Source organism: Dermacentor silvarum, chromosome 4 (assembly GCF_013339745.2).
Source record: "Dermacentor silvarum isolate Dsil-2018 chromosome 4, BIME_Dsil_1.4, whole genome shotgun sequence".
Taxonomy (NCBI): domain Eukaryota; kingdom Metazoa; phylum Arthropoda; class Arachnida; order Ixodida; family Ixodidae; genus Dermacentor; species Dermacentor silvarum.
The window spans coordinates 77,203,233-77,275,321 of NC_051157.2; the positions used below are offsets into that span (position 1 = coordinate 77,203,233).

Genomic DNA, 72,089 nt, shown 5'->3' on the forward strand with positions numbered 1-72,089 from the left:
TTCTTTTTTCTTTTTTTGCTCCCAGCCTGCCACGAGCTGAATCAACGCTTCTGTGTCGTACGCGATTCCGTTTCTGAGCGCTCACTCTTTTCGTATTGTAATGGCGAACAGCCCCTTTTGTGATCCACGAGGCTGCGATGAGACAATCTGGCATCTCCTTTGTGATTGTCCTCGCTACAGCGTGCAAAGGACAAACTCGCTCCACCGGGCTAGACAGACTGGACAACCGTCCCTTGTCAGAGGAAAGTATTCTGGGACACTGGTTCTGACTGACATCTGCGCAGGCGGCTCTAAGCGAGTAGCTTCTCTTCGCGGGGACATCCGCGCTCATTCGCTTGCGCGCATACATTTTATTTTAAACCGATTCCCACAGAGCGAGGGATCTTCAACTTGTCTTTCTTTTCTTCTGCGCACACTTTTCAATCTCTCTGTCCCCTTCCTCCAGTGCATGCAGTTTAGCCAACCAAAGTAGTAGTAGTAGGGATTTTATTGAAGAAGAAAAATGACGCTTATTTCTGCTGCCCAATAGGGAGCACGGCGCAGCGTCAGGGAACGGGAAAAAGGAGATAAAGATGTTGAAAGGAAGGGAAGAGAAGGAGAAGCAGCAAGAGTCTCATCCGATCATGGAGGAGGCTGGTGATGATCCATATACTCAGTTAGTCGACCTGTTTTTGGTTTCATTATCCTCACTCTCTCGTAGAAGGCGCCCGTATACCATGTGAAACGCGGCCAAACAAATTCTGAATTTCGGTGGTGCTATACTATACAGGGAGATGGTTGGTTAGGGAAGCTACTGTTCGTGTTTCATTTCTCTATTTTTGCCCTGCTGTTCGAACAAAAATCGGAGGACACCCAAGCACTGCTTATGAGCAGTGAATGCGAAAGCATTAATGTCTAAATGAACGCCGCTAAGCGGTCCTTCGAGCGATCGCGTTGAGACGCTTGGCGCGTTTTAATTTGGCCTTACCGAGGCGCACTTAGAACGCAAGCGAGAGCTTGCGCGGACAGGGAACGCGCGGATAACGCAGGCTTCCGAGAGCGTGAGCGAGGGTGACGTGGCGTCGCGGCGATGCCCTCTCCCCTCACGCAACACCTGGCGGGCTATCGAGGCAGCAGGTTTGCCCTTTCGCCTGCTCTGCTCCGTAGAGGCGCGTTCGTGACGCCGCGTCGCAGCCAATGGGAACTTAAGTGTCGTGTTTGGCTTGCCCAGAAGACAGACGCCAGCCTTTTCACTCAATGTGCCATTTGATTATTTCGCGTCAATATGCAAGCACTGAAAGGAATCTAATCCGGCATTGTAACGACGATTGAGCGTTTGCGATACTCAAATCTGAGTTATTTGCTCAAAAATAAGTAGGCTTCCGAACTTTTATATTTCCCCCCAAAAGTAGGAAGCACCTTTATTTGATTCGGAAATAGAAAACGTCGAGAAGGAGAAGAGGGAACCGGGAGCCACCTATTTCCGATCGATCTTTTAACATTCATTCTTGGACCTTCGGTCCTCGACAGCGACCGCGGTTGCCTGTTGAAAGCATTCTTGCCTGGCTTTTTATTTCTCCTTATCTGCAAAATATGATTGCAAACTTTGCATATAGGGTACGTCGCATTTTACACTTGGAACGGGAACTTCAAGAGAGAACCATTTCATAGACATGAAGCCCAAATTAATCCTGCCACCCCGTTTCTGCATTTAGGTACAAGCTTATTTGAAGAGACGAGATAAAGACGTCGGAAGCCAAATGTTTCCGGCTCACTCACTTCACTTTTCGAGAAAGGAAGAAAACGTTACCACATATCGACACCAACACCAGAGTAATTTAACACTTTTACGTGTAGCAAGGCCTCTGCTAACACTTAACGGTCACAAAAAGGAATAAATAACTGACGTGTTCCTCCTTGATAATAGGTGCTAGTACATTTAACAAATGTCCTTAGCTGTTGAAACGTCTTCGACACCAATGAATGAAGAGAAAGATCACAAGGAAATACAGGAAGGCTCACCAAGGCCGCACCTGGTTAGCTGTTCTACACTTGGGGAATGGGAAATGTGGGAACGATAGATGAGAAAAAGATAAAATAGGAAAAATATTGAAGAAGTCACGGTAAAAGTACATAGTCCCAAGGAATACAGGCTCTCACTTTGTCGCGTAGCCACCACCTTTCCTGAGCATAGCGCAGATACTCCAACGACATATTCTATAAGCTATACCTTCATAAATCTAGAAACACAAGCAATATTAGTTCACCACAGTGATGTGCCAATCACCGCTTCCATGACAGGTTACTATGCAGGTCACTATAACATGCGGTTCGGTTGCAATGAACGAGAGAAGAGGCAAAGCCCAGTACCCAAAGTAGTTTCCAGTGTTTGTCCATAATGACATGACAGCACGGTTAAGCGTGGCTAGCCGAAAATCGCTGGCACCGTTGCATGTGCTTTCACCCAATATACAGATCACTCACTATACCACGCGGCACCATTGGACTGAGGGGAGGCGAAATGACACCGCAGACGCAAAAACAACAGCTCGCGTACCGCCGCGAGACCGCGCGCACCCGCCCCGGGCCCGTGTCGGGGCGGCCCGGTGTTTCGGCCAGGCCCCGCAACCCTGGGCCGCGGCGCTGCGGCCTACGTCGTACAAGATCGATCTCCTGCCGCCGCCGCGCTCGGGGAGCCCCTGCGGCCACTCCGGCGAACGAGTCCGGCCGTCATCGTTGTCGCCTCCAACGACGCCCGACCCCGGTCCGTATCGGCAACACCCCCGCAGCCGTACATCGCCATGGTGAGATCGCCGCAACCATCCGCAGTTATACCATCTCGCGGGGGTGTTCACGCCGTTCGTTAAAACACAGCCGCGGTATGGCGAAAACCATCCCATCGGTGTCGGAGACTGCTGAAGAAGTGGTTTACATCCTTGTGCGTGTATATAGTGCCGACGCGCGCGCGCGCGCGCCCTAGGGAGCCAGGGATTGCACCACAGCAGGTTGCTTTGTTTAGCCGCCCGCGCGGCGAGCGCGAACGCGGAGCTCATCTAAAACCGCACTCGTACTTTTTTTTTTCTTTTTCTTTTCGTCATCCGCTCGGCTCTGTACCCCTCTCGCGCCACTTTTGAGTGGCAGGCGCCGTCGAGATGTTTTTTTTTTTTTTTTTTTTTTATTCTAGCACGAACGTTAGGGGAGATAAAAGTATAGGCACGATACAATGTATATCCTTTCCCGATGCCTCGCCTGAAGTTCACTGTGGCATCCAGAAGAAACATTTTACCTGGCAGCCCATAGAATTGGAGTGAGACTCCCATCCACCCAGCCTCCCTTGAAAGGGACATTATATGCGTGAATACACGTAATGCGTCGCGCCTGGTTGAATTGTCCATTCTGTCACTACATAGCCACGAGCCGAGTGAATTTTGATGAAACTCAGAATTATTCGTTAGTTCCTCGAAACCTGCCCGCGGCAGCTATGAACACGATGGCACGTTATCACTGCGTTTATATGCACGGTTGGAGATGTTCACGTATGCATTGATTCCGTGGTTTGAGCTCGCCGGCCGACATTAAACCTTGCGCTGTGGCGCGTGGGCTAATTTCACCTTGTTGACGTCTGAATGAAAATTTTGCGCTCGACGTTTTCGCTTCGAATGGAGACAAAATAACGCGACACTTTTTCCGAGTTGCTTCGAAGTTTGTGACGATATGGCTTGAGAACAACAGTGCCAGCTATATAGTATCAAGGAATCCAGGAAACGACATTGGTATGCGGGTAAATCGTAACTGTTCTCCGTCAGAAAACTAGGAAAACAATATGGATTGTTGATGTGTAGAAGACTTTTACTTATCGGACTGTCATTAAAACCAAATTTTGTGCGCACGAAGATAGGTGTGCTTCAGCCAACGAATAATAATTTCTTGCAATAGGTATAGCGTTAACTGGGGTCAAACTGGAGAGGTCAGAAGCAGTATGCCTCCGGGTATTCATTTCGCTTATATGGAAAATAATACTTTGCTTTAAAGAATGAATAACATAAACTAAAAAAAAAACAATAATAAAGGTGACAATTTAGCACCTTCAGTGCTCTTTTGCGAACGACAGAATAATGCGCACTTCGTTTCCCTACTTCCGGATGACTGCGCAAGAAATCGTCCCAATTTAGAGCGACTGGTTTATTGTTTTTTCTAATTTCTTTCTGGAAAAAAAGAAAACATAATGCACACCATGTCTGCGGCTCGTCGTCCTTGTCATACGTAAGCAACGATGTTTGGCAATTGTAGTATCAATGATGTTTTCGGCTTAAAACGGAAGCTTTAGTAGTGCGAAGGACTGTGCGAGCATGCCCTTGCATCTTGATGAGTCACCTCGATTTGTCACCTCGACAAAAGTGCTTCAAACATGAGTTTGTAGTGGTGAACCAGTTACAGAGCGCTTCCACGTTGGACTTCCACGTAATTTTTGCGTATAACAGTCGTTCGTTGCTGTTCGCATTTCAATTTATTCTGATAGTGCATACATGCGGAACCGGGAACTCCAGAGTGCGTCGTGAAGGGCTGTTTCTCCCGAGTCTGTTGAAATCCAAAACGTATGAAAGGTTCACCGGAAGGTGGAGACTCGAAGCGTTCAACACGGAACGTATTCTGCGATGATCACTTTCGTCGATACTATCGCCTTGGCGTGACATAGTGCTCAACCAGCCCATCAGCTCATCCAGTTTTTCTCAATCAGCGCGCGCCTGACGACCGAGGCGATAGTAACGCCGAAAGTGATCGTCGCAGAATACGTCCCCAGGGTGGACCAAGAAGCCTCAGGCCATGGAGCTAACGTTGTCGACAAGGTGCCTCGTCTTCATACCTGACAAAAAAAAAAAAAAAGACACGATAAGAACAGCGCTAACGTACAATGACGAAGACGAAGACAGTAATGTATAGGTTCACAACGCGAGCGCTGCATCTTGAAAGAGCGTTCGTGTGTGAAAATATACCCTAATTTCTTCCCGCTCGTCTTTGTTCACAAGCTGCCTTTGGTCAAGTATGAACCTACGCCAACTTGCTCAAGTTTCCCTGCCACTGCATTGACCTGGCTCTAGCTTGTGGCTTCCTTGTCGGTCCACTTCTGATCATATCAAGTATACGCAGAAATAGTTTTTGTATAGCGTACGTGAGATGCAAGTGGCCTGAGATCTGTCGGAAGCACTCGTTGAACCAGTATATAGAGTTCACGGAATAATGAGACGCAATGACAGTACCGAAATTACATGGCAGAAGATGGAAAGCGGCTTGGGTTTAAAAAGAACGCATGTGCTGCCGTAAAGTGCGGCTGGTCAGCATTGCTGAGTGAAGGCAACGTTCCTTGTTAACTGAAGCATGAAGCTGCCCTCTGCCATAAACGTTGCGACAGATAGATGAAAAGGCATCGCCCCGCTTTCTGATCACAATGGTGTCAGGAAAGAAATCGTGAGTTTTTCGCACGAGCGAAGTGCATGAACACAAGTTTCATTGCTCCCTCAACAGAAATTAAAAAAACTCAACAACAGAAGTTTTCAGAAGTAGCAATAAGGGTTCATCAGTGTGAAAAAAAAACAAGACACTCCCACTACTACTTCCCCTGTTATTTCCTGTCTGTTACTTGTCATGGCCCTGCTTTCCGTTATTATGAATGACTGCCGCCTTTGTATAATCTATTATGCAAATGACACTTGGTGAATGGAAGACTATACTATCTTACTGCAAGAATCGCGTTGCGACTCGCCGTCAAACGGATAGATATACGTGTCACGTAGAAATCTACTCAAGGACGTAGCCAGAACACTACAGTGTAGCGTAGAGAGAGAGAGAGAGAGAGAGAGAGAGAGAGAAAGAAAAGAAAACTAAACTTAAATACCATGGCAAAAGAAACAAATCAGTGTAACTTTGAGGAAAAAATATGTAACGATGCATCAGTTATCTGCTTGGAACAACATGGTCGATAAACATCGATAATAGCAGTGTTTTCACATTCCTGAATGTTTAGGCAGAAGGCACGCTTATTCGCAAATTCAGTGTTTGGCTTTATTTAATGGGAAATATTGTTATCATTATCAATTGGGGTATCATTATCGATCTCATGAAGCTATCCTGCTGACAATTCCACAGCCACCGTTTTGATATTTCGTTTTCATTCTTTCTAGACCGTGCAATGATTTCAGCATGGCGATAGCATGCCGTTTGCTTGCCATCTGATTTGCGATGTATATGGTGCTTTCTGCTGACATTTGTGTCCAGTGCGAAAGAAACGACCTGCGTGTTGCACACTCTGATAGTCTTAATAAATAATCGGTCAAGCAACAAGTCACTTCTAGACGTACCTATAAAGGGACTAAAAATTGTCCAGCTAATCATAGAAATCTGTGGCTATATGTATTGCGAAAGTATAGCGAATTTAGCTGTACGGACGCCTAAACTACATTTTCTGAAGCCCAAAGTGTCAGAAAGTTGTTAGATCTAGCGAGTGAATTCCAGTCCATCTGTCAACAGTATGTAGGATAACGGCGAGCACATGTGAGGCTGAGTAAATGAGAGCTTATTCAGTTACTGCAACTGCGTGTAAGCCTGAGCGAACGTATTTGCGAGTGAGTCCGTTCCAGTATATTATATGAACACCTCCGTGACGGCGACATTGCATGTATTTGCCTGTTGCGTTGATTGTATTTTTAAACTCATGTTCTCAGGGGGACTGGGCGTCCCCATCGCGTTTTGAGTTCACTTGCGTTTTTCACACTACCAGATACTATGTAAACTCAGTTTCTTTTTCTTCTTTCTTTTTCTTTTTTTTTCCTTTTTGTTTGTTTGTTTCCGTTCAACGTTTAGATCCTTTCTTTATTGTACCTATGTATTCCTATATTATTTACATTGTACACATTGCACTTACGCTTGACCTTTACCGCAACGCCCCCCCCCCCCCCCCCCCCCCCCCTATGTAATTCCCTGACTTAGGGTACTCAAAAACATACGTCAGGGTACTCAAAAACTATACGTCATGATGTGCACGCGACATCCCTGCGGTATCAGTCCTTACTGACCACCGTCGCCTGAATAGTTTCAAATTCATCTTTTCTGCACTTCTTCCAGCCAGTGTAAGTATAGAAGTAGAATGTTTAATCGCCGTCGCTGACATTTCTAAATGCCAAATCGAGGAGCCGCATGCCAGAACTACCGTTTCAACGGAATATGTTGAAATTGTCGCTCCATAGACTGAATGAAAAAGGCCCCACTGACTGCGTAACATACGCGCTACATTTCACGTTGAATTAAAATTCCGGATCACTGAAATTATATGTACAGTATGAGTCGCTTCAATTTAAAGCAGACAGAAAGCAGTGCAGGCTAGCTCCGCAAAGAACAATTTCTAGAGGTGTAGAAGCGGCGGTTCGCAGCTTGAATGGCATTTTAACGCGATAGTGTTTAGGGCCCCGTGTCGCAGAAAATCCAACGTCGGCAACCGGCGTGTGATCGCGGGTGGCGGAGAAAATAATCCAACCACATCGACCGCGCAGGCCCTGCACGTGGTGCAAGGTTTTGGTGAACAAAAATTGAATTTCTCACAGTGAAATCCGTCAGAAAATGGGTAAAGTATGACTTTACCATTCGGCGTCGGATTCGCCGTCGGATTGTTTACCAATCGGCGTCGGATTGTAATTTGAATGTACGAGAAAACCTAATTCTGCTACGAGGAAACTCAAACACAAGCCCCTTTTCCAGCATTTCTACCAGACCTGCGCTCGTCGGAGCAACAGCAAACAATTAATAAAATAATAAAAAAGGTGCTAGGGCCTTCACATTTTAATATAAGACCACTGATATTGCCCCTAAAAAAAACGTCTTTCCTTAAATCCATTTCAGTTTAAAAGTGAAGCCGACTTTAAGGGGATCGGCGTAAGCTTGGTCTTTGTAAGCTGGCTTTCCCACGTTCAGTGTTGCAGTGAATGAAGCCTACTTGCCGTATGCGAACGATGCGATGCGAACGGGTCCCGATAACGCTATCGCGTTCTACTCTTAAAGGCGAAGCTCAAGCGTCCACCAAATTTTGAGTGTACCATACATGATACCTGACCGCCGCTTGCAAAATACATAATGAAGACAAGTCGTAAGATGGAGAAGTGTATGCACACGTGAATCAACAAGTTGGGATAAAGGAATAAATTATAACAGATAACCCAGGAGGAATTCCAGTGAATAGCAGTGTTGCAAGCGCGCCAAGACCGCATACATGCTGTCACTTTCTTAATCATGCATATAGCCAGCGATGCGAGCGCTGTCTCAGATCGGGGAGCGATATACTCGTTCTGAGTACACCTTGCTTCGATTAGTGAGGTGATCTTGAAGGTATTGCAGCAGGTAATACGTAAATTGCACGCTACGTGTACATCGGTGCCACGGCGGTCGTCTCTCTCTATCACTACGCTCCGATCGCTATCATGGGCGAAATAGGAGTTTTGTGAATCAGTTTTGTTTATTACATAGTTTATCAGCGTTGTCTGACGATTTACCTGCTGCGTTGGTACTTAGGTTAAACTGCTTCCCTTCGTGATTGCAGGTTATACAACAAGGGCAGATATGGTCTCCCTTGCATTCTTCTCGTTCAAAACATTCAATGTTTGCTTGCAGGACGTCTCACCCAAGTGAGTGCAAGTGAGTGACAGCAATAAATAGCTTAATCGATTCCGGAGACGTGTACCCACCGCTGTGAACCTTCCTTTTCCCTGTTTCATTTTCCGCATCTCAACAGTATTTGGAGTACCGGGCACGTAAAGATTTTAACGTCTATATACACAACACTATACTTTGGTATATCATTTGTAGGCCGCATGCATGGCGTCAGTGATATTACTTTCTTTCATTACGATGTTAGCGACGTTTCTAAATAATATTCCGCGATAACTATAACCGTTCTTTCTTTCTTTTTTTGCGGGCAAAGGGTTGGGGCTCGACACGTGGTTGAGAGATATTTTGCTTTTTTTGCTCGTAAGCTTGCATGCATTCATCGTCAGTAGCGAACAGTGGCTAGTCCCGTTTAGACTTTTCAACATGACATCCTTGATCCTCTCACCAGAGAGGCCTTCTCCCACCTTCGTACTGGCCTCTTTATTGCACACACACATTTCCTTCCTATCATGCCCACTTATTTTAGGATTAAATTAGCTGATCGAAGCGCTCCCCTGTGAGCGTTTGTTTCGCATGTCGTCCTGTCACGTGATGACTGGGCAGCACTGCTTGGCGTCATCTGCTTGAGTTTTATTATTCGCTGGTTTCACAACGACAGCTGTCACAGAATCTTGACCCGCTTGAATCTGTTCGGAGTTGTCGTCATCAGCGGCTGGCATAATGCGTTCGATACCTTAATGTTCGTGCCAAATGCCTACTGGAGAACTACCATTGTTGATCAGTTGCGTACACCTTACGTGCACCTTAACAATGAATCACCCCGGAATCTTTGGGGCACGTACTTTGGGATTATGTGCTCCAATTTAGTGCCATCATTTGGTCAACGCGTGTGATTTATGACGCATGCGCAGAGTATAATCGCTCCGAAGAGCAGTCGCAGAGCAGCGAGTCCGTTTCGCCCGACCAACGTAGTCGCCCCAGAGCGATTAGATAATAGATGTAGATGTAGATCCTTGTGACCTATTGGCACGTACCCACCCTGAGGGATTGGCCACGAATCGGGTAGTTTATAGGAAAGTGGAAAATAAGTCAAAATTTTACAATAGCCAAGTTACAATCGAAAGATAAAGATTGTAGAGCCTGCATGATTTTATGAAAATGAAAATTCTACCGTAATTATAATAATAAAACATTTCAAATTCAATTTTGTTGAATGAAAAGGAGGCTTAAAGTTTTGTATTCAGAGTTTAAATCTCATTGATCCTAAAAGAATAACTTGGATCGCAGCCCTAACCTTCCCGTCGCTATGCCCAAGTGTAGAGACACTAAAATATAGTATATTTTGAATAGCTAAATCTAATCCAAGAAGGCGGAGTGGTGTTTGTATAGGGTTCCTTTTCTTAAACTAATAAATCGTCAACAAGAAATTTAAAAAAAATGTTCTGTGGTCTTGTGAGCATTATATTCACCCTTCATCTTCCTCACCAGTATACAGTATACTCATCACCGTCATCAGCGTCATCCTCTTCAGTGCGTCGAGCTCTCACAGCTGACCTAGAAGTGGTGGAGATGCGGGGTACCGATCCTCGGGTACCTCTCGCTTAATTTAACGAGAGGTATACACTTAATTAAAGGTTTCGTGCTGAGCATGATAGATATATATCCCAACGCTATACATCCGGGCTAAGAAAGACAATGTCGTAGATCTATGGGTATCCTATACAGTGCACGAGAAACTATAAATATATAAACGGGATTTCTCAGCCTTTATTTTTTTATTCCGTCTTTTACTGAAATGCGGTTACTGCGGCTTGGTATCGAAACCGTTACCTCGTTCTCAGCAACGGAACGCAATAGCCGCAGGGCCATCGCGATGCGAAGGCACCAGATAAGTCATTCACAGTTTAAGAGCATTTAGAACGACGACGCAGAGCGCCTTAACCGAGGCTGCTGACCCCGGCTTCTGCTGAAGTGACCCGAAGTTCATATAAATCCGATGTTTTGGTCTGATCCATGCCGATGTTGAGAAGGTGGCTTCGTACTGTACAATTACTTTTTTTTTTTTTTTTTGCTGGTTTCGTTATGCATTTTGCGCATGCACAGTTATGCTTGCAGAATTGCGTAAAGTCTATTTCTCGCTTTAATAGTGTCCCACATGTTATATATCCGATATAAACGTTGGTGAGACGCCAGTTCAGTGAAAAAGATGGACTTCATGCACAAAGCTCTGGCACGGAAAGTGAAATTCATATCTCCACCCCAACATATTAAAGGGAAACTGAGACATCCACCCAAATGTAGCAATTTGCTACAATGGAAACCCAACCGGGTTCCTCGAAAGAAAGCCTCGCAGCTGAAGAAAAATCCCACCAAACACCCCAACATAGCATTGCATAGAGTCGCTAACAATAGTCCAGAGACTACAGATGCCGCGATATATATATGTATATATATTCAAATTATGAGAAGCCAACAAACACTGACCCGAAGAGCAGCATGGGGGAAAATATTTGTCGTCGCTAATTGAATTGAACAAACGATAAATAAATGGAAAGGAAAGTGGATGAAAATACAACTGGCCGCAGATGGGATGCAAACCCACGTCCTCGCATATATATATTCATATCATAAGAAGCCAACAAACATTGACACCAAGAACAACATAGGGGAAATTACTTGCACAGACTAATTGAATTAAAGAAATGATAAATTAATGGAAATGAAAACGGATGAAAAAACAACTGTCCGCAGGTGGGGAACGAACCCACGTCTTCGCATTACGCGTGCGATGATCTCACCATTGAGCTACCGCGGAACCGTTTTCCCATCCGCTTTCTGGGGTATTTATGTTTTACAACTAGAACTAACTCTGGGAGTGTTGAGAGCATCGCACGCGTAATGCGAAGACGTGGGTTCGTTCCCCACCTGCGGACAGTTGTTTTTTCATCCGTTTTCATTTCCATTAATTTATCATTTCTTTAATTCAATTAGTCTGTGCAAGTAATTTCCCCTATGTTGTTCTTGGTGTCAATGTTTGTTGGCTTCTTATGATATGATTAATAAAAATCGGGCCCCTCGGTTCCCTTTCTTCTCGTTCATTATATATATATATATATATATATATATATATATATATATACATAATATCTTTGCAGCCAAGGCATTCAGGCTGACACCAAGTGATAAATCATCCGCGCGCCTGTTTAGCCAATGCCAATGGAATGAATTCAGACAATATCACTTTGCGCAGCCGTGCTAGAAGAAAGTTATATTTTCTTCGTTGATGCGGTGGTCTCTAGGTTTTTGTTCCCGAAGGTACCTTATTGCGGCATCACTGCACAGATTCCGTGGGAATTCAGGTTCCTTCATGAAACCCATATATAGCCCATGGCCTTTTAGAGTCGGCTGTGCATGTTCTATAAACTTGCAACAGTTGTATTTATTTACCTAGGCACGCACTGAAATGTGGTTGGGTGAGAATGGCCATCTCTGGAGGGGAGCCATTGTTTGAGCAAACACATTGTTGCCCCCTCGACGGCAGCCGGGACAACTGTGGGTTACATACGCCTTGTTTTATTTTTCATGGCATTTTGAACGAACGAACATGCTGCAACTTTCTTAATCATGCATATAGCCAGAGGTGATTTAGCTTCCAATCTCTAAAACTCCTAATATTTTCACCACGCCCTCTTGCCCTTTCATAGATATATGCACAGTCAATACCAAGCGTTGATCGTCTCCAAAGAGATAAATAATCGAAATTAAGCAAGCAAGCAAGAACACAGATACAAGTAATCTCCAAGTATCTATAGTAATCTAGGTCTCAAGTAATCTCGAAGTCTCTATAGTGTATGTAGCGTACCTCGTGCATCGCCTCGCACTGTAATGCCATATTGAGGACTTCTGCCAGTGCACTGACCGCAGATTGAGAAACACTGCCTTAGGACACCGAGTTTGTTACATAAATGTCAATGTCTCGCGCATGCGTTTCTCGCCGCGGTCCACGTATATTCGCGCGTGCGCATCTCATTAGCGCGGTGCCTACGCGAGCACTTCGGGGGCGACCAACGAACACACCTTCGCGCCGCCGGGGATAAACATAGGCCGGAGAAGGACGACCGCAGCAGCAGCAGCAGCAGCGGGACTCGCCGGCACCGATCGACCGCGCCGACGAAGCGAACGCCGCTTGGACCTCCGGAGATGAGGCCGCTTCCCGTCGTCGCATTGTGGAGGTTCGCGCGAGGCCGCACGCGATCGCGCTGTTCGCGGAGGCGGGCCTGCAGCCCGAGGCGGAAGAGAAAACCCGCTCTCGGAACGAAATGAAAGGCAGTGTCTAATACGATATAGCTAACGTGTCTGAAAACGCAGTGCACTTTTACTGCGCCCCACGGGAAATAACTATACCGTGTGGTCCAGCTAACGCGGACCAAGCTGCTAAAAAGAAAAAAAAAAAAAAAAAAAAAAAAAAGAAAAGGGGGGGGGGGGGGGAGGGGGTATCACTTTATTTCATTTAATTTATTTATTTGCACATCCAACATCCTTTATTCCAACATCGAAATCCGAAGAATACAGATGTTGAGGGCCGTGGACTAAAAGATCCAAAACGGCTTGGCGAGGCCCTCGGTCCCTTTAACTTGGCACAGATGGACGGCAAAGATAAGCGCATTACTAAAATATTGCTTACCGTAGCAAAAGAGAGAGAGAGAAAGTTATAGAATTGAAGCTTCTTTTATATAAATGCCTGCACTAATCCTAAACGTGGGGACGTAATGGGATGCTACATTATTGTAGGTACTATGTTACCTCGTGTAATCGCTATGTGGATGTCATGCATGCGATGACACTGTTTGTGTTGAAGCACGACGTGAGAACGACTTATGTGCGCAGAAAAAAATTTATTACTACACAGGCGATTAAGATTCGCTAACAGTTCACTGCGCTCTTTTATGTGCATGGCTTGAAAGATACGCGCATTTTTGCTACAGACCATAAAAAGAAAACACAGCAACAGATTTTTGCTCAATAGAAGTCATATTCTTTTATGCTGGCAATATAGGTATTTTAAGCGATGTTTTTGCCGGGACAGATCCAGTTTTTGTTGTTATTTCCACAACGTACCATCTGTGAAGCAGTAATTCAGTCGCCCCCCCCCCCCCCCCCTCCCACAATACAATGGCCTCCAAAATTCTTGGCGTTATGTGTGATTTAAAAAAAAAAAAAAAAAAGGAGAAACCACAGGCGCACAGGGAATCTCGAACGCCATAACTGCTAAAAAGACGCTTTGTTCTAACCTTCAAACCAGTTTTGGAAGGGCATCTGGAACATCTGGGCTTCGCATAATGATGTGCTCAGTGTGTTTCAGAATGCGTGTATGGACCAAATGATTTATTGTGAGAGCCGCGATGGAGCGACAACGTTTGATCGACGTCAGCTGAAGGTGGAAAATTGCCTTCCAAATTTGTCATCGTCACATAGTCAGTGTACCCAATGGCCCATATCCAATAGCCCCGGGGGCACATACCTAGTACTCCAAGGGCACATATAGCCTATGGCTCATATCCAGTGTACCCACCATGGTTGCTCAGGTCGCGGGATCGAATCCCGGCCGCGGCGGCTGCATTTCGATGGAGGCGAAATGCAAGTACATCCGTGTACTCTGCGTTGGGTGCATGTTAAAGAACCCCAGGTGGTCAAAATTAATCCGGAGTCCCCCACTGCCTCGTAATGATATCTTGGTTTTGGCACGTAACACCCCAGAATTTATCTCTTTAAATACCCAGTGGCGCGCATTTTTAAGCTGCGTTATCTTTGGGATCGGCCCGCGAGGGAGGATAGAAACAGGTTACAAACAGACGACATAGCGGATACGGAAAATGAATTATGGGGTTTTACGTGCCAAAACCACGATCTGATTATGAGGCGCGCCGTAGTGGGGGACTCCGGAAATTTTCGACCAGCTGGGGTTCTTTAACGTGCACCTAATTAAATCTAAGTACACGGCTGTTTTCGCATTTCGCCCCCATCGAAATGCGGCCGCCGTGGCCGGGATTCGATCCCGCGACCTCGTGTTTAGCAGCCCAACACCGTTACGGAAAATTGGCAGTAACTCGTCAAGGAAGACATTGCCTTCAAAAAGGCACATCTCGGTGGTTTCTCGTGCGCAGTAAACGTTAATTGTGATTTAGCAGTTATGTACTGAAAACGTAGCAGCAGATGCAGTGGAATTTTTCTTTTATGAAGGTAGCAGCTTTCGCTATCACTTTTCTGGAAAGCGTAAAAGAAAGAAAATCAGAAGATCCCGAAGCTGTATCACTGACTCACCAAAAATTTGAAAAAATCCTGTTCGACCTTCAAGAGATGGTTGCGCTCGCTCGTGTGCTTAAAGTGTGCACTCGTACCAACCTACGAAATGGCACAAGTGGCAATGGTATTTTCTCCTAATACGACGGACAATAACCGCAGCCAAGCTAACACCGTAGTCACCCGATTGCACACAAACACACTGCGCGTGAGCCTGTTGTCTGTGTTGATCAATTAATCGATGCATATTTGCAAGTTGACCAATACTTCGTCTACCGCTTTCTCTGCATTTTCCCCCTCTTGTCTGAAACACTCGTAGTCATCACCAGTCCGGCCTTTCCCGCGCACTTCCCTACCACTTGTAATTGCTACCGCAAGTGCCCCTCAAACAGTCACAGCTATAGACAAGAGACAGCAATCGTAAGACGGCCCCTTTCTGGGGCCGCCTAAACCAGCCGATAACACAATTGACCCTCACAAGAGAGCCAAAGGATATAATGCGCAGCGCGCTGCGATCGTGTGATGATAATGGTACTGCGACTGCGCAGTGGTCGGGATGACAGACAAAGAACGCTTGTTTTCTGTTCTCCTTGTGTGCGCAGTACGGGTTCGTGAACCACGCCTTGGAGCTGCTGGTCCTGAGAAAGTTTGGCGCCGAAACATGGGAACAGATCAAGTGAGTAGCGCGGCCCGTCACTCCAGAAGCAGAAGACCGGTGCAGCATCGAACTGCATGTATTGCCCGCCTTCTACCAGCGCTATACACTTTCGCAGGTACCGCCCAGTGACCCACACTAACACTCTTCGAAGCAGGGTCGCTAATGGAACCCACTTGCACGGGCACCGGCGAGACCTTGAACTGCTAAGTGGAAGTTGACAGGTACTCAGTATAGAGCGAATGTGTTTGGCAGAAAAACACTTGCGAGCACGCAAGGCGATGCCATCGATCTTGGACATATGTGCTCCCAGTTGAACAAAGGGAAGAGCCCGCTGGTTCGTCATCCAACGCTGCTTTGGCAGGCACGGCCGCTTGTTCTTCGTAGGAGTGAGAGTAATGATTTTCTCGTTACGGGGCTACGCGTTGACCCGTATATAGTATATTCACCGGCGTCGATATTGCGCGGGCTTAAAACAAACTGCCGTAAGCCGAACAATGGCCGGTTCGAACGCGTGATGCAACGGTTTGTGTTGCTTTACTTGTGGCCTCGGGATGGGCGTCATTCGCGCCCTTTGTTCGACGTTCAAGTTCACGAACACGAGATCCTCCTCGCATTTTATGCCTGTGCGACTTCGCTACCTTTGGGAGGTGTATATACATAAAAAACAAGATCGTGTTCGCGTTGCTATTCTCGTATACCATAATGATGCATGAGGATTTGCTTCGGCAGCCATTGCGTTAGATATAGGACGACAAGGCCGACTGAGTAAGCGTATATACGTACCATTAGCGCACCCATGATCTCTTCCAGGGGGTGGGGGGGGGGGGGGGGGAGTAAATTTTTTTCGGGAGGGGGGGGGGGGAAGCAAGCACTTTGCATAATATGCGATTTCGTTGCTTCAGCCAGAGGAATCCAACAGCAAATAAAATGCCTAATAATTATAATAATGACACCAAGGATGATGACGATGTTTATTTCTTAAAAGTTTTACTCAGAGTAGTTTAAGAGTGAATGAATAAATACAAGACAGTGATAAGTGATACAGTGTTTTTGTTACTCAAGAAAATTCGGCCTCAAGCCACCTCCTGAATTGTAAAGACAATGTGAACAGAGCGGTGATGGTACACGTTGAACTGGCGGGGCTGGATGCGTGAGGGGGGGGGGGGGGGGGCGTTAAAACACCGTCGGTGCGCCACTGGTACGTACATTTATACTACGTCTTTCTTTCTTTTTCATTTGCCAGGATCTTTTTTGTCACGTGGGGCTGTCTTGATGGTTGTTTTACCCATTCGTATGTTTTTTTCGTGAGCTATTCGGAAGAATTTCTGGTCATCTAAGACCACAGTTATCAAAACAGTTCGGCGATCAAAGTAAAATATTTTCAGGAACCTGTAGCGCTCCATTCTTAGCCATCGGTCAGTCGTTACAGAGTCAACCTAGGCCTATCACGATATACCTTCAAATGTTTCGGAATAAATATTTTCTTGCATTGAATTTGCAGTGCCTGTTTGTATAGCGTGGATAACCGACGGGTCAAGATTCACTTGCACCCGAAATTCGTTGATTTACGAAGCTCTAAAAAAATATTTACGCGCCAACGCAGCGACGTAATTATTATATAAAAACATGCCTGTTAAACATACAAAAACTTCGGTATTGGTTCACTTGCGTCCACGATCTTCGCAATGAGGTATACTCCTTTTAAAAATATGATACAAAGTGTATTATATAGGCCGCTTATTTTCGTGTAAACCGAAATTTGTGCGCAAGTGCTCGATATGTGAAGTTTTTCGCACGACCGCACACGTGCGGTGCGGCTGGCGGCGATAGGCGGCTCGAGCGTAAACAGTCCCTAACGCGACATTACTCAGACCGTGAGGGCTCAACTGTTTTGATCTGTTTCATTAACTATTATAAACATTTTCATCGGTGTTGTCTTTTTGTCGCACCTGCCGAGTGCACAAGGAGATGAGATGTCGGGCGAGAGCTCTCAGGGTTCGCTTCTTTTATCGTGTCCTGTCTTTTCCTTTTTCTTACATTGCGATTTACACGCCTGCCTCAGACGTTGTAGAACACACATGTAGGAGCGCATAATTGAGACTATTTAGTACACTCAAGTGTTTATCCCGGATGACTGAAAAACCATGTTTCATGTACTTGAGTAAATTTTCAAAGCACGCCACGTGACAGGATTTAGTTCGTTTTTTCAACGTTTTTTTTTTTTTTTTTTGTTCAGGAAAAATGCCTTGGGAACTCACTCTGAGCTAGCTAGTAGATAGGCCTGATTTTTTAAAGCAATACCTGAGATGGCCTAGTGACACGTCTGGAACACTTGGCCTGGAAATGACCCTGACATAACTTGAACGAGAAGAAAGGGAACCGAGAGGCCCGGTTTTTATTAATCATAGCATAAGAAGCCAACAAACAATGACGCCAAGGACAACATAGGGGAAAAACTTGTGCTTACTAATTGAATTAAAGTAATGATAAATTATTGGAAATGAAAGTGGATGAGAAAACAACTGGCCGCAGGTCCCACGTCTTCGCATTACGCGTGCGATGCTCTTACCATTGAACTACCGCGGCGCCGTTTTCTCAACCACTTTCTGGGGTATTTATGTTTTACTACTAGAACTAAACATGAGAGTGTTAGCCAGCGCCACCACTCACAAACCTAGGCGGCGGATGTGTAATATCCTTTCTGCCGCAGGCGTCACGAGTACCTGAACGTACGCCTGCGGCATTCTCATGTTTCCTATTCCCATGTTAAGTTCAAGTTGTAAAACATAAATACCCCAGAAAGTGGATGGGAGAATGGCGCCGCGGTAGCTCAATGGTATGAGCATCGCACGCGTAATGCGAAGACACGGTACTTGCGATTAGTTGCCTTTTCATTCACTTTCATTTCCATTAATTTATCATTTCTTTAATGTAATGAGTAAGCACACGTAATTTCCCCTATGTTGTCCTTGGTGTCATTGTTTGTTGGCTCCTGATATAACTTGACTCACTGTGGCCGTAACAAGTTGCTCGACCTACGAGGAAACAGGAATGAAAACGCGTTAACAACAATCAAAACGCGTGGCTGCATTTCAACTGAGCAGCAGTGTGCAGTACTATATGATATGCAAAAGTCGACAGTTAGGGGGTGGGGGGCTGTAACTCTGAAGGCGACCACCTCCTTCACAAGACAGCGAGACAGCCCACGCTATGCGTAGTATAGTTTGAATAACGCGCAGCGGGTGCTTCGTTAGCGTGGAGCTTCGCCATTTCTTACTCCGTCCTCGAGCACCGAACAGTCGTACATAACGCGGCAAAAACGCCCGGAGAAAGGCAAACAAACTCACGTCGCGCGCGCGAAACGGCCCGTTTGGCTCGAAATGACCGCGCCGCTCGCGGACCGGGTCGCATGCAGGAGAAACCATGAAAACTGGCTTCGTAACAAAAGCGAATGGGGATGGATCTACTCGGCCGGCGGCACGGTCTCGTTGGCACTTCGGCGGAGTTGCTGTCGCGATTAATGAGTCACGCGACGAGCGTGCGCGCCCGCACACACATACACGCAGGCGCGCTCGAACTGGAGCGGGGGCCGATGGCAACGAAAACGGCGCGGTAATTACGGGGCGCACCGTTGCTTCTCTTGCGCGCGTAGCGCGCGCGGAGACATTAGCCCACGGCGAGCGCAGGTCTTCGTCCACGCGCTGCCCGACAAGCGTATACTACTATGTGAGCGTGCGTGTTGTGTATATGTATATGTATATGGAAGAGGAAAGTATTTGGCAGCGTGGTGCGTCAGTCCACGCGAATGCTATGCCTCCCCTCTTTCTGCGCGCCCCGACAAAGGAACGAGTGATAAGCGAGAAAACGCGCTGTGTGTATGTATGTATGTGCGACGAGCTCAGGGATGTTCTGTGGGTGCGGTCGTTGCGCGTGGCGTGACACTTTGCGGAACGTCCCGTGGATGAAGCCAATGTGCGAATTATCTAAGAGCGGCCCGGCCTCCCTTTCGTGCAGCGTGGCCAGCGAGGCTTCGAAATGGCTATCGTTGGTGGGCGCGCGATCAATTCGTGCTCGTTTTTGTCGGCACTCTTTGCTTTTTGTTTCGTATGCATGATTGAGGAAGAGGGGGGAAGGAGGACAAACGGGAGGGAAGTCTTGCCCGGCGCGCGCTTCTTCAGTGACCGGTTAGGCCTCTCGTTGCTGATCACGAATCCCAGATAAGCCTCGAAGCGATCCGTACAGAGCGGTCGTCCGTTTATGCGTCTTTAATCACCGCCGCGGCGGCGTGTATAGTTAAGCTCCTTCGTTCTTGTTCGACTGTGCATAATATTGTTAGCCCCAGTGGAGATGACAGTGAAGAAGTGCGCAGTTATTGCACGGGTGAGAAAGAACACGGAGATGGTCAACAAGTGTGAGATAACTAGAGATAAGGCACGGATAAAATCCGGAGGAAGCGCGTACAACCTACGATGACGTTTGGTGGTCTAAGGAGCGAGCGTTCGTGACCGGACCGGTCTCGCGTGGCCGTATATTTATTGGGGAAAAACAAAACCGAAGCATATATCTCTTGGTGTCTCATGCCAAGGTTTAGCTTTCTTTTATCCCAAAAATACCCCCCCCCCCCCTACCAACAAACACGCGCACACACACGTCCTGTTCCGTTGCTGTTAACGATCATGTATCTGGGGAAAAGAAAAACGCGCTCTCGTAATTAATCTAATTAAGGCTTTCACTTCTGGATGGCGAGTCGTTTTCTCACGAAGCGAAGAGTGTGCAACGCGAAGTGAGCGGCACTGTCACGATCGCAGTTACAAGACATCATCCGCAAACTTGATCCGGTGAAAAACTGAAGCCGTAAATTCATTATCCAGGAAGTGGGGGCGGAAAAGAGTACACTGACAGAGCGTTTTATGTGGGCAGTTCAAACAAAAGCCAAATATGGATGTGTTGCTTTCTGTAAGTGAACAATTAAGTACACTAACTAATTCTGTGCCTGAACCAGCCCTAACAGTGTAGCCATGCACTCTGTCGATAAGGACGTTGTCTCTGATGCTCAATGGCGACTCCGAGCATGGACCCAACCTATCCCCCCCCCCCCCCCCCCCTCCACCTAAGCCACCTGTAATTTATTGCATAGTTCGTACAGCACAGCGGGAACACAGAGTGGTGCAGCTGCTTGACTATGTGCGATCCCTCGCTTGATTCTTGCAGACGGGAAGCCGAGATCGAGATGGAGGGCCAGTTCCTGGTTCGACTTGTGTACGACGACGAGATCACCTACAGCCTCGTACTGGCGGCTGAGAAGGTCCTCGGTCAGTTTTGAATTGAATTGAATTTCACTGTTAGCAGCATACAACACGTACACACACGTATATGTATACTGTAGACACTGTTCGTGATTCAACGAAATTGTTAATATTGCTACTAGCAGTATATAAACATTTTCATTTTCAGTTTGTCTTTCTTCTATACACTTTGTAGTCTAACATATATAATACCCAGAAGAAGCATAACTTCGTGATTTTCTTTGTTTGTTTTGCCGAGGAATTAGGATGAAGTACTGCGCGCAACATGGACGCAAGACTGTCACACAAAAAAGCGCGCCCTGTGTCCTCGTACCCACGTTACGCTATACCTTTATCCCGATTAAATGTGAATTGCCAACGATTCACCGATGGGATGCCAAACCCATACGGATTCAGCGGGAAAATTTGTTCACTATAATTGCTCAGTATGCATACGCCAGGTATGCAAAACGTGGCGCGCCATTTGGTGCTTGGAATTTTGCCCAAAATGTAGGCAAGGAGAGTAGGTTTTTCTAAAAGAAAAGCGATGAAGATATACTTACCACATACTTGTTTCAACGCACTACACGCAAAATCTCCTGACAAAAGGTATCAGGCCAAAGCAGCAATATGGACATTGTTTCAGCAGATTATTGTTTGTTTTTTAACCGCCGGGGCTTATGATGGAAATGCCTCTGTGGGTTTACTCTGTAGCATCACCCACTCTTAAGTGATGGCAACAGTTTATTTCATCAGTTTTGACACAACACCGCTACAACAAAAGCATCCACATGAGGAGGGTTGTATTCAGAGTAATGAACTTTTCACGACCTATACAGCATAAAGGGAGTGTGCGCAACGGGCAGTACGGAAGTGACCACAATACAGGGTATTATGCCGCACTAAAGAGCACTTATTAAATTATGCAGTAGCTTGCTTGGAACTTTGCCCACAGTGTAGGCAAGGAGAGTAAGTTTTTCTAGAAGAAAAGAGTGCTGCCTATAGAACATACTTGTTTCAACGCACTGCTCTGAAAAGAAATTAGGATTTGTACGAAACTGTTTGGGATGGGTAATCGTCCTTGGCGGTAACAGCGTACTAATAAATCTCTTCTGGCACCAAATGGCACGCCAGGTTGGGCATACCCGGCGTAGTGCAGGCTTAGTAATTATAGTGAACAAATTCTACACTCAAAACTTCATGACAAATCCATGGTATCAGGTCAAAGCAGCTAGCAATATGAGGGTTGTTTCGGCAGATTTTAGTTTTTTATTTTTTTTTTACCGTTGGAGGTTATGACGGAAAAGCCGCGCGGAAAAACAGGCCCTAGAGGTAACCACGCTCATCGCTTCAGGGGTCATCGTTTCAGTAATATTCACAGGTGATAATAAAGGGGGAGTGAAAGACGCCACCCTGACTCAGGCATGTGACTTGTTTTGAAGTTTGCAAAACATGCCCTGGAGAATTGGAGTGCATTCACTGCGACAATATGCCAGACATGCCAACCTTAAAATGTGGAGAATACTACACACTCGAAGCCAAGAAAATAATCAAATTTGGCGAATATATATATGTTTCATTACTCGCCATGTTCAATGTTTATTTTTATTTATTTTTTAATTCGTAGGCTTTGCTTTGCAGTAAAGCCGTGAACAGGCGCGCCGCTCTATAGTTATAAATAGAATGACCCGAGCTACAAAAGGAAATATTCATGAAGTTGATTTATGAAATATCCATATAACCGCGGCATTTCTGGGCGCTATAGAAGGACTCAGAAAGCGCTTTGCTCACTCGTCGCCTTGCATGACCATGCGATATTGTCGTTTTTTGTTCACATTGTTGCTTTGAGAGTTTCTTTGTAACGTCGCTCTGTTATTTTCACAGCAATGTGGTGATGTTGTTGTGTAAGCAATAACTGTTTTTCTACTCGTTCCTTTACGCAAACAATGTGTATACAGATAGAGAGAGAGAGCAAGGAGAGGAAAGGCAGGGAGGTCAACCAGATGAGCGTCCGGTTTGTTACCCTACACTAGGGGTAAGGGAAATGGGGAATAGAAAGAGGTAAAGAGGGAGAGAGTGAGTACTGAGTACACGTGGGACGATGCACAGGGACACTATAAGCGGTCTCTTAAACCGGTGCACTTCAAGTAGTGTATTAACAGTACACGAAAGCATAGGCGTAACTATATACTTTTTCATGGTGCTTCGGCCGCAGGCATACCGGCTGACGAGATCCTGGAGATGTTCGGGCGCATGTTCTTCGACTTCTGCCAGGAGTCCGGCTACGACAAGATCCTGCAGGTGCTGGGCGCCACGCCCAGGGACTTCCTGCAGAACCTGGACGCCCTGCACGACCACCTGGCCACCATCTACCCGGGCATGCGCGCCCCTTCCTTCCGCTGCACAGAGAGGCCCGGCGACGGGGCGCTGCTTCTGCACTACTACTCCGAGCGGGAAGGGCTCGAGCCCATCGTCATCGGCATCGTCAAGGTGCGCTCGCCTATGCGCGACTACGCAGTGTCGATCCGAGCTTTGCACGACGGCTCTGCAGACGACGCGACACATCCAGTCGCGCTGTTATTCACACTGACACTGTCTCACAACACGAATTCCGGTCTTAGCTTTTATATGGTCGATACTCCAGGTGCATTTCCACCGTCGGCATCACCGTGACGTTCCGTATAAAGTCCAAGTGCGATAACGTCGTGGCCGCGCACCGTATGCTGTATGTGTGAGTGAAAGCGTGCGAGGGTGAGCCGACGATGGTGGCTCGATCTCGCACGCGCAAGGGAGGGAGGCGGGGAGGAAGCGCGCCGTCTTCCATCGCGCGTAAGGTACCGAGTGGGAGGGGGGCGTTCTACTCCGGCGACGACTGCGCATGGCGCGGCCGATCGCGGCCACACAGGCCCTATCTTGTAAGTGATCTGCGATGGGGACAGAGTGCGCCGAGTGTGCTTATAGTTTCGTGTGCGCTGTGTTCGCGCCGATTACTTCGCGTTGAAGCGAGTGGCAGCACGAAGGTCAATTCGCGCGCTGCTGCTGCCGCGCGCGCTTCCACACGCCAGCGTTTTGACAGCGAGTGTCCGCGGTCATCAAGTGAGATGTGTTCATGTTTGCTTGTGCGCGCGTGACACCATGCTTGTTAATTTAGTAAAGTAAGCGAATGTCTACAAGTTTATAGGCCGGTAAAACTACCATCCTTACTTCGTATAGCTGCCCCATAATTTGCTATCGCAATAGATGCTTCGCCTTTCAGACGAAAGTGTGACATTTCTTGTGTGACAACAACTTCTGTGTATTTGTAAAGCACAGGAACACACAGACATAGCGCAGTGCCTGTGTGTTCATGCTCTCTTGTGTCCTCGTCTTGTTCACGCTACGCTAGTACTCCACGATAGCATTTCCAGGAAGACCGCATTCCAACATCATGGCCTGAACGTGCGCCTCGTCATTGAATATTCGATTTCTTGTAATCGTTGTTCGGTTCCTAACCAAAGTGATCTTAAAGCGAGTAACTATGACAAGTCAATGCAGAAAGGAACGAACATTTTTTGGAGAATGACAATACAAATGATCGAGCCAATTTGTTCCTACGAGTTTCATTGGTTCAGATAGTCGATCTTGAATCACATATATCTCGCTTCGCCCCCTGCATGAAACTCAGACCTGTTGCGTTTAAAACAAACCTGCCATAAAAGCCGCCCCGAGTTCACATGCGTGCTCGTATAGCGCCCAATAGAGCGCAATGACCTTCAGTGCCGCTTCCTCTAATATTTTCTTCTGAATAACCGCCCTCCTCCTACGTCACCCGCATCCCATTCAGAAGGTTTCTTTCATATGGACGCATCCTATATTAACGAGGAAAGCTACATATATGGGCCTTTACGAGCTTGCCCATTTTTGCCCTCAGTCTATACCGTCCGGTAAATGTATTTCCATATTACGAGGCGCGAACGCGTGATACAAATATGGTCCCTGCAAAAGCCCCCACAATCTGAATACTCCGCAATAAAGAGACACGACCATAATTCACTCTGCGCAGATTGGCCGTGTTGTGATCCGCTCTCGCACGTACGAGCACACGGTCGCTGCCTGCCCGACAACATATAGAGAATATAGTTGTCTGGTTTCGCCGCTCGCGTTATACTTCAGCGACGGCCCAGGGCAGGGCAGGGCAACAACCACTCAGGCCCACTACGTCTTCATTTTTCTTTCCTGGGGGCCCGCAATGAGACTCAATACTCAGCGGGCTTTCCTTCGCTGGCGCTCCAAACGCGAAAGTGGCGCCCGTTTCTATATTCGAGGTTTGCAAACATCATTTCTTTCGGCGACTGCTGCTGCTGCTGCTGCTGCTGCCGCTTCTCCTGCGGTCCCGGTACACTGAACCGGTTTCACACGCTGCGCCCTGCGAAGGCCCATAGGAAAAAAAAAAAAAAAAGAAGAAGAAGCAGCAAGCATTGACCGCGACTTCCCCTTCACTGTGTGGCTTTCGGACGCGTCCAACGACACTGTGAACACACACACGCACACATGCTCGCACTCTCACCACGGACCTCGAAAGGAATTGCATCGCCAGCTCAATTTTCTTTTGCCATAACTCACTCGGTTTTGCTGCAGCGGCAACAGCAACAGTAGACGCTGTTCGTTGTACGTGTCTCAGTGGCTCTAACACCACGACGCACGCACAGGGGGAGAGCGACAGGCTCAATGAAATCAATAGAGGTTGCCTGGCGGTAGGCCTAGCCTGTTACTGCAAGGGAAAGCGATGGTAAATGAAATGATACACACAGGACATATACGACACAGGACATATACGATACAGACATAACGCACACGTATACACCACATATATACTGATTAAAAGTATCTCCTTGAGACCAGTGTCTCCCAGAAAAGCTAAAAAGCGTACGAGTGCCACTATATTCCATGTTCCAAGTACATGTTGTATGTTGTTCAAGGCGTGCACCCTGAGGCATGGTTAGTGCGGTAGCTAGGACGATCCTTTGGAGTGCGAAGTGATTGCAGTTGCATGTGTACACTCGTGTACATTGCACCCAGGGCACAGTGGCAAATCTACCGGCTTAATTTTACACGAGTAGTATTTTGCATAGGCAACGTTCAGGGTGAATGCGGTGCAGACATGTATACGATGACGCCTGTCAAAGTACACACGGCATGCGAAAATCGCACATTGGGTGCACTGTGAGATAGCGCACTGTGAGCGCTACGCAAAAGGAAGGCACACAGCTAAATCTGAGCAATGTAGCTATACAGTTCTTCGGTGTCTGTCTATGGTCCTGCTGGACGCTGAGCCGTGTTTATTAGATTCCCGTGGTATTTTCATAGTTCAGTTGGAAGGTGTGCCAAATATGAGGATGAAGTTTGGCAAAGCTTTGAGTCGCTGAGTGGCCGTTCAGCTATAGTTGAACTGCTGAAATTCTAAGCGGTTTCTTTTGTAAACAACAACAACAACAACAACAACAACAACAACAACAACAACAACAACAACAACAACAACAACAACAACAACAACGACAACGACGACGACGACGACGACGACGACGACGACGACGACGACAACAACAACAACAACAACAACAACAACAAAATGTCGCAGTTTCGCCCGAAATGCCAAGCATCAATTGCGATACCAAATTGGTAGAGAGCTATTCGGAGTAGGGATAGTAGTTTTATCGGCTGCATTAACTTGGACACATTCGCTTTCTAACTGAATTGACAAGCGTGGTGTCATCGCGCACAAGCAAACATGAATAGATCACACTGAACGACCGCAGACAACGACTGTAAAAACGCTGGCAGCAAGCGCAGGCGCTGCAGCGGGTGAAGAATCGTGCGGTCTATTGCTTCAACGGAAACTGAGCGGCGAATGCACAGCGCATACAAAGGTCAGAGCCGTGTGGAGATAAGAGACGGTGCGGGCGACCGCCACCACAGCCAGTGCAAGCGTATTTGTTGGCAGAGTAGAAGCTGCTCCCCCCCCCCTCCCTCCCCGCGCTGCCTTCCCGCTTTTTTGCTTTCGCGTGGGAGATTGCGCTGCCTGTTCCCCTTGCGCTAGGTTGCAAGATACGCATTTGGTGCCGTAGCACAGCGTCGCCCCGCCTCCCTCCCCCCATACCCCCACGGCCTTTCGCGCGACGGTCGCGTTTGCTTTCCGCCGTGCGTTGGCTCTCCGTGATAGCGCGCGTCCCCCGTGCGCTTTCACTCGCGCATACGGCGCGCGGCGACGATTGTATCGCCCTTGGAATCTACACGGAACCTCACGGCGACGGCGACGGCAGAAATCCGGTTGAAGTGTCCATATAATTGCAATCGCAATAATAACAACAACAACAATAATAATAATAATAATAATAATAATAATAATAATAATAATAATAATAATAATAATAATAATAATAATAATAATAGCAAGAAGAATAAGAAGCGTTATTTAGTGGTGAGAGAAGTCTGAAACACTGTGGAAGGGGTAATTCCAACAATATTGCATTTTCTCTACAATGCCGAGTATGCTCCCAGTAAGTCTTGAGAAACCGCCTCCGCAAAATAACTGCCAGCTATTTCGCGACTTGACGATACGCCGTCGCTTTCGTGCGCGTGCTATTCAGAACTGGTGATGCCACGTTTAGAAGCTGCAGTTACTGATAACTGACACACACGCCGCCAGAAGCGGCACAAACGCCTACCTGTACTGCTATGCAGTAGCACGAGGCAATGTATGAGAAAAAAAAAAGGAGGCCTGCAAAGCCGACACGCTAAGTCTGAAAAGGTTGGAGAACGATTTATATAACTTGCACTGTCAGATGCCCCAGACATAACTCAACAGATGATCAAGTAACTAAGGAGATGTGAAAAACAAATTATGCGTGTAGTTGCAAAGAACAGCGCGCATACAAATCACGGTTCACGCGAGGCTGCAGTGCAACCAAGTACCCGCGCTTCTCCCGATCTTTAGCGAATGTCACTTCTTTCTTTCTTTCTTTCTTTCTTTCTTTCTTTCTTTCTTTCTTTCTTTCTTTCTTTCTTTCTTTCTTTCTTTCTTTCTTTCTTTCTTTCTTTCTTTCTTCCTCACCATAAGTAGGCCTTGTATCCATCTCTTGTGCCCGCTTCTTCTGCGCCCAATCTTTCAAGGCGAACTTGCTTTCCATCTTTCTTTCCTTATTAGTTTATCCCGTTCTTCCTTTCCTCCTTTCCTTCGATCTTTCTCTCTCGCTTTCGAAACAAGATTCTCGCCGTTTCTTTGTAGCGATATTCACTGGCTTGTGCGATTATCTCCCGCGCGCACTATACGCACCGCGGAAGCGTTATAAACGAGCGAGACCGCGCGCTTCGAGATGTCTACAAACGCACCCTCCTTCTATAGCTTGCATGCAAGCTTCGGCTTGCTGCACGCGCATTTGGACAATGCGATGACGCGATGGCGGGAGCAACACGTATTTAACCCGCTGTCATGGCGAAATGATCCGGCCTCTCTGAATTGCTGCGGTCCCTATTCCAAACTCACCTCTGCGCCTCCGCGCAAACATTTCGTTCAACGGTTCGCTGACCCCCGAGGTACACAGCGCGGTAATTCTGTTGAACGAACGTCAAAAAAGTCACACAGACAAGTCACAAAAGAAAAAAAGAAGAAAAAAAAAAGAGGCATGACTTTTTTTTTTTTTTTTTTTTTTGAGGTTACACGGGTATTTGCGGTCGTCATTCAAACGGGAGTTTTTCTTTTTCTTTCTTTCTTTTTTAATCATTCTCTTCTTCTTGCGTGGCTGCTGACCCTGTGGCTACGCGGAAGGTCGCTGCTTGTGATTTGAGCGAAATGCCCCGTTGACAGAAGTGACAGGCTCGAAACACTGTGATGGCGAACATCCTGCTCGTTTTATTCGGTACGAGGATTCCAACTTAAGAGATGAACAAGAGAGAGCAAGATGCTGACGTGTGCGAGGCTAGTGAAAGAGGGCCTAATTCGTCACGTCTTTTGAGCGGCGCTTTTTGTTTCTCTTTTTGAACTCGCGGCGGTAAAAAGGGCTGAAGCTTCAACCCATTTGTGAAAACACAGAACCAGCGACCAGTGTCAATATTTCAACGTATTTAATACGCTAAGTTTCAGTATGGGTGGCAATTGGTTGGAATAATATTGGCAAGAAGTGAATGTCACGAAAATGAAGCGGCACTGACATCAATTTTGGTGCAGGCAAAAAAAAAAAAAAAAAAGTGAGACTGTATTGCTCCGAATAACTATAGGAAGACAAGACTAGTCAAGTTTTCAAAAGTTACTTGGCAAAGATTGGTGTTCAAAGCGGTGAGCAGAGAATAAAAAGAAAAACTGCCCATCTGGTGGCAGGTGCTTTCTTTTTCCTTCAATATCCCCATTCGTTAACATACATGGAGCTTGTCTATAAGAATGGGCTAATGTTCAGTCAAATTCAGTCATTCGAAGTATCGCAAAAAAGAAGAAGAAAAACAGCATATGAAATATATGTGTGGTAAGTTGCAGACGAGGGCAAAATAATAAGCGACAGGGCACACTTATTCCTCGTCCGCAACGCGCTACATCTACTGTTATGCTTCATCAACAAGGTCAAATTTACACTTCAGTGAAGCTTACGACACTCTTGTTGAATGTTCATAATGTGGGCACACTTTTAAATAATGATATGATCTCTATCCTAAACTATAAAGTGAAGTGAGGGCCCAAAGGAGAATCACCAATTACCTTTTATTACACGAGCAGGGTAACAGACGTCGCAGATTTTTTTTATTTGCGACTCGAAAAGTGAGTAGATCTTGGCCGACCAACCAACTTACCTATCGAACGAAATTGATCACGTGTTCAGGCCGTGGCGAGCAAGCTGCACCACACCGAGGTGCAAGTGGAGCAGCTCCAGGGCAAGGAGGACGGGCTGGACCACGTGCAGTTCGCCATCCGGGAGACGGGTCAGCGCCCGCGCACGCCGGAGCCCGAGCTCGAGGACTTCCTGGACGCCGAGTCGCTGCAGGAAAAGAAGATCAGTCCGGCCACGTTCTGCCGCGCCTTTCCCTTCCACGTCATGTTCGACCGGAACCTGAACGTCGTGCAGGCCGGTACCTCGGTCACTCGAGTGCTGCCCACTCTCGCACAGGTGGGTACCTATTACCTCGTCGATGATTATCCTCATCGCCATCGCTGTTGTCAACAGGCTCATTATATGACGACCACTGCGGTGGTAGGAAGGGATCTCCGAAAGATATCTAATCTCCCCTTTCCTGCCTACAAATTTTATGCACTGAGCCGTACTCCCTGAAAGGTTGCAGAATATAGTGCCTCTTCCACCTCGCAATCACAAACTTTCCCCCCCCTCTCTCTCTCTGCCTGCAAACTGCAGCAGATATGCAGGCTTATACGTATATAGATCCATACGAGACAATGTTTTGCAGGAAGATGGATATACCCAATGGTCGAACAGGGGATGCATCAAGCTGAAGTCCACGTTTTCTACGAGGAGGCTTGTTTTGGAGAAGGCCAAAACAAGCATTTTGGAAAATGGGGAAATGTATAAGAAAGAAGAAAGTTGTGATGAAAATTAGAGATTTAGTGAGGAATATGTGCCTGCATTCCAGTCTCTCGCCTCCGAAGTGCGGCACTGTTCCTTTGCGCTACGGAGGCCAGCAACGAGTGGGCTTTTTGTGACGTTGATATGCATAAAGAGGAACTATAGAAGGCGCTCCGATGAACGCGCCACGGCGCTGTAGCCGCCGGTTGATATTATATAGACGCGCGGGCCGTTTGCTCTCTCTCGTAGGAGAACAGCCGCATCTCGGACTTCATGGAGCTTGTGCGACCCCACATGGAGCTGACCTTCGACAACATCCTGGCGCACATCAACACGGTGTACGTGCTTCGCACGCGCGCCGCAGCGGGCCAGTCCGGCGAGCGCGCCACGCGCATGCGCCTCAAGGGCCAGATGCTGTACGTGCCGGAGACCGAGCTCATGCTGTTCCTGTGCTCTCCGAGCGTCCTCAACCTGGACGACTTGAACCGGAGGGGCCTCTACCTCAGCGACATACCGCTGCACGACGCCACGCGAGACCTGGTGCTCCTCTCCGAGCAGTTCGAGGCCGAGTACAAGCTGACCAAGAACCTCGAGATACTCACCGACAAGCTCCAGCAGACGTACCGGGAGCTCGAGGACGAGAAGAAAAAGACCGACAGGTGGGCAACAGCCGGGGGGTCTGCGCCCCATAGCGAAACAATGGAAGGTCTGACAGCGCTCAGTGAGGCTGCCTACGTCTGCACTGCATATTGTAAATAGTGTGGTCTGGCATGTAGGACAGAACAGGAAAACAACCGTTGCGTATATGCCCTTTGCCGGTTCTGTCCTGAATACCAAAAGGCGTTACAGTCGAGCGCCTTTGTAACGATGTGCTTGGCGTCCTCCAAAATTATTCGTTATACAGGTCAGTTCGTTGTAAAGGCCGCGCACCGCACAGCTCACTATAGTACCGGGACATAATTATTCCTTCTTTATACAGGTGATTTCGTTGTATATAGGTGTGCACAGTAGCCGGAAATATGTTTGTACATGTCTCGTGCCGTGAGGGCAGAAATGCAGAAAACACCCGTGTGCTTAGATTTAGATGCACGTTAAAGAACCCCAGGCGGTTCGGAGTCCCCCAGTACGGCGTGCCTCATAATCAGATGGTGGTTTTGGCACGTAAACCCCCCCCCCCCCTTTTTTTTTTTTTTTTAGGGAGCGCCACAATCTTGCTGAACACTGCTGCCACACAACATCTTGTTCTCTCTGGCAGGCTCCTGTACTCCATCCTGCCGCCGTCGGTCGCCAACGAGCTCCGCCACCACCGGCCCGTGGCTGCCAAAAAGTACGACTGCGTCACCATCCTCTTCAGCGGCATTGTCGGCTTCAGCGCGTACTGCGCCCAGCACTCGGACTCCAAGGGGGCCATGAAGATAGTCAAGCTCCTCAACGACATTTACACAACCTTCGACGTCCTCACCGATCCCAAGAAGAACCCGAACGTGTACAAGGTGACACACATTGATTTGCGCAACTACCCGCCATAGAATAAGGACCATAGAATAAGGCCTACACACATAGAATCGCACTCGGACCCCGGAAACTCGGCGGCTACTGAGGTAGGCGCAGTGGTACAGTGCCTAGAATATATTCTAGGCACTGTAGCCTAGAATATACTTATATTCTAGGCACTGTAGCAGCGGCTCGGCGGCAGAGTGCCTACCATGCGAAAGTCGCTCCCGACAACAGCGCCACCGCATCTTCGTGACGTAGCGCCGTGGTGTAGACGTTGCGCTGCTGAGCTCGAGGTGGCGGGTTCGGTCCCGGTGGCGGCGGCCGCATTTCGATGGGGGCGAAATGCAAAAAGAAAAAGAAAAACGTTCGTGTACTTAGATTTATGTGCACGTTAAAGAACCCCAGGTGACCTAAATTAATTCGGAGTCCCACACTACGGCGTGCCTCATAATTAGATCGTGGTTCTGACACGTTAAATCCTAGAATATAATTTTGATTCGCACAACTCCTGTGTGCCCATTCACGTAACTTCGCTCCATGCACTTTTTCGTCCTTCGAGCAAGTGCGTAGAATAGTACGTCTCCGCCCCTCTCCCCTACTCTCTTTTTAACCTTGAACAATCTTTTATTCTGTGGAGCATACAGGGTGTTATATTTAAAAATAACCACTTTGAAATGAATGGACGGCTGCTTCGGAGACATGCTGTCAGTGGCGGCGACCACAGGGTGACGGGTTGATAAAGAATAATTAGTTGCTCATTAACAAGAATCCGATAATTTTAAACTTTGATTTTTCAGAGGGCTCATTGTAGTTTGTAAATTGAAACGAGATCACCGTACAAGCCATATCAACTTTTGGATATGGAAAAAATGGGATAAACCACGGAACGACGAATTTTTGGCTATCAGAGCGCACGCAACCAATACTGTGAGGCTGAAGAGGCGTATATACTTTCACAGCAAACATCGTAATATCGAGTTAGCTAACCAAATATTTTCACTAATTAACTTTTTAATTCTTGCGCTTTATAATATACATATTGAAACTTTGTTATTGAAGCCGCCATGTGTATACTTAAAATCCTAAGGCTTTAGCAACACTTTGTAGATTGGCGTTGCAGTTAAAACTGCAGTTTCCAAAAAGCCTTCCTCTAGCATTTCCGTATGATGTCAACTGCAACCTCAATGCATTCCCCAAAGATCGAAACATTTGGTATGAATACCTACGTCTGAATTTCGCTATTCATTCTGGTTCATTAGGACGAGCTTACGGTACTAGTTTTACGCCTGCATGAGGTTCGCATGCTTCCAATTTCCTGAATGGGGAATGTTTGCAGGGCGGTGTTGTGGGACGAGCAAGCTACGTGAACGTCAGAATATCAACACACGTTCCGCGCTCCCACACATCGTAATCCTTCACGATAGTGGCCGGAAGACAACATTTCCTTGTGTGCACAGGATTGTTTGGATTCTGCAAAAGCTTTATTACCTATATACGTTACTTCCTCAGTTTTTACTTCTCATCTGTAACGAGAGCAAATGACGAATAAATATTATGAGACCAATTAAGACGACTTCGAACTATCGTGTTCCGTGTACGCAGGTTGAGACCATCGGTGACAAGTACATGGCAGTGAGCGGTCTGCCAGAGCCCTGCGAGAGTCACGCGCGATGCATCGGCCGCCTGGCGCTCGACATCATGGACCTTTGCAAGCAGGTCAAGATGAACGACGACCAGAGCGTGGTGAGCACTTGACGACGCGGCTGATAACGTTGCCGCGTGGCGTGCATGCAATGCATGTTCGCGAGGAATTCGCTATCGCTGGTGAGTTTTTTAGGGGCGAAGCTCCTTAGGGTGTGGGTCGTTCCTTCCTCTGTAGTAGTAGTAGTAGTAGTAGTAGTAGTAGTAGTAGTAGTAGTAGTAGTATAGTGAACTAGATAGGAACTACCCCTATCTAGTTCACTATAGTAGTAGTATGTAGCCACCTCTAGTTTATGAATTGCTCAATAGATGGCGTTGTGTGTCCGTAGCCACCTGTAGTTTTATGAAGTGTTCACTAGATGGCGTTCCAGTTCCACTTCCGGTTCCTTTTCCGGTTCCGGTTCCACTTTGCGCACGTTCGGTGCGAACGCGGGCAAAACGCCGACGGCGTCGACAACAGTTCTGCGCGTTGCTGGTGCTGCTGCATGTCCAAGTTTATACAGCTGATAAAACTACCTTGAGTCGACCCCATGGCTGCTTCGCATACTACTCAGGGTTCCCCTACGGGAAGATGGTGTAATTTTCTCTCTCGTTCCCGACGCGCGCTCTCTTTATCTCTCGTCCGTAGCTGTGGTTTACCCGAATGATCCCCCGGTGCTTCGCCCACTCATCATCATTCACTTCGTGGATATGCTGTGCTTTTTAGGGGCGAAGCTCCTTAGGGTGTGGGTCTGTCCCTCCTCTGTAGTATGTAGTAGTAGTCGTCGTAGTAGTAGTAGGTAGCCACGTCTACTTTTTATGAAGAAAAAAAAATTCCGAAAGTTGTGTCCGTAGCTCGGAATCGAACCAGGGACCCCTCGCTTCCGAACGCGCGGCGCTAACCATTACGCCACGAAGCGCACATGGACACACGCACCACGATGACAATAAATACCCAACATTAACAAAAGACTGCACGTTTCTAACGCGTTTGTGCTAGCGCGTTACGGCCCGTGTAAGAAGCTGGTGTAAGACGCTGTGGCCTCTCCGCCTTACCCCCGTATTCATAAATGCTCCTCGACTTGAACTTGACTTGTCACCGCCTTGGGCAGCGCGTTCGAAACGCGTTGAAGGCGGTGGCAAGTCAAGTTCAAGTCGAGGAGCGTTTATGAATACGGGGGTTATACTCTCTCAGCAGTCATGCGATAGCGTCGGCAAACGCGGTGCACGTTCCGGCATGTGTAAACGGCTGCGTAAGACGCTGTGGCCTCTCCCCCTTACTAGAGACACGGCCGCTGGATTAAAAAAAAAAAAAAAAAGTGCGGCCTGCCGCGTGCATCGAAAACGGTGTGATCCGCCGCGGCGCCACACGTCGGGGGCTGTTGTCTGGCATCGGCATAGCAAATGCGTCAGGAACGCGCTTGGAACGCCGTCGCGCGTGCCAGCCGACGGCGCGTTCCATCGCCGATGACTAGCGCCGTTCGGCCCAGCCAAGCGGTCGACAATGCAACTACGGCTGTCACATCATAGGAGGCTATGGTCACATTCGCTCCCATTGTAACGCACCCGACGCGGCAGGCCGCACCTTTTTTTTTTTTTTTTTTTTTTTTTTTTTTTTTTTTTTATCCAGCGGCCGTGCTAGAGAGTACTGCACGTTTCTAACGCGCTTGTGCTAGCGTCCCCTTAAGCGGGAGATGGTGCAATTATAATGAAGGGCGCTGTTATAAAATAGGAATTACGTCACATATGGCGCGTGTCATTGGTGGAAGTCAATCGTTCGATTTAGTGCGGCGAGACTGGGCGAATTACACGGAAGATTCACGGTTTACCGATGATTCCCTCCGGAGCTTCGCCCACTCATCATCATTCACCCCGTGGATATGCGGTGTTTATTTCTTGAGTCCCTACATTAGCATTTATAGAACCACGCATTCTTTGCCAATACTGTAGCATCTCGTCTTTCCTTTATAGCCAGCTGTACACACATTTAGTGGTTGAGTATACAGGACTATATCCTATGAGCTGTTTGTCATTCGATGTGATCAACGCTGAGACTTGCTGTCTTGCGCGTTGTGCAGCAAGTCACGATCGGCATCCACTCCGGGGAGGTGGTGACTGGAGTCATCGGGAAGCGGATGCCGCGCTACTGCCTCTTCGGCAACACCGTCAACCTGACCAGCCGGACGGAGACCACGGGAGAAAAGGGGCGCATCAACGTCTCCGAAGACGCATACCGGTACGCACACAAATCCGCCGCCTTTGCGCTATCTTTTCGTCCAGGATGTTTCAACCAGTCTTTAGAACCTGCACTCTATATTTTACCACCTCCATGTTCCCAAACTCGCAGCGACTCAGTGTTCCAGTACTCTGTCGAAACTCTTATATTTGATCGAATAGAGTAGTGTTGCTGTATACCAGGGCACATAGTGAAGTAAAGGCACCGGAACTTGAGTGTAGTGGATGTAGTGCTATCACTGGGGCGAAGTAGTAAGTGCTCTTTCATAACGTCCCTCGGCACTTCCTTTCGGGAACACCCTTTCGCTGCATTGCCATCGAGTATAGATGCTGACAGTGCCTCATAATGGCACCATAGCCTAGGAACTTCGGTATATACTTCAGGTGAAATAGTGCTAGAACTTACAGGCGTACTTTACTTCGCTTGAAAGTTCTCAAAGTAAACCGAGCGTAAAGGTGTAAACATAGCTGCATGGTGCACGCTTTATGACGCGTCCACCTCTTGGGTACCGAAACTAAAACTGGTTCGTGGAAAGAAGTAGTACAATAAATTATTTAGAGCACCGTAATGCTTGTCTCTATTTCTTGTGAGATCTAGATGGTCTGAACCTTCATTTCAAGCAAAATAGTACTACTCCCTAGCAAAAATTCTAATACAAAAACTAATAGCCTATTAGGTTATTGACACTTATACAGTCTATTAGGTCTATTAGTGTATTAGTCTAATAGACATTGGTGTATTAGTCTAATAGGCCTGTTAGTCTAGGTCTATTAGTGTGTTAGTCTAATAGACCTATTAGTGTATTAGTTTAATAGGCCTATTAGTGTTAGTCTAATAAGTCTTTTGCTGTGAAAGAAAATGTTCCAATGCACCAGATAACGAAAAACAGGTAAAATTTCTAGAAGCATTTATTAGCACAGCATATCTTTTTACAGATTCCTCTTTCGGGATCTTCGTCAGGTCAGCAATCTTGATTGAGAGAGCTTTTCGTTGACTTCGACCAGAGGACGTCCTTTTGATGAAGTGGTTAAAAAAAACCTGGGTACAAAAATACACACATATAGAAACAGTTGAAAGCAGGGGTGCTAGTTCTACCACGAAACGTTTAAGCTGGCAATATTTGCTTCCAAATTAGAATAAATGCGGCTCGGCAATATTTTAGGACAGTTGATTTATGCTAGCTCAAAATATTTATAACAAACAATGACGTTACCTGACGATACAGGACAATTACAAAGCACACAAAATCAACATAAGATGTATGTTCCATCGAAACTGTAGACAGATATAAGGAACTCTAGACAGAAATCTTGCACAGCGTTGTCGGAAACAGGCATGTTATTGCTGCAACGCACACAGCTATCGGCCCGACAGCACTGTACTTACGTCCACCGTCAGGATTAAAAAAAAAAAAAACAGAAGAAAACGCTTCATACTGTACTACAGAGGCATAAATAAGAAGTATAATTACCTCGAAATGGCAAATCGGCGCCGGGGAAAACGCTGCACATCGATGCACGCTGATAGATCCACAAAGCCGCGAAGGACAGGGGTAAAACAGTTGCCTTGCGTTGTTTTGAAGTATTAACAGCATCCATAGATAAAACTATCCAAATATATTACTGCACGAATGAGATTGCGCAGGCGCTAACACCACGGGTTCCTTAAAAACACATCGTTCATTCACTAACAAGCACGCATCGCGTGACGCCTCGCCTTGACATGGCGGCCGCCATTGCAAACGTGCTGTGCGCAACTAAGCCTGACTACGGTCGCAGTTTTATATCCTTCCCAACCGCCGTGTTCCCTTCTCTGCGATACTGCTCTTTGATGTCAATAAATATTACGGCCTTTTATATGCGGTATCAAGTCAGTAATTTAGGTTAAAAGTTTTTACATGTACTTTTTGCGCACTTCAACAGAAAATACGACACTAACGAAACTTCAGCCGCAAACAAATATGGTTGCTGCTATTGCCATGGGTGTTCTGTGTTCGTAAACCGTCGTTCGTAAGCTGACCGGGCAGCGCGATTCTGCCTTGCAGATTACAGCTGGTAATTCTTTTTTTTTTTTCCATGGGGAAGTATTCGCTGTGCTGTAAACACTAGCTGTTTCCTCAACGACTCATCGCGACGAGGTTCAGTGAAGCAAAATTGGCAAGACCATGTTGGCGCACGTCGCTTTTGTGTATGTCGCCGAGAGATGGCCAGTTTCACTAGCTTAGTGCGCTGAAACTAATGCAAACGTGCGAACGCAGTCTGCTGCACATTTATACAGCAGGCCTGATTTTTAATTCAGTGATTAAATAGAAACACCTCTCCATGCAAGCCAGGGGTCCGCTAGTCTATTTTTTTCATCAACTTTCACCAGCAAACACGAGCTGTGGAATCCAGCAATACATGTTGTATCAGACCAGCAACAATCTGCATAAGACTAATAGGACCTATTAGTCTAACAGAGATACTAGTAGACACGCAACACTGTTTGCATAAGACTAATACAGGGCCTATTGGTCTTATAGGTAAATCAGTACGACTAATAGAAATTTCTATTGGTCTAATACAAAACTGATACAACTAATACAAAACTGTATTAGACCAATACAAACTTCTAATAAATTTCTATTAGTCTAATACAAAACTAATACAACTAATACAAAACTGTATTATACTAATACAAACTTCTATTAGAATTTTTGCTAGGGCTTCTACTAATATAATTGCACGAGGAAAATGTCATGTCAGTATAGTAATAGCCTCTATATCGTCCGTTCCGTGCGCAGGTGTCTGCAGCAACCACAGAACGAGGACCCGACGTTCAAGTTCGATTACCGGGGACCCGTCACGATGAAGGGCAAGAAGGAACCAATGAAAGTCTGGTTTCTCTCCAGGAACCTCGACGCCAAGGCAGCCGCGTAACGCCGTGGGACCACACGTGGGACCACGCATGCATCTGGAGAACGACTCTCTCATCGCGCCGCCACAACAAACATCGCGCCATGTGTCTCCCGAAGTGACTGTTGCGAAGCGAACAACTATTACTGCGACCGACCAATTCTCCCTCTGTTGTATGTTTGCAGCTGTAGATTCGATATGTGCGCCGCGCCCGAGCTCCTTTTATTCAAGTGCTGCCTTTTTACGTGGCGTATTACCAGCACAAATAATGGACACGGAACACAATGCATATATAAGACTCGTCAGTTATGTTATGTTTCGCGTCCGTAATTGGCGCTGGTAATGATGTGTTACGTAATTCGAGCGAGTGTAACTATAGCCCCAGCTTTGTGCGCTTAGTCCAGAGCTGCATTCGTTGTTGTTGGTCAGTGTTCTGGCAAAGAGCTTGTCTTTTGTATGTGTCACATCGATGGAATACCGTCTCGGCGAAAGCACATTTCTTGGCCCATGTGAAATCTTCAGATTCTTGCTTTTATTTTGTACTCTAAGTCGGCTTGCACACGACTGATATAGTTTACCGAATATATTTTTCTCTTTTGTTACCCGCCCTTAATATCATTTCCCTACCCGTCGCATCAACTAAAGGCTCTATGCGATTTTCTTTGGTAAAGGACGGCAAGGCAGCTGTCTGGCTTTCGCAGTTTGACCGGTTGCAACGACAGCAATATACTCGCGAAAAATGAGTTTATGTGTTGTTCACCTATAAAAATAACCAACAGTCCCGTCCTGCTGATGCATCCGACCAATACAGTTCGTGAATTGCGATGTGTTATTTCTGTGATGTGTGCAAACTCACAATGCAGTTTTATTTTAAATGCTCTTGCATCCATAATGGTGGCATATAAAAGTCTGAAATCACGATCTTGTCTTTAAAGGAGAGAGAGAGAACGGGCGTCAATGTGCCATTTTTTGTAATAATTGTTACAAAAAAAAAAAAAGAACGAAAAAAAAAATGTGTCCGCAGGGGACGATCATTTGTTGTAAAGGGAGGTTCGTCTTCTATCCGTTTGAACGGCGAAGGCATGCATACGTTTTGTATTAGAAACGAATATAACGGATTACTTTTGCTAGTTTTGAACAGCTCTCTGAGATAGTCAGCGCACGGGAGAATAACTGACATTCTGATGACATTGTTTTACTCCTGAAGCATTGACTTAGTTGGATGATAATGTACTTAAGCATACACAAGCAGGACACAAAAGCCTGCAGTTATTGATCATATCTCTACTCGATCTAAATTTATGCGGAACAAGACGGAATATTAATAAAAGGCTGATCACGCAGAGTACAGTTTGATCACATGTGCGCAATATATATAACAACAGTCTTTAAAAAATCGCGTCCGGAGCGCGTTTTAAGTACCCCACTGTATGAGATAAATGGTCGACACTTAAACTGGACACATGACGGCTGCTGCTTAAATTTAAAGGCATCTGTTCACGCATTGTTTTCTTGTAAAAAAATTTTGAGGTTCGGTGTACCTCATTCTGCTATGCTGGTGTGGATTCTCTGACTATCTTCTTTGGCGAAGGGAAAACAGATCAGCACTGCGGTAGACTGCGAATTCGTTTAACACTTTCTCAATGGGCTGTTACGGCAGTTTGTAGCTCGAGATTTATTGGCAAAGATTGACGGATGCTTGTTAAGCGCCACTATCGCACATTGAAGTCATCTGCAGCGAAACAATACAAGATACGTAACAATTCTTTTTTTTTTTTTTTGCGGAATTTCGGACCACTGGAAACGTCAAAGCGTAATTATTGGCTTCTCATTGGTTTGCTTGCTTTTTCTTTTTCCTCTTTTTTTTTGTGTGTATTTGCTGAATCTGCTGAAATAAAAGTGGCAAGCCGCCATGTTATCCTCGTCGTTGGAAGTTGAAAGAACCACGCGAACCGTCGTGACAAAAGTTGATAATATCGGCCACTTACGACACGCTCCATACAGGTGACCTGCGGACTGGACCTTCTTAGTGTACATAGACGTACTTCAGAAAAAAAAAAAAAAAAAAAAAAAGCCTTCTTGTGCTATTCTCTACGTTTTGTGCTGCTGGCATTTTGTTTTATTTACTGCACTCGCACGTCGCGTATCCAGTCTAACCAACATTAGCAGATTTTACAAAAAGGAAACGCCCGACTTCCTCCGTCTGCACATTCATTTTGTAAGATTACTGCACAGCCACTCAGAACTGTACATACACTGGAATGACAAGAAAATAAAATGTTGCTGAACTAACGCGATTGTGTACTGAAAGAGTTTCAATGGTCAGCAGCCGCTGAAATAAAGAAGTTCCCAACGTTTATTTAGTGAAGTGTCAATAAAGCAAAAACAATATGAATAACTAGCAATTAAGAAAACTGTGGTAAGTAACTGGTTCCCCCCCCCCCCCCCTTTTTTTTTTTTATTTCGCCTGGGTTGTCACGCGGCATAATGTGGGAATAGAACTTTACATGTGTAAGCATAGAAGCCTATTTTGCGCAGATACTGTTCTAAGGCTCTCACTTTCTTGCCCCGTATCATGAGCTATTTTGTTTTGAGAATCATGTACCAACTCGCCCATCTGCTAACTCTCCTGGGGATTCGGGAGTGCATGTAGAGGAGAAAGAGAAAACAAGAAATAAAGTAATAAAGCCCTTATCTGTTATTTTAAAACAATAAACTTGAAAAAATGAGCGAATTTAGCCCTAGAGCAATCCTACTATGGATGGCTGAAATGCACAAGAACTAGAAATCAAACTGTCAGAAATGCGTTCTGCAATTCAAATGACGCGCCACATTGGTGATACGGTTCTACTTAGCGCTCGTGCTACTTTCGGTTTTAAACATACCAAAAATACTCTAAAGTACACCAACACTAATGTATATAACTATTACTATGTAGCTTTTTATATGTAAATATTGTTATTACAAAGAAAATAGATTTTTGTTTGGAAGGTGGTTGTAAAGTCCAATCGACATCAGCAGCAGCATTTTGCGTCTGCTTCTAAAAATGGCCGCTGCCAAGTTCACCGCATGTGTTGTGCGCAGCAGGGCAGTTTAGTTCTTCTGCTATAGCTTTGTTGAGGAATACAGGGTGATTTAACTTTTACGACAAGTTATGTACAGCTAGTACACCTTTCACCATATTCATTTTACAGCAGCCACCATCATGAGTCGCGTCGTGAAGATCTTCAAGACTTTGCGAAATCACTGGAAAAAGTCCACTTTCGCCGCTTGTTTGTTGACTTACGGAGGATGGTACCTCAACGAAAGGCACAAGTAAGTGATGTTACGTATACAATTTTAGCAAAGTTGTCGCTAATGTAATCTTCATAACACGATATTGTTTACGATCACCACCGCAGGACCACCCTCATGATGAGAGCTCTTTGCCTGCGGGCTAAGGTATCTCAGATTGCTGTTTGATGCCCCTTCGTGAATTTTGCATCATTTTCGTGCTTTAATCTTTCCAGGCCTACGGTGACGAGCCTCTTCCTTCAGGAGCCAAGCCCAGACACGTCACTGTTATCCTCAATCCGACGTCCAAGGATGGGCAAGTTTACTTCCTTGGCCAAGTTCCCGCGCGGAGTCGATCTCAGCGACACCAAGCAATCCATTCCAGAGCTACAAAATTTTAACTTGTGATCCTGTCCGAATTGTTCTGCTACAATAAGACTCGATCCCTACGATAGCATCATTATTGAATTATCATTGCGCTCAGCAGCAAAATGCGTTATGTGCTCCCTGTAAGCGTGTCCATTGATTCAGGAAAAGACAAGGTGGAAAAGAAAAAGTTATTGAAGTGCTTGAATACACACATTATTAATATGTGCGATCACGGCGCTCTAGTAAATATTAAGTAGTGCCTTGCTACAAAGGAAGACAATAACACAATAAGACTTTATCGTCCGCAAGAAGTCCCAAGTGGAATTCTCACGAGTCGTCTTTCTCTGCACTCATCTGTCCATCACTATATCCATCTGATTCTATTTGTAAGATACCCTGATTTAAAAAAAAATAGTAAAAGATAAGCTGCTGCAAGAACAATAGCATTTGTGAAAAGCAAGTGTTCACAGTAAGCAATGCAGCAAGTCGTGTGCTCCGGCCCCAGGTTGCAGAAAGTTAAAGAAAACTTGCCTCCTTTGGGCAATTAACAGGTCTTGCTGCAAATTCTGGGTGGCGCCGTTTTTATTTTTTTCCTTAGTGCTTTCTGCACAGTACTCATTAATATTTGCTTTGCATTAGGTAGGGTGGAATTACTTTTGCTATAGTTTCTGTCCCTCGGTCAAGTGTGTTAGTTATATGTCACTGTAAGCCCCATTAAAGTTGTCACGTTAGGGTGCCACAACCTCCTGGCAGTGCTGCCATCCCAACTCACTTCCTTAGATACTTTGTCCACTTCACTGTCACTTCACAGAAACTTGCTACAAAGCAATAAATCCTCTGAGATAGAGCCACCATGTAGAATTATTGATCAAAACCAAAATGTTAGCCACTTGATGTCATTACATTCACCAGCATGTGTCGCATTGTTTCAGACTATTTGTCATCTTTACATTCTGGAGAAGACAACACACTACGGGGCAAATATATATTACCCTCTTCCGACCTTCAATGGGATATCTGAGGGGGGCCAGGTCACAACCTTTGCTTGACCTTGACACATCCATGTATGACACTAGTTTCAATGACTTACAGGTCCCTGATATTTTAACATATTGTTATGTTGATAATTTGGAAGATTTTTAATACTTACTCTTGGATAAATGTGTTAATACTTGCTGTCTTGTTCACGCTACATTCGCATTTAGTTGCAGACTCTTATGCTGATGGTTTGTGTCATGTCACTCACATTTTTCTCTTTCCCTAGGAAAGGAAAAATTCTTTATGAAAAGTATGCTGCCCCACTCTTTCATCTTGCTGGCATCCGCGTCAGCTTCTTCCAGGTAAATGCAAGCTCTTTAGTAGTGTTGTGTAGGTGCTTGAGCCTTTCCTCACACCACTTGCACATCTTTTTGTTTAAACTATAAAGACTGAGTATGAGGGCCAAGCCAAAAGTTTGATGGAAGTGCTGGACAACACTGATGCTGTGGTCATAGCCGGAGGAGATGGCACGTTACATGAGGTACTAGCTGTCTTTCCTAATCTAATGTATCATGCTGTTCAAGTATTTATATGAATGTCTGATTTTCGTTATTTTTTCTTCTAGGCCATCACTGGTCTTATGTCACGGGATGACTTTGTAAGTACTTTCTTCTTGTGTGTGTTTGTGCAGTGCATGCACGTGTGTGTGTACTGAAACATAAACAGTTTAACATCAGCTTGAAGTGCCCTTTTTTAAGGTAGTGCAACTTGCTCTGAAGATGTAGCACATTCAGCTACATTTCCATGAGTGTGGCAACCTTACAGTGTTGGGCATTGTATAGCGTCAAGCTTTTTACATGGTTCAGTAATGCACAGTGTTGAGTGTGTTCATGCAGGTTCTGAGATATGAAAGCTTCAGCTTGGCATGGAAGTACAGTTGAACCTCGATATAACAAATTATCACATATAATGAAGCCAGTCTAAAGTGTTCCTTGCTGATATCAGCATATGACAGATATATGATTTAACGAATATTGGAAATGAAAATATTTTTGTGTCGGGGGGGAGGGGGGGGGGATGTGACTTAGTTATAGCAATGTTTGACTATGTACGGAAAGAACAAGGTGCAGTGTATTCTGTTGCTTTTTTGTGTACTTTTAGATCACACTTAAGCTTTCACGTTGGGGAAGATTCATCCTGGTTTGAAACACAAATGGCATTATGCACTTATTGTAAATAACAGCTAGCATACGGTTAATGCACTTGGAGCAAACTCAGATGTTTGCATATGGGCCATATTATTCTTACCTGTTTATGTGAGTACTAAAGCAAAAGGTGCGCATTGAAGCTCTTGTTGTTTGGCAATCAAACGTGTTAAACAAGAATTGAAAATGTTCACTTAATTGGATTCAGATTTCATCATTGTGGACCCTCTGAGCAGATGGTGTACTGTAATGCTGACTTTCTTGCTATATAACTTATGTATGGTGTTTCTCTGTATATCACAAACTTTTGGCACTCTTGCATATTTCCATATTTCTTGTTATAGGTGTCTACAGAGTCACAATGAAATGCAAACAATTAATGTGGACCACAACTCAGTCTTTCACTCAAAGTGTTACTGTGCTGACCTATATTGCAAGACTGATGTAATTCATGCTTCAGTGAAGAAGGTGAACTTGATCACCTCTTCATTTCCAATATTCATTTCCAACATTCATTAAATCTGATATCTGTGCATTAACCAACTGCTTACATATAAATGCTGTATCACAGACTCAAGTAACAACCCACTAAGTAACATAAGTTTGATTCTGGTTATGTAGTGAAGAGATGTCCTTTGTTTGCTGTAAGGTTAACTGTAGTCAATTACCATGTGGTAGTTGACAGACCATGTTTTCTTTTGGCAAGCACTGAATTTCACACAGTTTGCCAGTAGTACTTTGTGCTTACACTTTACCTAGTGCCATATAGTGTTGATTCAAAGTTGTTCATGATCAACATTGAATGCATTGCAGGCAATGGCATGCAAGCGATTTCCAGTGGGTGTCATCCCAGCAGGCAAAACCAACTCACTTGCCAAGCTTTTGTTCTGGGAGCCAGGCATCACCGAAGCCAGGTACAATACCTCGAACAATTCAATTTCAATGGCCTTTTAGCTAACCGGATGACACAAGATCACATTTGACGAATTGACATAAAAGTGAATTTATACAGGTGGATTGCACTGTCTGCAATGGCTGTCGTCTCAGAACAGCTCTCTAAGATGGACGTCATAAAAGCCGAGGTCAGTTGCTCAGCATGCTGGCAAGGAAAGCCTAAAATTTTAGCTTTCAGTCACTTTCTCCATTGTATAGCGGAAATATCAGTGCTAATTATAAAGCACAGTGTTCCTTTTCCCAGTGCACTAAGAACTTCTTTATCGCCAAGATTTTCTACTGAGTGGTTTACATTCTAGACAGGCATGATGTTGTAAGCTGGTGGTAACAGCATTCAGCACTAAGTAAGTGGAGAGTTTTAATCAAGGGATACATTTTGCTGTGAACATCACACTGCCCTGCAACTCATAACCCCTACATTATCATGTTTCATAATAAATAATTGTGTTTCATTCACCTTGTAGCATTTGTACAGATATGTAGTTTCGAGCAGTTATTGATTACATTAAATAAAAAAATTAAAATTATAAAACATTCTCTTATAATAAATCATTGCATGTTAACAGATTTTACATTATGATTCATGGTGATTTATTGCATACAAAGTTTCATATCAAATAAGAGTGTGCAGTCATTTTTATTGTTGTACCTTTCAACCTTGCAATGCAGATGAAGTGGCAGATTACATTAGGTGAGCAAACAAAAGCACATTGTAGAAAATTCAGTTTAAAATATTTTATTGCATGTTAGTTTATTGCACTTTACCATTCGTGATTATTGATTGTGTACACATTGTATGAAAGAAGAAAATGCACTCAAGGTAGATGAACAGGAACTTTTTTTTTTTTTAATTTCGAAAGTTCTCTCAATGACATAAGCCATTAAATATAACAATGTAGGCCGGTTTCGGCGATGAACAGCAATAGTGCTCGATGGTTGCTTCCATAGAGCCATGATGAACAGGTACTTGGAAGATTGAAATATGCATTGAAAAACTGGTCGAGCAAGGAACTTACGTATCACTCTATTGCTTAAATGTTGGCACTGGAATAGCGCATCCTCGCTCCTTTGTTCACCCATAGTTCCTTGTTTCACCCCTGAGGTTTCTTATCCATCATCTGTGCTTCTTATTGCATATGTACAGCTTCAAAGTGAAGAAGGTGAGGAAAAGGAAGTGAAGACTGTGTACTCTCTTGGCCAACTGGAACAGGGCGTATACCACAGCCTGCTCACTACGATACCAAAGTATGTGTACCATGTGCCCTTCAGTTGGCATTGAGTGCTGTTATAAAATGCAATCATCTTCTGATAACTCATATTCAAAAGGTTCATAACACTTGCTAAGAAAAACAAATTTGAAAATTTTGATTCTCATGTTATGCTCTCAGACATTTTGCAACTACCTGATAGGGGTGTGCCACCACTGCTGTAAGGTTGCTGGTACTATACAATCATAGTGGCAGCAGTTCTGGGTGGGATAAAAGGCAACTATGTCTTGCAGTGCAAGTTCTGGTTTTTCTTCAATAAATTTTTTCTCCTCCATTGTCCTTTTTTAAACATGACGAACTGGCTTAATCCTTGAGATGGAGGGGCAGGGAGGCTATTCCTGGTTGTGCAGAAGACAGCGTGATTTCTGTGCATGATTTGTGTATGTGTTCAACAAATAATGTTTCCCTTAGATCCAATTTTAGAGAAGTGGATATTAGGTTCTTCATTCAGGCACAAATTTGTGGCCATGATTAGCTTCAAAGCTGACTGTATGCAACTTTCTTCTTGCGTTGCACTGAAAGTGACAAAGAAAACTTTTGTAGTAAGACGAATGGTCAGCTTGCCATTGCTAATGAAGAAAATGTGTACTCTGTCGTTGCAATTTTTTTTTAAAATTATGTTCTTTAAGTACCTCTTACTTGCTGTGTTTTAATGGCCCCAGTGACAAAAGCATTGCTTTCCAAACCTTTTAGGTATTGGTACCTTGGTCCGCTGAAGGCAAGAGCTGCACTGTTCTTCGGAGCCCTCAAGGTATAGTATCTTGGTGCAGTAGCACAATCTCAGGTTCTGTCATTCTGTGCTATTTCACTGTTATTGATGCATTAGCATTCTTGTTGTACTTCACAAACTTTTCAAGGGCTATGCATGTATGTTTATGTCTATGTATCTATGTTTGTTTGTATCTAACCATTTTGCCACTTACCTGGCTCACTGAATAGTTTGTGGTCAAATGGGTAACGCATTGGTTGCTGTGCTAAAGGAAGAGCATTTGAAACCAACCATCGGACCAACTTGAGTCACTGAGTATATGCCAGTGTGTACATACATGCCGCTCTTCAACGAACCTATTTAACGCCGACATGGGTCACTGTAGACGTGGGACTGGCTAGGTACCGCTGTTTGAAGAAACTCTTTGATGCTGAATTGGAGCACTGGGTATGCACCACTTCGTCTGTGCTCGTCTCCAATGAATCTCTTTGATGCCAGCTTGGGTCGCTGGGTATTTGCCAGTAGGTGTGTGCCGCTCTTCAGTGAGCATCGTTGACGCGAGCTTGGGTAACTAGATGTGGGCCTCTGGGAATGTGCTGCTCTACAATGACGAAAAAGGTCCCTCAAATTTCTCTGGTGCTGAATGGAATCAAGCCCACATCACAAGTGTTCCTCAAGGACAGTAACCCGACGCATTAGCAGGCTGCTCCACAAATGCAATGGGTGTTTGCCACTTTTCAATGCACACCTTTCACACCAACACTTTAGTAAGCTGTGCCATGAATGCACTGGGTGTGTGCCACGCTCTTGAATGAACCTCTCATCAACTTGGGTCACTGAGTATGTGCCACTAAGTGTGCAACAAGCGAGGAGACAATTCTCAGCATTCGCAGGCACTGGTGCACCACGCTTCTCGTCTCGGAGGCCACACTCGGACTTCTCGGCAGTGCCATTAGATGGCAAAGTGTGTCGAAAAGTAAGCACAAGAGAGGAGCTCGGTTGCCACATGAGGCATTTCTCAGCGTTGGCACGCACCAACGCACTATGCTTATCGGAGGCCACGAACATGCTTTGTGGTATGTCTCTCTGGGAATGCGTTGCTCCACAATGACGAAAAGCGCGGAGAAACGCATCATGCGGCAACCGGGCTCCTCTCTCGCACTTCCTTTTGGACACAGTTCACCATCTTGTGGCGCTGCTGAGAAGTGCGTGTGTGGCCTCCGAGACGAGAAGCGTGGTGCACCAGTGCCTGCGAATGCTGAGAATTGTTTCCTCGCTTGTCACACCGTCTGTGGCACATACTCAGTGCATTCATGGCACAGCTCACTAAAGCGTTGGTGTGAAAGGTGTTCATTGAAAAGCGGCAAATACTCATTGCACTTGTGGCGCAACCTTCTAATGTGTCAGGTTGGTGTCCTTGAGGAACCCTTGTGATGTGGGCTTGATTTCGCTCAGCATCCGAAAAATTTGAGGGATCGTTAAGCAACATTACTGTATGAATCTATTACGTCACCATGATGTTAGCAGTATCGTGGCTTTGCCACAAAATTCAAAAATGAAATTTTGTCCTTCCTTCATTTCTCTCAACTAAAGTAAGTTATTCTCTGCTGCAGAAATTCAACAGGAGTTTTGAAAGGTTACTAATCTAATGGTCTTATTTGGTGTCTCTCTTTATTGCCTCTTCATAGGAACCTGTAAAATTTCCTCAACTTGCTTTGATTTGTTCTTTTGTAAACACTGACAAACAGTTTTTGACATTTAACGGATGAGCAAAATTGGTGAGATCAGTGGGACCACATGGGATTAGTGTGACTCCGCAATACCTTAACTGAAAGCTTGTTCACAATGCCTATAAGCCTGTTATGCGTGACCATAAATAAATAAGCTAGGACGGGTACTGGTTTGGGTGAGTTGGTAGCAATCCATAATAAAATAAATAGTTGCTGCGCACAAACTGAATGATGATAGACAGGGATTTGACGAACACAAGCAAGAATAAGAAAGCATTGGCATGACAATATTTTATTGTTGTGTATCATTCCTCAAACTGGCAAGGAATTCACAACTTTTGCCTTGTTAGAAATGAAACAGTGGCTCAATGCTAATGGAGCCAACATTTGCTGCTACATAACTTTGCCAAAAGATAATACTTTGGAATATTTTAAATATTATTGCGTGAGATCACTAGTACAGTGGCACCCTTTTTTACCAAAAATAATTTGCAACTTTGTGAAGCATTACCAGATGAGGCACTCTATAAACAATGGTGAAGTTAACTGTTCCCTTGAACTGGCATTGTGCCATGATGTGAAAGGTTGTGTGAATGAATGCTCACGGATAAGAAATAACACATCATGTTGAACGGCGTGGACTTTTTTTTTGTCATTTGGCAACTTGTTTGGGTGTATATTTTTGCAGCTCAATTATAGAGTACAGATAGCCATTCATTAATGGTCCATCACGCAATCTTTATTGACCCTTTCACTGCCGAGTTTTTTTCTGACTACTCCTCACCCCCTGCCGGGTATTTTTTTCATGTTGGTTCAGTGTAAATTTCATGCTAGTAATGCACCATGATACTCTACAGGACATGTAAAGATATTCATCAGCAGCTCTTGAATTTCTTCGTCCGTCAAAGGAGGACGCACGTGGCGCGCTGACTCGCCATGGCTGCTGCGCCCTGCCGAGACAAAGCGACGCGGGTGTAAACACGTGTGCTCCATCTGTTGTCTAAAATTTAATTTACAAGTTCTGTGTGTTTAGGTGACCTCTCCATAGATGGCGGGACATGAACGCAATTTTTTTTTGCACGAGTTTTCACGGGAGTGGCAGGGAGTAAGTTTAAAAAGCAACACAAGTATACTCAGGAGTAGCAGGGGGTGCGCATGGGTGGTTTCACAATTTATCTCGGTAGTGACAGTTAAAGGGTTAAGTGGTTATTGCCTTTGTTGATTACATTGTTTTTGCATCATTCTGCAGTGCAGTGACAAGCTTGAAATCTCTAATGTTACTGTTATTTTTGTTAGTCACTGGATGTACAGTGTAGACCGCTTATAACGTAAGTCGCCGGAGTCACGAATATCCGCACTATAAGCGGTACCGCACTATAACCAAAGCAACAGTTTTCAAGTCCCGCACATATGCAAAACATGTGCAGCGAGCCGCCATGCATATGCGACAGTCGAGGAATGCGGCTAGAACGTTTGCATTGAATTTACAGTTGAATCTCGTTAATTCGAACCAAATCACGCGGCGACACCTCCGACTGGCATTGCTTCGGCACCGCCATAGAGTAAAAGCTTTGGAGAGACCCCTCAATGTCGCACGCGAACAAAACAAAGAAAGAAAAAGAACGCGGCAGACATTTCACCCTCTCTCAAATGGCAAGGTCGCTGATTCTGCATTGCGCCGGAACATGCGTGTACGTGCCGACGCCTCAGCCACGCTACCGTAGCCACGCGTAGAAAATGGCAGTGAAACCTTCTTTCTCCTTTATGCTTCCTCTAGTCACTTTCTAGTCTACTTTCTAGTCTACTTTCTAGTCACGTGCTGACCTTGCACACTGCGGCTGCGGCGCAGATGGAAGCAGCGGCGCTGTCCCAGGCCGGCCAACGAAACTGCCCACGCCGGCAAACGCCCGCTTCCCAATAACGGCAGAAAACGAAACTTCGGGCAGCTGGAGCCGGGCCGGCTCGAGTGGCGGTGCCTGCACAGTGGCGAGCGCGCACGGTGACACTCGGAAGTGAGGGAGCTACGAGGGAGGGCGAGGGGAGCCACCGAAGCGGCGGAGTTGCCGAGGCGAAATCCGCTTCCCTGCCGCCCTCCTCGCTCACATTCCACGGTCTCCGCGTGCGCCCTCCGCCGTGCCGTCCCGGCTCCGCCCGCTCCCCGAAGTTTCGTTTACTGCCATTATCGTGAAGCGAGCGTTGGCCGGCGTTGGCAGTTTCGTGGCCCTCGCTCGCTATGCGCGCCGTGATATTTCACGACTCGCACTCAAGATTCTGGTTTCAGACTCACTGGCTGTTCGTTCGCACCACGTGCCCTTCTCCTCCACTTCGTCTCTCTTTCTTCCTTGAGCACTCCTTGGTGCGCCCGTTTGAGGGGAGCGTTCGCCGTCTCCGCTGACTTCCGTACTCCCAGGTGCTATGGGAAAATTAACGGGAGTTTAAAAAGACCGCACTATATCCGGTCCTGCACTATAAGCCGTTATGTTATAAGTGGTCTATAGTGTAGTTTGTATTTTTTAATGCTGCATGTGAATGCTTACTAGTATACTGACTGTGTATTAGGACTGTCAAACATATTGTTACGTAAAACGACACAAGGCGGGACTATTTACACTGTATTTACACTAGACAGACACAGTAGCCAAGATGGTGGACAGCCACCAGCACCCGACAGAACCGTCTTCTTTGTCGTCTGCCCCTGGCAGAATGTGTCTCTCGTAGCATGTGTCTCTCGTAGCATTACCCCCGGCGGTGGAAGCGCCGTCTCGGCGCACTTCAAACATTGTCGTCAGAAGGAGGGTGGTATGCTTTCAGCCTGCTGACGTGAACAATGTCACTGGGAGCGATCGCAGGCGGCAAAGTCGGAGAGACGGGAACAATCTCGTAGGTGACGTCCGTGACCTGGCGGATGATTCGGTAAGGACCCGTGTACCGAGATAACAACTTCTCGGATAGGCCCACACGACGGAATGGACACCACAGGAGAACTAAGGCACCGGGTGAGAAGCGAACGTCATGATGCCGGCTGTCATAGAGGCGCTTTTGGGTCGCTTGCGAGGCCGACAGCCTAGAGCGGGCGATCTGACGCGCATGATCGGCACGAGCGATGGCATCACGTGCATATTCGCTAGGCGGCGCGGCAGCAGCCGGAAGTAGGGTGTCCATTGGCAACGTCGGTTCACGGCCAAAGAGCATGTAAAAGGGTGAATAACCGGCGGTATCGTGACGCGATGAATTGTAGGCGAAGGTCACGTAAGGCAGCGCCAGGTCCCAGTCACGGTGGTCGGAGGAAACATACATTGAGAGCATGTCCGTGAGGGTGCGATTTAGGCGCTCGGTGAGGCCATTTGTTTGAGGATGGTAGGCGGTGGTCAACTTGTGCTGCGTTGAGGAGGAGCGCAAAAGATCGCCGATTACTCGGGATAAAAATGCACGGCCTCGATCTGTGAGCAATTGGCTAGGGGCGCCATGGTGTAGAAGTAACATCGTGGAGCAAAAAATCGGCAACGTCAGTAGCAGTGCTGGTGGGGAGCGCTCGAGTGATTGCATACCTGGTCGCATAATCGATAGCAACGGCGACCCACTTGTTGCCGGATCTTGACTCAGGAAAGGGGCCGAGAAGGTCTAAACCAACACGGAAGAATGGTGCGGTCGGGATGGAGAGTGGTTGAAGTAGACCAGCAGGGGGTGCAGCAGGACGTTTCCGACGTTGGCATTTATCGCAGGAGGTCACGTAACGTCGAACAGACCGGGCGAGACCGCGCCAAAAGAAGCGGCGCCGGACACGGTCGTACGTGCGGGATACTCCAAGGTGACCAGCAGTTGGTTCGTCGTGAAGCTCATGCAGGACCGTTGAACGCAGATGTTTAGGCACAACGAGAAGCAGCTCAAGGCCATCGGACTGGACGTTACGACGGTAAAGTGTGCCATTCACGAGGACGAACATGCGCAGTGAGGCGTCGTTAGGTGCCGATTCCAGCCGGTCAATGAGCGATCGCAAAGAATCATCACGGCGTTGTTCGTCACCAATCTGGAGAAACTGATACATGGACATAACGCAGGGGCTATGTTCGATTTCCGATCCGTCTGGTTGGTCAACAGGGTAGCGGGACAAGCAGTCCGCGTCCAGATGGAGGCGGCCAGACTTGTAGGTAACTGAGTAAGAGTACTCCTGAAGGCGCAGCGCCCAACGACCAAGTCGTCCAGTAGGGTCCTTCAGTGAGGCAAGCCAACAGAGAGCGTGGTGATCTGTGACAACACGAAAAGGGCGGCCATACAAGTAAGGACGGAATTTCGAAACCGCCCAGACAAGGGCAAGACATTCCCGTTCCGTAATCGAGTAATTGCGTTCAGATTTCGAAAGGAGACGACTTGCGTACGCAATAACACGATCAATGCCGCGTTGGTTTTGGGCTAAAACTGCACCGATGCCGTGGCCACTAGCGTCTGTGCGTACTTCTGTGGGAGCAGCTGGGTCAAAATGGGCAAGAATAGGTGGAGTCGTTAGGGCGGCGATGAGCTCAGAGAAGGCGTTAGCTTGTAGAGGACCCCAACAAAACGGGACGTCTTGCTTGAGAAGGTCAGTGAGTGGACGTGCGAGCGCCGCAAAGTTTTTCACGAAACGGCGAAAGTAGGAGCACAGCCCCACGAAACTACGAACGTCATGGACAGATCGAGGAACGGGGAAATTCGTGACAGCGCGTACCTTCGCTGGGTCTGGTCGGACACCGGAAGCGTCGACGAGGTGGCCCAGCACAGTAATTTGACGAAGAGCGAAGTGGCACTTCGAGGAATTGAGCTGGAGGCCAGCTCGTCGGAAAATTGCTAGAATGGTCGAAAGCCGCTCAAGGTGTGTTGCGAAAGTGGGAGAGAAAATTATCACGTCGTCCAGGTAACATAAACACGTCGACCATTTAAATCCTTGAAGCAGTGTGTCCATCATTCTCTCAAAGGTGGCTGGTGCGTTGCAGAGACCGAAAGGCATGACCTTGAATTGGTAAAGGCCGTCAGGGGTCACGAAGGCGGTCTTCTCGCGATCAAGGTCGTCTACAGCGATTTGCCAGTAGCCAGATCGAAGGTCCAGGGAGGAAAAGAAGGTGGCACCATGGAGGCAGTCGAGGGCGTCGTCGATACGTGGAAGAGGGTACACGTCCTTCTTCGTGATTTTGTTGAGGTGCCGATAATCAATGCAGAAACGCCAGGAGCCGTCTTTCTTCTTGACTAATACGACGGGGGAGGCCCAAGGACTAGATGATGGTTCGATGATGTCCTTCGCAAGCATTTTTGCCACTTCTTTTTGAATAACATCGCGCTCTGATGCGGACACACGGTAAGGTCGACGGTGAATGGGCAAAGAGTCGCCAGTGTTGATTCGGTGGGTGACAATCTTAGTCTGACCCAGGGGTCGATCACGAATGTCAAAAATGTCGCTGTATGAGGCCAAAACCCGACAGAGAGCGTCGGCCTGGTCAGGAGAAAGGTCTGATGCAATCATTTTGCGAAAAATGCTGGCGTCAGAAATTGGTGACCGGGAAACTTCAGCTTCTTCAGGCGCAGTTATTGCGACAACCTTGACGTCATGGTCTGTTATAGCGGTGAGGTGGGCAAGTGACATCTTGTGGGGCAACACTTGAGGGGTCAGACCAAAGTTTAGTAGCGGGAGGAACACACAGTTATCTGATAATGTCGCGATGGTATGTGGCACAGTAACATTGCGCGTCAGGCGTACGTCAGTAATCGGAGTGACGATATAGTCGCCGTCAGGAACGGGTGGGGTCGATGACAAACACACGTACGTAACGGCTCGAGGCGGTAGGCGAACAAAAGCGGCGGGGCTTAAGCGGCTGACGGTCGTTTCGCAGGCATCTGATAGAAGAGGAAGATCGAGACAGAGTGTTTCAGAGGAACAATCAATTAAGGCCGAGTGTGCCGAAAGAAAGTCAAGGCCAAGGATAAGGTCATGGGGGCAGTGAGCAAGGACGGCAAAAAGTACGACAGTGTGACGACCGGCAATGCTAACACGGGCGGTGCACATTCCGATCACTTGAACAGCACCACCATCGGCAACACGTATTGTCTGTGTCGTAGACGGAGTCATAATCTTCTTCAGGCGGCGGCGTAAAGGGGCGCTCATAATAGACAACTGTGCACCAGTGTCGATGAGGGCGGTCACAGGAACATTGTCGACTTTGACTTCTAGAAGGCTATGGTGAGTGGGCAGAGTCAGCAGAGGATTTGCAGGGGACAACGGCATTGCAGCTTCACCTCCATAAGCTGCACTATCTAGTTTTCCGGCGGCGAGCGTCCAGAGAAGGACGGCGAGGAAAAGCGGCGAGGCTGCGGAGAGCGGGACTGGCGGCGTTGTGGCGACGGGGAGCGGGAAAAGCGGCGAACAGGAGCAGTGGCGTCAGAGGGAAGAGGCTCGTGGGAGGACGACGAGTAGTAAGTAGGGGAACCAGCGGCTGGACGTCTAAAAGGAGTAGAGTGCATGGAGGTCTGGCGAGATGCGTAGGTCCAACGGCGACGGCAATAACGAGCAATGTGCCCGGCTTGATGACAGGAGAAGCAGATGGGCTGATCGTCGGGCGTTCTCCATTCCGCAGGGTTGCGGAAGGAGACAGGAGAGGTGTAGGATCGTCGAGCAGGTCCAGAGGAATAAGGCTGAGCGTCAGGACGAGTCAGTGGGCACGCCGATGGAAGGCCGAGATTGGCAAACTCCTGCCTTACTACAGCTTGAATGAGGGACACTGATGGCGGCGTTGGGTCACTGGCGTGGGATGTAAACACGGGTGGTGGAATAGGTGCAGGACAGGCAGCTTCAATCTCGCGACGAACAATACGGGTAATGTGGTCACAGGTTGGCGGCAGGCGAACGGCATCACACGATGAACTTGCAGCCGTATTGGGCAGCCGGGTGAATCTCTGTGTTATACGGCGGCTCTTGGCATGTTCAAACCGCCGACACTCTTTGATGATTGTGTCGACGGTATCAACGTTGGTGTACACGAGCAGGTTAAAGGCATCGTCAGCGATACCTTTGAGCACATGAGAAACCCTCTCGGACTCAGGCATGTGCTCGTCAACCTGGCGGCAAAGAGCGATAACGTCCTGGATGTAAGAGACGTATGACTCGGAGGATGTCTGTGCACGAGTCGCAAGTTCATTCCGCGCAGCATGCTGCCGGCCAGTGCTGTCCCCGAAAAGGTCGCGTATCTTCTCTTTGAAAGAGTCCCAGCTTGTAATGTCCGCCTCGTGCGTCTCGAACCACACCCGTGGCGGGCCATCGAGGTAAAAAAGCACGTTGGCGAGCATAAGGGTCGGGTCCCACCTGTAGCTGGCGCTGATCCGTTCGTAAAGGTTGAGCCATTTGTCGACGTCAACCCCATCCTGGCCGGAAAAGACTCCAGGATCACGAGCAGGAGGCAGAACGATGTAGGTGGGAGCCACGGGAGGGGCAGCGGGTGAAGACGTGGTGCCTGCACCGACTGACAAGGTCGGAAGCGTGATGAAGCGGCCGTTGCGGAGCTCCGTGATGGAAACAGGGAACTACCCAGCACTTCCACCGCAAAGATGTTACGTAAAACGACACAAGGCGGGACTATTTACACTGTATTTACACTAGACAGACACAGTAGCCAAGATGGTGGACAGCCACCAGCACCCGACAGAACCGTCTTCTTTGTCGTCTGCCCCTGACAGAATGTGTCTCTCGTAGCATGTGTCTCTCGTAGCAATATATATATATATATATATATATATATATATATATATATATATATATATATATATATATGGGTAACACACGAACGGTGCAGTTACAGCGCGCCTTATCGGAACAGTTGCTATCTGTACAATGACCAGACAAAAATAAACCGAAAGAAGCCTTCTATACACAGCGAATAATAAAGCACATGACTACTAACAGCACATGCAAGGCAATAGCCGCTATTCTGGATATTCCGCCATTTTCTTCGAGGCGTGACGTAGGCGCGACGCTAACAAAGGGCTCTATTCTGGACACGCATGGCGGCTGCACGGCCGCCATTATCCGCCATCTTGGCTGTCTCATTGGCTGTCCGGAGGTCACGTGCTTTGAAATTTGTGCCGGGAAACGGAAGTTTTGCTAAATGCAATTTTGCGTTTTCGTCAGAATGATGAAACGTGACGTGGAGCTGCAAACTTTATCGACTAATACTTTTTTGTGGTCCTTGGCACCTCTATTGCGACTTTAGCGCTTAAAAAGAAAGTGGACGGTAGCGTGCAGAAGCTCGTGCAATGCATCTGCAATTTCGCGAATATGTGGTGGCGTTCCAAGATAGCCGGCATGTCAGCTTGTTCATTGGCTGAAGGAATATCCCGTGAGGAGCGTCACAGGAAGGGCCGTTTCGTAAATGTCAATTTGACGTTGCGTGACGTTGCGCTGGGCCGCTATTGCAGAGATTTTCCGCCATAATTTGTGGTGCGACGAGCCGGGCGAATTATGGTAATGAGCGGCCATATGCAATGGCAGTGGAGATGCAAGCGTATCGCCGCATTTTCCCTGTCATTTCAGGCCTTAAAAGTCTTTTGTTCACAACGCGCGCTCATAGCATTTGCATCGCTCTCGGGTGGTGTTGGCATTTGTGTTTTGCACCATCATTTTTATTAAAAACACGTTTATTTGAAATAATATTGGTTGAAACTAGCAAACTTTCGGCGACATTTCGCACTTTTCACTATTGCGTTTGTATTGTAATCAATATTAATGACTTTTCGCGTCATCAAAGGCTATGACAACGGTGACTTCTTAATTTGCAAAAAGAAATGTACGCAAGACGGCGCCTTGAAGTTTCCTCTCGCGGTGCGTGTAAGCAGCGAAGTGCACAAGAGATGGCAGTGCCGGCGTAAGCGTCGCTCCAGCGGATACCTGTGGCGCGCGCAACGCTATCGATGATGTTCGGCTGCTTCTCAGCCAGACGAGTCTGGCTGAGTCACTTGCGGATCACGAGACAGCGATAACGCGGCCTAGAGCGTGCGCTGATCTTCACTGGCAGGTCGCGTATGTTGTCTCAAGGTAGAAACCAAGCGCGTGGGCGTCAATATACGATGACTCATTCCGTTTCCCGAGGACACGCATCCTAGATAATCAAGCAGACGACAGCCTGCGCGCATGCAGACGACGGAAGCGAGAAACGATTTTGATGGAATAATCGTACGCGTTGAGCTAGCTGCTTTATTTTTACTGGGGAGGAAAACTGTTTTGCTTTATCAACCACGTTATGTTCAATGCCTACATTACAGTTTCTTAGGCGAAACGTCAAATTTGCGTCACGTTACGAAAGCAAAACGGGGTCATCAGCGCCATTTTAGCCGCTATTCTGGACATTCCGCCATTTTCTTCGAGGCGTGACGTAGGCGCGACGCTTACAAAATGGCGCCGATAGCCCCGTTTCGCTTTCGTAACGTGACGCAAATTTGACGTTTCGCCTAAGAAACTGTAATGTAGGCATTGAACCTAGCGTTCTTGATAAAGGAAAACAGTTTTCCTCCCCCGTAAAAATAAAGCAGCTAGCTCAAAGCGTACGATTATTCCATAAAAATCGTTTCTCGCTTCCGTCGTCTGCATGCGCACAAGCTGTCGTCTGCTTCATTAGCTAGGATGCGTGTCCTCGGGGAATGGAATGAGTCATAGTATATTGGCGCCCACGCACTTGCTTTCTATAGCTTGAGACAACATACGTGACCTGCCAGTGATGATCAGCGCACGCTCTAGGCCGCGTTATCGCTATCTCGTGAAACGCAAGTGACTCAGCCCGACTCGTCTGGCTGAGAAGCAGCCGAACATCATCGATAGCGTTGCGCGCGCCACAGGTATCCGCTTGTGCGACGCAATACGACGCAAGAGCCGGCACTGCCATCTCTTGTGCACTTCACTGCTTATTCGCACCGCGAGAGGATAAAGCCCCTATATTTATAAAAGTAGCGCCATCCACTTCCCTCCTCCTCCGTTCCACTATCGCGCTCGGCGCGACCAGCGCGATCGAGACGCGATATCGACAGTGGCGCCGCCTGCGTCGGGCCTGGCGTGGCAGACGACAGCTAACGCGCTACCAGAGGAAATCCGAGGAAAACTTCGATCGCGCCCTGCGGAGACGTTTTTGAGGCGCGATTTTGCTTCGTCAGTCAGTAACTGGTCTTAATAATGCCGTTTTGGAAGTAGCAACGCGACGATGCGAGACGGCGCAAATATCAAGTGGGCAGCAAGCGTTTGCGCACGCCGGATGGTAAACAAAAAAATCCTTTTGCCCTCGCCTTGTCGGTTGCGGCAACTTAAGGCGCAGCAGCATGCCATCACAACGAAGTTCTTGCCCCTAACACGTTTGATCCGTTTGTGCGTACAGCACTTTCGTCGCACAGGCCCGAGAATGGCAGTCGGAGCGCGCTGGAAAGAAAAAAATGTGGTTGATCCCTCTTATATAGGAATCGGTATAGAACACGAAAGTGAAACGTGTCTTCACAGAAGTAGTGTAATGTTTATTGCACATTGATATATAATGTCTATTGGTGTTTTGTGGCTAAAGCGCCCTTAGGCGTTGATGCACCCACGCTGACGCCTGGTGGCACGTCTCCTCCATCACGACTACCAACGTCGATGACCATGAGCAACCGTCGTGCATATGGAAGCTGCACTACGCTGCACACGCTAGCACAACGCGAAAGACGAAGCACGTAACTGACACACTAATACAACGCGCAAGACAAAGCACGTAACTGAATCGTCACCGAGTCAAATCAGCGCGTACAGCGCGTCGTAATTGCAGCCTCCGCGATCAACTTCAGAAACATTTTCAGAGCTAATTGCGGAGGCCACGCTCCGCTGTGCTGAGTACGGTGAACGCCACCTAGGTGGCGTTGGTAGTGCTTCTTGATGCCAGCGTCCCTTCGAATGCTGGCATCGAGGCGTCGTAGTGCTGAGACCACCGAAGCGTTCACTGTCGGTGCGCGTTAGTGTCATAATGCAGTACTTCTCTTTTCTGCTCGTAGGCGGCGGCACCGCCCCGAGCAAGAGCGCGGGTACACGGAGGAGTGTTATGGCGAATTCCATTGGGAGAACAGGAGCAGGGCGCCGCGCAGTGCGGAGTCGGGCGACAGCGCAGTGAGAACAGGCGCACTCGACCCGCCACTGGAATACGGCGTGCATTCGGAGAGCAAGGTGGGAGGGGGACATGTGAGGAGAAATGTACCATGTGACTAAAGCAAACGACGTCCAACCATTCTCTGCAGGAGAGCGGCAAAACACGCGTGATTGTCCTGTAATCTGTCGGGCGTAAGGCTGTCACCGTTTGCGGCCACGTACTACATGCGTTTGTGCAGCGCCGACGCATCCCACAAAGTGTCCGCCTGCGAAGATCATCTGAAACTGCAACTTGAATCTGAAGCTGAGCTCCAGCAGCTTTCGCTGCTGTCACCGTCGAGCGTCTCAAGCACTTCAGCAAGGCGACGACGCTTTGCTGCCGCTGTCCCCCGCGCATCCAACGAGAAGCAAGGCGGACTAGAAATGCCAGGATGTGTCGCTAAATCGCTGCGAAGCTCGCTCGTATCGCCGACGTCAAAAAACAGCGGTACCAAAACACCAACTACGCTTGGCTGCCGCCATTGCCGCCGCGCGCGCCGGCTGAAGCAAAATAAAAAGAAATGAGGAGGATATGACGGTTTAAGTCACGTGACTTCCTCCGTACTCCGCTTTTCAGGCGAGAGCAGTCCGGACTGCTCCCGGCTGCTCTCGGCGCAGCGAAACTGCTCTTGTTCTACCACTGGATGACGGCTCTCCCACTCCTGTTCGACCACTGAAACACGGCGCCTCTGGAACGAGCACTTTCAGCGTGCTTTTGAGTGCTCCTGTTCTCCCAGTGGAATTCGCCATTAGATATATAAGGCGCGTCTGTGTAGCTCTCTGCAAATGCGTTTGTGGCGCAATGGGTTAAACGCTCGGCGATCTATCGTCGCGGACCGAGAAGTCGTGGGTTCGATTTCCAAATTTTGCATGTTTGTGGAACTTTTTCTTCTGGTTTCTTTCTTTGTATTATGTTCGTGTATGTTCGTGTGACGTATTTCCGTGACGGAAATACGTCAGTGAAGTCTTGGTGGACCCCGGCATAAAACACTTTCGTGTTAAAAAATATACAAAAGCGCGACGCGAACTTCCACGTGACACGGATTGGCCAATGGGGGAGCGGAGGAGGCTGGGGCGACAGGAGGCGGCTAAGAGAGGGCGAGGAGGAAGCGCCGGGGTGAGCGCGGTGGCGGCAAGATCTAAGAATGGCGCTACTTTTATAAATATAGGGGCTTTATGAGAGGAAACTTCAAGGCGTCGCCTTGCGTACATTTCTTTTTATAAATTAAAAAGTCACCGTTGTCATAGCTTTTGATGACGCGAACAGTCATTAATATTGATTACGATACAAATTCAGTACTGAAAAGTACAAATAGTCGCAGACAGTTTGCTACTTTCAACCAATATTATTTTAAATAAACGTGTTTTTAATAAAAATGATGGTTCATAACACAAATGCCAACACCACCCGAGAGCGATGCAAATGCTACGAGTACGCGTTGTGAACAAAAGATTTTCACGGTCCCAAATGACAGGGAAAATGCGGCGATACACATGCCTCTCGACTGCTGTTGGATATGGCCGCTCATTACCATAATTCGCGCGGCTCGTCGCACCACAACTTGTGACGGAAAATCTTGCAATGGCGGCCCAGCGCAACGTCACACAACGTCAAATTGACGTTTACGAAACGGCCCTTCCTGTGACACTCTTCACTGCATATTCCTTCAGCCAATCCACAAGCTGACATGCCGGCTATTTTGGAACGCCACCACATATTCGCGAAATTGCAGATGCATTGCACGGGCTTCTGCACGCTACCGTCCACTTTCTTTTTAAAGCGCTAAAGTCGCAATATAGGTGCCAAGGACCACAAAAAAGTATTAGTCGATAAAACTTGCAGCTTCACGTCACGTTTCGTCATTGTGACGAAAACGCAAAATTGCATTTTGCAAAACTTCCGTTTCCCGGCACAAATTTCAAAACACGTGACCTCTGGACAGCCAATGAGACAGCCAAGATGGCGGATAATGGCGGCCGTGGAGCCGCCATGCGTGTCCAGAATAGAGCCCAATAACAGTACGTATACTTTCGTGGGCAATGGAAACGCGAAACGCGGAGCCCGTGGCTGAAGCACAACTGGGGGTATATTGCGCGCCGTCCAGTCATCCCCATTGATAGGCGCGCACGTCCTGTTTGAACGCACCACGCTATGATGATACCCCTTTTCGTTTCTCTTCTATACTTCTCTTTTATTTGAAAGCGAAAAAAGGAAAACCGAAGAAACCAGAAACCTAAAATGTCGCCGTATATAGGGCGAGTATAATCGCCCAGTGCGGCGCAACCGTACGTGCTATCGGCGTCAAATGAAATGCGAACGGTGGTGCGCGTACTAAAGTTTGCGCAGTCATCATTACTGCGCCGTCACCTTCTCTCGCTTTCAAATAGGAGAGAACCAGAACAAAAGCGAAAATACCGCAGTATAGAGGGAGGATTTTCGCAAAGTACGGTCAAACCGGATGTGCGCGCCTGTCAATTGTGATGAGTGGCGGACCCCGGCGCGCACTATAATATTTTCAGTTATGCTTCGGCTACGCGCTCCGCTGTTAGCGTTTCAATTGTCCACGATAGTACATTCCAACAAAGAAAGCCGTAAAGGTTGGCTCAAGTTTCATGTGAGCGTGAGACGATGCGAAGTAATGAGCACATTCATGATCGATCGCCTTTCAAAGTGAGTGAATACAAGGTCTCTATTCATTACAAAGTCACCAAGTGCTTTGACAGCTTATCGTTGCTTGCCCGGGCAAGACCAACGACCAAGAATCGTGTCCATGGACAAAGCATGTCTTTCCAGCCCGTTCGAGCGGCTCCGCAGTCTTGACGGCGCAAGTATAGCGGACAATGGCCCACAGACGCATCCAGGATGTTACAGTGGGGGGTGCAAGCAGTGACGACCCCGTCGTGATTCTATTTAGGAAGCAAGGCGTGTGGGTCACCTCCAGGCTTAGTCGATGTATGAGCGTATCAAAGGCGAGATCAATGCGCTGGTATGTTCTGAAGCGCGCACACACACACACACACACACACAACACACACACACCACACACACACACACACACACACACACACACACACACACACACACACACACACACACACACACACACCACACACACACACACACACACACACACACACACACACACACACACACACACACACACACACACACACACACACACACACACACACACACACACACACACACACACACACACACACACACACACACACACACACACACACACACACACACACACACACACACACACACACACACACACACACACACACACACACCACACACACACACACACACACACACACACACACACACACACACAAACGGCAGATCCCACGCCCTGTAGGAATCGATGTTTTGCTCTTTCCTGTCCTCTTTTCACTTCATTTTACTTACAAATTTCCAGGCGGCAAGGGTTAGCCGTGTGTAACATATCCACTCTTGGGTATATACATTAGGTTATAGTGGCTGTGTACTGCTGGCGCTGGCAGGCCTTGTATATGCAGAATCTTGCCCCGTCCCCTTGTTGGGCTCCGTGATGGGCAGCTGGCACAGCTGCCGAAATTTATATAATTTTATGGCTTTAAGCTCATTCCCAAAACTCCCTGATCGCCCTATTTTGAAAAGAGGGCGCACCGATGAATCTTTAACCTTTTTTTGCCAAGAGCAAGGAAATCTTTCCACGGTTCCATGTGATCCATACTGAAATTCCCCAAAAGACTGTAAGAACGCTATCACCCTTTATTGTCGCGAAGTGCCTCACCGACACTCTGGGCCCCGGATACAAAATCACAAAAATGGCCAGTGGCGACCTTCTCCTTGAAATTCGTGACAAAGTACAATATGAGAAGCTGACAAATCTCGTTTCATTTGGTGACATCCAAATTTCGGTAACTCCACATCGTTCCCTCAACAGCACACGAGGTGTAGTTTCAGAACAAGACCTGCTAGAATTGACTGAGACAGAGCTCCTAGAGGGCTGGAAGGAACAACATGTCACGAATGTGCAGCGAATTAAGATCCGACGCGACGACAAAGAAATTCCGACGAAGCACCTCATTCTTACTTTTTGCACCAGCACACTCCCCGAACAGATCGAAACAGGCTACATAAAAATCAATGTCAGACCGTACATACCAAACCCACGACGCTGTTTTAAGTGCCAAAGATTCGGTCACGGCTCTAAGAGCTGTCGAGGCCGTACTACCTGTGCAAAGTGCGCGTCGCATGACCACCCCGCGGACAACTGCAACGACCCACTCCACTGTGCAAACTGCGACGGCGAGCACCCTGCTTATTCTCGCTCCTGTCCTTCATGGAAGAAGGAAAAATAAATAATCACTCTAAACGTAAAAGAAAACATTTCGTTCGAAGAAGCGCGCAAACGCCTCTCTATTGTACAGGGACCGACATTCTCCGAAGTGGCAAGGCAGGGGGCAGTGCCACAACGGTTCTCGGCGACCGTCAGGGCCACGCAGAGTGGACCGGCGGTAGTGCCACCCGCCCCCACTGGGGGATCAGCTAGTGCTGTTCCACCACCAAGCAAGAACTGCCAGCAGCCCTCCGGGCCTGCGGCATCTAGGACTTTTAGGGCCTCTGCTCGTGCAGAGAAGCCCGAATCCCCCGCGAGCGTACGCCGCGAGCGGGCATCCAGCGCCTCGGCGGAGGCAATGGATACATTACCAAGTGTATCGGCGTCTCATACGCCGAAGGACCGGCGCAGCTCTCAGGAGCGCGCCAAGAAAGACAAACCCCGCATCACGGGGCCCGGGAAGGGCCCTGTGGGCTAACATAACTTTCCTCTCTTAAACACACAGCACAAAACACATTCATTATGGATACACAAATACTACAATGGAATGTCAGAGGACTTCTTAATAACCTCGACGGCATTAGAGAACTCCTACATAAACATAATCCAAAGTTGCTGTGTGTTCAAGAGACACATCTGAAACCCACAAATACAAACTTTCTTCGTCACTACACCATCTACCGTAAAGACCGTGACGTGGCGAACGCCTCGTCTGGCGGTGTAGCAATAGTTGCCGACAAGTCTGTAGCTTGTCAATATGTCGCCCTTCAGACGCCCCTTGAGGCAGTGTCAGTTCGGGCACTTCTTTTCATTAAGTTGGTAACCGTATGCTCTATTTATATACCCCCGAATCATCATCTCGAGAAAAAAGACTTCCATAACTTCATTGATCAGCTTCCCGAATCCTAAATACTCGTGGGAGATTTTAACGCTCATAACACGATGTGGGGAGACTCACGATGCGATGCGAGAGGTAAATTCATAGAAAACTTCCTCGTGAACTCCGGTGCATGCCTCTTCAATAAAAAAGAGCCAACCTATTATAACCTCCATCACAATTCATACTCATCAATAGACTTGGCGATTGGTTCTGCTTCCCTTTTTTCCGACTTGGAATGGAGTGTAATTAAAACCCATTCGGAAGTGATCACTTTCCAGTCACACTAAACTTAGTAACCCAACATAACTCCCCTCCGCATGTTCCTAGGTGGAAACTGGCCTCCGCCGATTGGAAACATTTTAAAGAATCGACATTTATATCACTAGATGTTATCGATGAATTTAGCATAGACGACGCAGTAGCGTATTTTACCGCTTTTATTATTGACGCAGCAGAGAAATGCATTCCACAAACAAGTGGCAGCTCGTTCAAAAGACGAGTGCTTTGGTGGAATGAAGACTGCAAGCAGGCAAGCAAAAAAAAAAAAAATAAATAAATAAAGCATGGGGCATGCTCCGTCGATCGCCAACAGCTGAAAACCTGATAGAGTTTAAACACATTAAATCACAGGGAAGGCGAACGCGACGGCAAGCCAAGAGGGTAAGCTGGGAAAGGTTCCTTTCAGGCATTAATTCCTATACCCAAGAGGCAAAAGTATGGAACGGGATACGAAGTCTTAAGGGGCAACAAAGCCATCCATTACCCCTGGTAAATGACGAAGGGAACAGCCTAGAAGACCAAGCTGATGCGCTTGGGGTGTCTTCGAACGGGTGTCTAGCTCTGTGCATTATTCCCAATCATTCATCAACTAAAAAGAAATAGACGAACATAAGGCACTTGACCGCAGATGCAGACAAAACGAACCATACAACAGTCCCTTCGACATCGCTGAACTGAAAGCTGCTTTGAACGCATGCAAAAGCTCCGCGCCGGGAGCTGACAGGATCATGTACGACATGCTCAAGTACTTACACACTGACAAACAAATTACGCTCCTCGCACTTTTCAACACAATTTGGGCCGCTGGATACCTTCCAGCTAGGTGGAAGGAAGCTATCCTTGTCCCAATTTTGAAGCAGAGGAAAGACCCATCCTTGGTATCAAGTTACCGCCCAATAGCACTGACCAGCTGCCTATGTAAGCTGTTCGAAAAGATGATCAATCGCCGTCTGTTGCACTTTGTTGAATCCAAAAAGTTGCTCGACCCACATCAGTGTGGTTTCAGGGAAGGGCGGTCGACAACAGACCACCTCGTACGCGTCGAGACTAACATTCGTGACGCATTTGCGCACCAACAGTACTTTTTGTCGGTGTTCCTCGACATGGAAAAAGCATACGACACCACTTGGCGCTACGGAATTCTGCGGGATCTGTCAGGAATGGGTATCCGTCGGAACATGTGAAACGTCATTGAAAGTTACTTAACAAATCGGACATTCCGTGTTCGAATTGGTAATGCTTTGTCCAGGTCATTTATCCAGGAAACCGGGGTACCGCAGGGTGGTGTAATCAGTTGTACCCTTTTTATTACAAAAATGAACTCCTTGCGCTCATCTATTCCGCAAAGTATTTTTTTATTCTGCATATGTCCATGATGTGCAAATCGGATTTAAGTCGTGTAACCTCGCCGTCTGCGAACGACATGTTCAGCTTTGCCTAAACAAAGTGTCCAAATGGGCTAACGAAAATGAATTTAAGTTAAATCCCCAGAAAAGCTCCTGTGTGCTCTTTACAAGAAAGAGGGGCCTCGTGCCAGAGCCCACTATCGAACTCCTTGGCCAACGCCTACCTCTAAACGCAGAGCACAAGTTTTTAGGTGTGATACTGGACACTAAACTATCCTTCCTTCCCCACATTAGGTATCTCAAAGTTAAATGCCTAAAAACAATGAACATTCTCAAAATACTGTCACACACAACATGGGGCTGCGAGAGAAAGTGCTTGTTGAACCTGTACAAGAGCCTAGTACGTTCACGCTTAGATTATGGTGCCGTGGTGTATCACTCTGCTGCGCCAACCGCGTTAAGAATGCTGGATCCGATTCATCATTTAGGCATCCGATTGGCCATGGGCGCCTTCAGGACAAGTCCTGTACGAAGTCTCTACGTGGAATCGAATGAATGGTCTCTTAATTTACAGAGGTCATACTCAAGTTTCACTTATTTTCTGAAAGTGCATTCGAACCCTGAACACCTATGTTACACGACCATGAACAATACCACATCTGCCACACTGTTTCGCAATCGACTAATAGCAAGAGAGCCCTTTTCGCTCCGTGTCAGAAAGCTAAGTAGTGAAATAGGGGTCCCATTTCTCGAACATCGCCTAATGCCACCACCAAAGCTGCTACCTCCGTGGCAGTGGCGGGTGGTAGAATGTGACATCTTTTATCGAGGTTACAAAACATGCTCCACAGACACACATTCACATGCACTTTTTAGAGCTTCAGTCAAAGTACTGTTGCCCTGAATTTTACACGGATGCGGCAAAGTCACATGTCGGCGTATCTTACGCAGCTTTGGGTCCTTCCTTCTTAGAGTCCGGCATTCTTCACCCTCAGACAAGTATTTTTACAGCAGAAACCTATGCAGTACTGACTGCAGTAAAACACATCAAGGAATCCAAACTACAAAAGACAATAATATTCACAGATTCCTTAAGTGTTGTAAAAGCTTTACTGTCTTTAAAGAAGCACAAGAATCTTGTTTTTATTGAACTTTATTCCCTATTGTGCACTATTTATTTATCCAATAAACATGTGATAGTATACTGGGTTCCTGGGCATAGAGAAATAGAAGGTAATATGCTTGCCGACAAAATGGCTACATCAGTTGCATCGGAAGCTGTTAATTCTACCATGACTGTCCCAGCTGGAGATCTTAAACCTTTTGTACGCAAGAATCTAAAAAAACCATTGGCAACGTTTGTGGGAGGCTGAAACTAATAATAAGCTCTACGTAATAAAACCACAGTTAGGCATGTGTACATCCACAACGAAAACACGGCACATCGATGTCCTATTCTGTCGACTCAGAATAGGGCACACGTATGGTACCCACAATTATCTGGTGACTGGTGATGAGCCTCCAACCTGTGGCAGATGTGGCGAGAGGCTCACCGTCCTTCGTGTTTTGCTTGAATGCCAGGAAGCAGAACTTCTACGTAGAAAGTATTTCCCTTCAGCTTACAGACAGCATATTCCTCGCCATCCGGCAATGTTCCTTGGACCAGAGCCATTTTTCGATAGCCAATCAGTTTTAAACTTTTTAAATGATTTTGCTCTATTGAAAGTGATAGGCACGAGACATTCGTAGCGCATCCTTTTTCAAGAGGCTGCTGATGCGATAGGATCGCTTTGTAACGCCCATGCTTCCATGCCCTTGCGTTTCAAGGGCCTTGGAAATGCAGTAGTGCTACAAACGACATATTGTAGTTCATTTTATCCCCACTTCTAAATGTATATCTTGTTTTAGAGTACATTCATTAGTCATTTCCATAATTTTATTACATATGTGTAGGAAGGAGACTGGCTGGCACCTCCTACACATCAAGCAGCAGCCAATCAGCGACAGCCGAAATGGACAGCCCACTAGGTAGACTCTTACAGAATACCGCCCCTGCCCATTGCCTTTGCCTCCAGAAGTTTGTCTCGTGCAGTGCAAAACTACAGGCAAATCGACTAAGAGGTGTTGGCCTTCGTCTTTGTTGTTGAAAAGTTCCACCAATACATATGAGGCATTCCTTTCACGGCTTACACGGATCATAAGTCACTACTGGGATTGTTGAGCGCTGACAAGCCAGTTCCAGTGCAAGATTCACCACGACTAGTCGGATGGGCACTGAAGCTTTCTGCATACAAGTACAAGCTCATGTACAAGCCTGGTCTGGACTTGCGTCACGCTGATGCCCTCACTAGGTCACCGCTGCCAACAGACATCATTGATCTGCCTGTACCTGCTGAGATGTTTATGCTCGAACAAGCATACCCGGGACACTTCACCAGCTGTTGTTGCGCAGGCTACAGGGAAGGATTCAGTCCTGAGTCACGTAGTTATTGCTGTCCTGCGAGGAGAGGGGTTCCCAGTCGCACCAGAAGGAAATATATTCTCAGCAAGGAGCAGCGAACTCAGCCTCCATGAAGGTTGCCTGTTGTGTGGTTCTAGAGTCGTTATCCCAAAATCTCCGCAAGCCTAGGTCTTGACTCTTTTTCATGCTGGTCATCCTGGCATCGAGAAAAGCAAGTCTATCGCCAGAAGTCACGTCTGGTGCCAAGCTTACCAGCGTACATGCCAAGCTTACCAGCGTACACCTCAACGCATTCAGCATACACCCTGGCCATTTCCACAGACACCTCGATCAAGGCTTCACATTGACTTTGGTGGCCTGTTCTGGGGACATACATTTCTCGTCATTGTTGACGCATATTCAAAATGGGTTGAAGTCTTTCCAGTGGCTTCAACTTCAGCGGATGCTGTCATCACAGCATTGCGGACCACATTTGCTCAGCATGGACTACCGGATGTCATCGTGCCCGATAATGGACCCACCTTTGCAAGTGAACAATGCTTGGAATTCTTGACAGGGAATGGGATACGTCACATGTTTGTACCGCCCTACGATCCAGCTTCAAATGGTGCGACAGAGTGCGTCGTACAGACTGTCAAGAACAAGATCAAGAAGAGCGGATCTAGTGCCTATCAAACCCAAATTTCAAGGTTCCTATTTCACTACAGAACCACAATACATGAGGTCACTAGCAGAGCACGGTGTGAAATGCTTATGGCAAGAATATTCGAGACACCGTTGGATGTTCTTCGCCCAAACCTACAGAAGTCAGTGCTGCTGAGATAGCGTAACCAGAAGCTGCATGCCGACAGAGGGTGCCATTCTTCTCCACTGCCAAATGTGGGAGACAACGTCTTTGTAAAGAACTTCCGTCAAGGTCCACCGTGGGTACCTGCACGTGTCGTGAGCACCACAGGTCAGTCAGCAGCTACAGTCTCACTCAGTGATGGTACTGCCTGGCATAGGCGCGGCGACCACCTGCGTCCTCTACACGACGAAGTCTCCATGCCAATAGAAAACCATCGGAGTCTGAACCTCCTACTACACCCGGCGTCGATGACCGTCCAACTGTGTGTGACACTCATCTGGCTGTTTCTGCAAACCCGGAGCCAGCCGCGAATGTGACAGGTGGCACAGAAGAGACTGTTGTGGGCTGTTCCAACTCAGTGTGCAGCACGCCTCAGTTGCGAAGCACCAGGAGCTGCAAGCCACCACAGCGCTACTCCCCATTATGCCTTGCTTGAATGATCTAAAGGGGGAGGACTGTTACAGTTTAGGTTTCTACCTCTATCCGTTGCGTGGCGCCAGTTGCACCACTCTTTAATAGCGGATCAATAAACAACGTCTGTTAGTTGGCGTGTACGACCCCAAGCGTTCGGTCGTGCAAGAGGTTTATGTCATTGGTGTCTGTTCCTCGGGCGTAACCGTAAGTGGTGACCGCTTGGCCAGTTCCCTCATCGGGGGGAATAGCACCTTGCAATAGCACCTTGCAGTTAGCGTCTCCAGAGCTGCGTTCGAGTCAGAGTAAACGACTCATCTACCGATGGAAGCTCCTTTCTTTTGTTTATAAACGCGGCTGCTTGCTAAAAAATAATAAAGAAAGAAAGAAAAAAATAATTAAAGAGTTCGGCCTTCCTAGATGTCGTTGGGTGCGAGAATCGGTAACTTTTGCTCACATGAGGTTTAGGGACGTGAAATACCATCGTCGAACCGTAACCTGTTGTTGAGCCGTCTGTAAAAACCAATATAAAAAAATATTGCCGACGGCTGATTTGTAGAAACGTTAATCTCAAACAGACTAACCGTTCCGTTCAGTCATTGTGCTTGCTGCGCTGCTGCAGAGTACGGGAAAGCCCCCCAGCACTGCGCTATTCTGAAAACAAGTACTTTACCTTGAAGTTCTTCGTAATCATACGTCATTATGCCGTACGCTAAAGAGAGACACACCAAAAAAAAAAAAAAAGGAAAAGAAAACCGCCGCCGTTTGTACGCCGCCGTCCTAATGTGCGCGGTGTAAATATAGTTGCGTGCCGTATGACTCTAGTGTCTATTCTCTCCCCCAGCAGGCTTTCTTTCACACCGGACTGACTGAAAAGACAAAAGCAAGTTCCTGCTTTAGTGCGTGGCAGCTTCGTATTAAAATATGAAGCGACAAACAGAGAAAATGAGCGTGCGCTGGCGAAACAAATTCAGTAAGACGACAGCGATTTTCCAGGTTGCGCCGAAAAAAATCCCGCAGCACAGCCGGGCGACGCGTAGCCGACACGGTTATAGAGGGCACGCTCGCGGACGCTGAGGTGCCGAGTTGCCTGGCCACATAAAACTACACTGCTGCAGCGCGCACGTTCTCGGGGCCTGCACGCTCGAGACTCGGCCGGCAGTGGTATACACG

At 47.1% G+C, this 72,089-nt stretch overlaps 2 protein-coding genes across 2 annotated transcripts; both read left to right on the plus strand.

Annotated features, from left to right (window-relative positions):
* The first annotated feature begins 2,658 nt into the window (after positions 1 to 2,658).
* On the plus strand, positions 2,659 to 41,015 carry LOC119450289 (guanylate cyclase soluble subunit beta-1-like). Its single transcript, XM_037713710.2, has 10 exons — positions 2,659 to 2,783; positions 15,534 to 15,607; positions 20,801 to 20,901; positions 23,090 to 23,364; positions 29,721 to 30,005; positions 30,666 to 31,075; positions 31,672 to 31,909; positions 33,516 to 33,656; positions 35,672 to 35,829; positions 38,612 to 41,015. The coding sequence occupies exons 1-10, from the start codon at positions 2,781 to 2,783 to the stop codon at positions 38,745 to 38,747; spliced, it is 1,821 nt and encodes a 606-aa protein (XP_037569638.1). The 5' UTR covers positions 2,659 to 2,780; the 3' UTR covers positions 38,748 to 41,015.
* Positions 41,016 to 41,745: 730 nt separating this feature from the next.
* LOC119450290 (acylglycerol kinase, mitochondrial-like) lies at positions 41,746 to 47,542 on the plus strand. The gene is made up of 10 exons (XM_037713712.2): positions 41,746 to 42,038; positions 42,125 to 42,164; positions 42,233 to 42,312; positions 43,630 to 43,705; positions 43,792 to 43,884; positions 43,969 to 44,001; positions 45,362 to 45,462; positions 45,561 to 45,630; positions 46,647 to 46,747; positions 47,464 to 47,542. Exons 1-10 carry the CDS (start codon positions 41,929 to 41,931, stop codon positions 47,525 to 47,527), a joined length of 768 nt encoding a protein of 255 aa, XP_037569640.1. The 5' UTR covers positions 41,746 to 41,928; the 3' UTR covers positions 47,528 to 47,542.
* Positions 47,543 to 72,089: the final 24,547 nt, after the last annotated feature.

Bases quoted from the DNA above. Each gene is read 5' to 3' on its own strand.
- LOC119450289 (XM_037713710.2), top strand. The intron at 30,006-30,665 runs GTGGGTACCTAT...TCTCTCTCGTAG, and splicing joins TGCTGCCCACTCTCGCACAG to GAGAACAGCCGCATCTCGGA. The intron at 33,657-35,671 runs GTGAGCACTTGA...CGCGTTGTGCAG, and splicing joins TGAACGACGACCAGAGCGTG to CAAGTCACGATCGGCATCCA.
- LOC119450290 (XM_037713712.2), top strand. From the start codon at position 41,929: ATGAGTCGCGTCGTGAAGATCTTCAAGACTTTGCGAAATCACTGGAAA. The intron at 42,313-43,629 runs GCAAGTTTACTT...CTCTTTCCCTAG, and splicing joins AATCCGACGTCCAAGGATGG to GAAAGGAAAAATTCTTTATG. The intron at 44,002-45,361 runs GTAAGTACTTTC...AATGCATTGCAG, and splicing joins TTATGTCACGGGATGACTTT to GCAATGGCATGCAAGCGATT.